Source organism: Notechis scutatus, chromosome 4, assembly GCF_049901735.1.
Source record: "Notechis scutatus isolate UNSWTSFEM ecotype Mainland chromosome 4, rNotScu1.2, whole genome shotgun sequence".
Classification (NCBI taxonomy): domain Eukaryota; kingdom Metazoa; phylum Chordata; class Lepidosauria; order Squamata; family Elapidae; genus Notechis; species Notechis scutatus.
In genome coordinates, this window is record NC_142012.1 from 147,299,209 (window position 1) to 147,371,297 (window position 72,089).

At 39.6% G+C, this 72,089-nt stretch overlaps 2 protein-coding genes and 1 pseudogene across 12 annotated transcripts; all 3 read right to left on the reverse strand.

The window, feature by feature from the left end:
• Positions 1-670: 670 nt before the first annotated feature.
• Positions 671-27,193, reverse strand: NMD3 (NMD3 ribosome export adaptor). Of its 7 annotated transcripts, none has more exons than XM_087965267.1 (17): positions 27,098-27,193; positions 25,751-25,838; positions 24,624-24,758; positions 18,640-18,736; positions 18,197-18,277; positions 16,855-16,983; positions 16,362-16,452; positions 15,933-16,011; positions 15,473-15,569; positions 14,556-14,673; positions 13,638-13,783; positions 11,405-11,517; positions 10,360-10,432; positions 8,645-8,751; positions 7,352-7,422; positions 5,940-6,081; positions 671-1,194 (listed from the first exon to the last, which is right to left on the reverse strand). In XM_087965267.1, exons 2-16 carry the CDS (start codon positions 25,792-25,794, stop codon positions 5,948-5,950), a joined length of 1,515 nt encoding a protein of 504 aa, XP_087821393.1. In that variant the 5' UTR covers positions 25,795-25,838; positions 27,098-27,193; the 3' UTR covers positions 671-1,194; positions 5,940-5,947. The 7 variants fall into 7 exon arrangements, with proteins under 7 accessions (XP_087821393.1, XP_087821390.1, XP_087821394.1 ...); XM_087965264.1 differs by having other exon boundaries at positions 27,089-27,193; XM_087965268.1 differs by having other exon boundaries at positions 26,920-27,193.
• LOC148130959 (uncharacterized) lies at positions 22,160-23,433 on the reverse strand (annotated as a pseudogene).
• A 19,836-nt stretch (positions 27,194-47,029) lies between the features above and the next one.
• SPTSSB (serine palmitoyltransferase small subunit B) lies at positions 47,030-67,897 on the reverse strand. 5 transcript variants are annotated; one of them, XM_087965258.1, is made up of 3 exons: positions 67,734-67,897; positions 65,104-65,156; positions 47,030-48,766 (listed from the first exon to the last, which is right to left on the reverse strand). In XM_087965258.1, exon 3 carries the CDS (start codon positions 48,741-48,743, stop codon positions 48,501-48,503), a length of 243 nt encoding a protein of 80 aa, XP_087821384.1. In that variant the 5' UTR covers positions 48,744-48,766; positions 65,104-65,156; positions 67,734-67,897; the 3' UTR covers positions 47,030-48,500. The 5 variants fall into 5 exon arrangements, with proteins under 5 accessions (XP_087821384.1, XP_087821385.1, XP_087821387.1 ...); XM_087965259.1 differs by lacking the exons at positions 65,104-65,156; positions 67,734-67,897 and adding exons at positions 52,449-52,522; positions 62,897-63,582; XM_087965261.1 differs by lacking the exons at positions 65,104-65,156; positions 67,734-67,897 and adding an exon at positions 64,559-64,626.
• Between the last annotated feature and the right edge of the window lie 4,192 nt (positions 67,898-72,089).

Genomic DNA, 72,089 nt, shown 5'->3' on the forward strand with positions numbered 1-72,089 from the left:
GGGATTTCTGTGGCACCTCATAATACATTACTTTGAGGAGCTTTCAGAATGATGTTAAATAGGGAGCTGAATCCAGGAAGAATGGTAGTCAACTACTGAGAAAAGGAAGGAGTGGTGGATCTTCAGGTAGAGGTTGTCTTTCAGATTGTCTTTCCATAATCCCCTGGAAACAGTCTTGTGCAAGACTTGTCTTTTTAGGAATATCCCATCACTCAACATAAATTCCCTTTTCTCTCCAGCAAGCTTTAAAGAAATACGTCAATAAGAATCAAATGGAGGCAAAAGCAAACTATCCTTAAATTAAGCCAAGCCAATCACAAACTAACACTGTCTTCTATAGCTAATGCTTATTTTGCCTATATATTGATACCTCTAGAAATACACTGCCTAAATTTCCCAGCTTTGTGGCCAACATTGTGGAAGCTGCTATTCTAACATTTCTACAATGCTAAATTGGAGAAGGCTAACTGAGCCTTTGAAAAATATTGGATCCAAGCACTACTGAGGTGCTCATAAACTAGTAAATACACAGAATTGATAGTTATTACTGCTAAATGTATCTTCATATTACCTTGTGAATCTTATCTCAGGTGTAGCACTGGAAAAGGAAGATGCCTTATGCCCTTACTGATGTTTTTGTTGCCATCAGGAATAAGAAGATAGCAAGCAATATTCTGCTTTCCAACTAAACTTTATAACGAAGTTGAATGGTTTCCCAAGAGTTATGGATTACAGAAAGTACAGCCAATAAACATGAACACCTCATTCATAGGGTAAAACATACACAAGCAACTTATAACTGAAAGTCAGTTATGGTCAATGCAGGCTTCCTTCTCATCCTTTACCTTCTTCATAGACCATGCTGTCTTCCCAACTGTTTTGCTAATCCAAAAGGGAAATGGTATACAAGTAAAAGCGATGGCAATGAAATATACCTTCTCCAACAAAAAATGCTAAAAAATATTGTTGACACATGAAATTGCTATACAGTCAACATAGTTATGCTTCAGTGAATTTCCTTCAGCTAAATGTCAGAAGACATTTTTGTTGAATTGTGTTCTTTTATGAATTCAGTGGAAATGAATAATCCTGAAGAATCTTCTATGATTTCTTCTATTCACAATTTATACTATCTTCATTTTGTTGATTCTAATAGGACAACTTTCCAGAAGCAACGATTCATGGCAGCAGCAGCTATGAAGAGAATAAAGAATTATTTCTACTGGCTTTATTTTCAATACTTGATGGTTACCTGCGGCAATGACTTTGAACACTGGGAGCAAATAGTGATTCACATTGTTGCTACAACTACTTTTACCATGCTGGCATATACAGCTTATGTGTTCATTCCTATTCATCTGCACTTGGCATATCAGTTCTTTCTACAATTTTTAATCAAATAGCAAAGGAGGACACTGAACTATACCTATTTCAACCAAGTCTGGGTGGTTTTGTGTGTTTTTGCTTCTTCTGTGTAAATAGAAAGTTTAAAAATATTTAATATCTTTCCTAAATTATATCAACTGGTATCCTTAGATGTGTTAACTTGGGGGAGCTGCTGAAGATTTGATTAGTTTTCAAATCTATTTTACCACATTATTGTTTATTTTATTTTATTATCAGACAATAAAATGAAGTGAAACTAAAAGTGGGTAGATGCCGAGAGGGAAGAATGAGGGAAAGTATCAAATATGTATACCATCTGATAAACAAAAGTAATGGGAAAGTGAATTTCAGTCTGATATTAAAGATGCAATTTAAGACTTCTGAACTAAAACCTCAATCTGCTGTAAAATGTCTTAAGAGGAAGTTTTATCTAGCACTTTGTTTCACTGCTAATATTTAGAGATCTGTTGTTTCTGTCTTGGAAAAAAATTATCAGTTGGTGCGGATATTGTAACAGGAAAGCTATGTAACAATTCCGCAGATTAGAACTATGACTCAAGTGTAAAATGTCTGCCCTTAATTATGACACAGATATTATTTGATAATACAGTATAAAATGTATTTCATTGTCTGTCAAATGATTGGAATATGATCTATTGACGCTTCACCAAATGGCCTGATTTAAATATTAGAGATGTGCATGTGGTAAATTATTTTCTCATTTTAATACTGACTGGAACATATGCAATGTGATAAATTTCAAAAGACAATCATGAATGTAACTAAATGTAATAGGCTTTTCAATAGAGTTTAATTGAAGTGGATGGCAATGATCTTCATATGGGAGATAACCCTAAATCATGATTAGTGGTATCACTGTTAAACATCGTTGTCTCCTTAAGTTGACACCAACCATTCTAAATATTAGAATGTGCTGAACTTCCCTGCCTATGCTGAGAGAAGTACAGTCAACTGGCCGGTAGCAATAGCACTTAGACTTAGGCTTCACAGTGATTTTACACTCTCTCCAGGCGGTTTACAGACTCAGCATATTGCCCCCAACAATCTGGGTCCTTATTTTACCGACCTCGGAAGGATGGAAGGCTGAATCAACCTTGAGCGGGTGGGACTTGAACTGCTGGCAATCAGCAGTCAGCAGAAGTAGCCTGCATTACTGCACTCTATCCACTGTGCAACCACGGTTGTAGAAGGATGAGCTGAGTTTGGATTGGTGCTGTGCAGATCTCCTGCCCTGGGCTCCAGGCCATTCTTTGCTATAGCGTTGTGGTCATATGAAGTCACTGAACAATTTATGGAATGAAGGACATGAATGGTAAACAGGAGAATACTTCAATGGCTTTGCTACTTTACCATCTAGCCCACCAATCTGAAGGTTTATGGGACAGGGAGTTGAATAATCAAGCAGGAGACAATGAATTTTTATGCCAACTTTTTCTGTCAATTGAAAGATATGTAGTGGGGAAGTGCGCAGTGGGCAAAGCCCCTAGATTTCTCCATTGTTGCTCTAATTTACTGATGTTATTGTTGCCAGAGCTTTACTTCCATTTCCCATGGATTCAAAACCTGGGAAAATACTAGATAATATTTGAAGTTACTTAATCTTAAACCACACAGAAATATAATCATGTGCACTGTGAACCACACAGAACTGGTTTGGAATCAGGCGGTGCCTACTTGAATTAATTTTCAAACCTGAAAATGATTTGGTTTCTCATATTGCAGGATTAATGCTCTTCTACTATCATAATAATGGCATTAGAAGGGAAATGTAAATCTCATTAGTATTTAACCTTTATCAAGAGTTAAACACAGTAGTTAAGAGTACATACATGTTAGCACTTGAAAATTTATAGTTTACCAACATGCTTGGCTGGTAGCTACTACACTTAATTATCCTATGATCCTTGAGTGGTATGCAGCTAATACTACTTGTCCTCGGCAAGCACATAACAGCAGTTCCTAAGTGAATATATCTAAACATGTCAAGACTCTGAAATAAATATTGGAATTTCTGAAATCGTATCTACACATTATACATAATTAGAATGGAATATTTTAGGACTATACTGCTTCAATAAAAAGGAGGGAGGCTAAAAGTATTTGCATATTTATAATTATAATATCAGGAAAGTTTTAAAAAATATTGTGAAGAAGCACTGTGCTTTTGAAAAAAATAAATCAGGACATACCCTAACAGAGATATGCTTTTTTATCTTTGTATGTAGCTTGTCTAATGGTATTGCTCTGCAATAAATGATAATCCCTAAAAATAGGAAAAAAATTCTGCAACATCGGAAAAGTACGCATACACAGACTGATGCTAAATGAAAAGCTATCTCACTGCACTGTTAAGCCATTACTTTGAGTTTCTGTTAAATAACTAAGAATAGCAAACTAAATGGAAAAAATAGGAATATATACAGTATTTCTTTTCTTATACAACAAAAATCATAATATGAAGAACATTAAAAATACAACTTTTAATGTGTTTAAAATACAGTATTTAAAGAAAAAGAAAAATGTCAATTACTGTTATTAAAATGTATTACAATTATCATTCTAAAATGTGTCATGGATATCAGTGGGCAGCTTTTCAGTAGATGAATTTTCTGTATTTATGTGATTTGTATTTTTGTTTACCTGAGGGTTAACTTAGGGCAACACAAAATCAAAACAAATAAATCCCATTCTTTAGTCACTAGTCACCTTGCATATTTCACAATTTTTGTGGACTTTGTCTGTTCATTTCCAGACATAACAGAGCAAAATATTTAATTAACTGGCCTCCTATGAATGTTATGTGTTGCTGATATAACCATGAAATTATGAATCATATGTAGGCTATCATTGCATAATATTTAACTACAATTAAATGAGTCATGTCTCCTTGAATTACTGCAATTGTTATTGTTCATACAACGTAACTACAACACACACTAGCCAATCATTTTCATCAAGTGTTTGTGTAAATGTGACAGTTAATTCCCATTTAGCGAACACAATTGGGATTGGCAACTCCATTGGTAGATGTTGCAGTCACTAAATACAAAGTGTAATTTTGCCTTTCCTTTTTTCGCAAGGCAACAATGCATTCTCAGGAACATATAGCTGAGATTAATTATGTTTCAGTGCTAAGAATGTTTTCATGAATTACGGAGACTTCGATGAAAATAAAATGGAACTTGCAGCATTGATGCAGAACAAATATATACATCTGATTAAAAGTGTACAAAGTATGAGGTGAAGTTGAAACATAGTATCAACAATAAAAAGCTCAATCTTGAGATATTTTAATGAAGAAAGGTAGTTATTACTAAAACAGTGAAACAGCAGCATTTACAAATTAATTTTAAAAGTAAAAACTGTAATTTAAGGCTCCTTTGATGTAACATCTGCTGTACAAATAACATTTAAAGTAAAATATTATGGAGATTTAAACACTATACCTCCAAATATCATTATATGGATTGAGAAATGCATTTTTTACTACAAAAACCCTTTCAGCAATGATATCATTTCTATTTAATTACTCTGAAATGATGTATTATATACCAATCTTGTATGAAATTATTTTATGGTGTGTTGTCCTTATTTAGGAGAATTGTTCATTTTTAAAAACCATTGAAAATCTATTCGATACTGCCTCAACTCAAGGAAGAGTTCTTGAAATGTAAAAAAGAAGGCTTAAAAATAATGTCCTGTTGGAGAAGCTAAACAGTTTACGCCAACCTGACCATTCTCTAACTATCTGGATTTCTACTTCCATAATTCTGAAAGAACTGAAGGACACAAATATAGTTCTAAAGTAGCTGGTATTCTTAACTGTGGGGTTCATGCATCACACTATCACCCTAACCCTAATCTAACCATGGTTTATTCACATACTGTCCTAAACCATAAAATATAGTGTATAAATTTAAATATTTGGGGAATAAAGAGAAATGACATTTCATGGAGCATGATGTTGTCATTCAAATGTTATGGATTAGTTAAATTGTACTATAATTATAATCTACGTTTTGCATTGTCTGCATGATAATTTCATGACTCAAATTTCATTAAAACTTACTACAACATGTTGAACCAGATTTTTGGTTTACACTCTAAAGTTTACTCTTCTAAAGAACTTTACATTATTTTCAAATAATATGAATAATCTCAATTCAAATCTTCCTAATTTGAATTAATCAGACTTCCTACATTTGCCAATTGCAAGATATGTATTTAAAGGACCAGTTTATTTGAGGTTTGTTAACACTTGTCAACACAAACAGCCCAAAAGGCCTGAGAACAGATATTGAAATTATTGAAATAGTAGAAAATATACCAATTTGATATATAATTTTTTAAAAAACTTAAATCTATTGATTTTTCCTTTTGTATTAACCATTATAATTATACCTTTCAGAAGCATTTGTTTTTTAACCTCTTGCAAATCTTATCAATATTATTTATTTTTCATGTCAAGAATGCCTATAATAGATTTCTTAGGGACTATTTTTCAAGGAAGAACAAAATTCAATTAGCAAGACCTCCTAACTTATCCCATCAGCATATCGGCACCTCCTTCCCCTGTAGCATCTTCAGATATCTCAAGGTCTTCTAGCATTTCAGTGAGACTGATTTGGGGAATGCTATCATCATCTACGTCACTCTCCACTGGTATCACTGGATCTACAATATAAGAACATAGCATATAGTCTACAAAGAAATTATTACAGGATCAAACATCATGGCATGATATAGAAAAGGGGTGTCAAACTCAAGGCCCGCGGGCCGCATCTGGCCCAAGGGGTGCTTAGATCTGGCCCAAGGAGCTGACCTGGAAACAACGAAGGACCAGACCGCAGTGCTTCTGCCAGAGAAAATGGAGGTTGGGAGGACTGCGCACCGCCTGCCTGGGCTCCGTTTTTGGTCGCGACGGCCTCCTGCAGCCCTCTGCCAGTGAAAACGGAGCTTGTGGCCTGCCGTTGCAGCCAAAAATGGATCCTGGGTGGGTGGTGTGCACCTCCCCGGGCTCCATTTTAGCTGCTAGAGGGCTGCAGGAGGCCATTGTGGCCGAAAATAGAGCCCTGACAAGTGATGTTGAACTGGCCAAGTTCCCTAGCCATACACACACCCACACCTGGCCATGCTCCCCCCACAGCCCCGCAAGGTCAAATACAAACTGATGTGGCCCTCAATCTACAGTAATTGAGTTTTACACACCTGGTATAGAATGTTACAATCCTAAAAGGTTGGTAACTTGTGTATTTCTATAAGGTACATATAAAATAAAAAAATACTGCTATCTTTGCATTATTTATCATATAAATAACTGTTTAAGCTATGAAGAGAACAGACACTTATAAAATCAACTAAACAATGGTAAATACTCACAAAATCTTGCTGCCAAATTTATTATAAAACAAAGGATATAATCTTAGAAATGGATATGTGGGTAATGATGTGTGTTTATAATTTGCTCTCTGTGGTTGCCCATAGCTGGAGAAAACCATGAGCAACATACTCTTATTGATGTTATAATCCGTTGAGTTAATCCGAACATCTGGCAGAGACAAGTATTTGCAGGGTTTTTTGGCAATATTTTAAGAAGTGGTTTGCCAGTTCCTTCTTTCTAGCGCTAAGTGATATCCCAAAGTCACCCAGCTGACTTTCATGCCTAAGAGAGACTAGAACTCTCAGTATTCCAGCTTCTAATACAGTCTCTTTAACAACTATACCAAATTAATTCTCTTAATCTTCAGATACCAGTAGTTTCAAAAATGTTTGCAGATCTAATAAAGGTAGGTGAATCACTAATGATCAAACATGTCTTAGCAATAAAGCTAATTTAAGAAAAACATGATCCCTATTCCTCATGAACTGCAGGTTCTATAGATGCAATATTCCCTAATGTTGCAGTGTTCAAGAAGAATAAAATGATTTCAGGTGAGAAACTTACTTTTATAAATGTTGACATTTTTTCTAATTGTTTCATCTTCTTCTAGATCTTCTAGGAAGTCTTGGTATTGTCTGTAAAAATATCACATTGGAAATAAAGTCAATCTATTTTCCCCATCCAGAACATTCCAGATTACTTATATGCACATGCAAATAACACGGAAGAAAACCAAATATTTGATTCAAAGGCATGTCCTATAACTGTTACAAACATATCAAATTCCTTTTCCATATGAACCTCTTCTATATGATGTTCAGAGAAAAAGCAGTTTCAAAAATTGTACAGGAAAACCAAATACAATGTTGATGACCTTCAGTGTTTAACTTAGTTACATCCATCAACTCTTCAATTGGGTTTAGATACATGCTAGTTTACACTATACTAAGCCACAATTTGTTCCAACGATAATTGGTGAATTAGGAATGGGTACTTTGCAAAATGTACTGCTGCACATGAAGCTGCATCTCTGTGTGGATGTTCTGAAAGCTTTTCAGAGCTCTTTATGATTATAGGCATAGAAACATTTTCTTTCATGACACTAATCAAATAAACACAAGCAAAAAAACAGACAGCCAGATAAGCCCATAAAAACAGATGTACCAATCTTTCAAAGGATAGCGTTGCTTTAATATGTTCAGGAGTAATTTGTGTCAATGGTTTGCAAAGGCCTTTGCTTCTGCCAATGTGCTTTGCAGAGTGCTCTTTTCAAAAATTTTGCATAGCCTTACTGGCTAGATCAGGGCTGTCAAACTCGTGGCCTGCAGGTTGGATGCGTCACACGCTGGCCATGCCCAGTTTAGTGAAGGGGGGGAAATCACGATACATCATGTGATGAAACCCGTCGGCTAGATCAATTTATTTCTGAGTAAAAATAATTGAAATTGTATAACAAGCTAAGCCAAAACCAGGCAACCTAAGTTATGATTAGGCCAACATGCAAATTTAATCAAAATGGACATCAAGAGATAGTACAGAGGTGAATAAACTGTTTCCTTTGAGTTTTTGTTAAAATTTGCTGCTCTAACTTTAGTGAAAAAAACAGAGCACAATTTAAGATTCCTAGATTTTCCCATTTTATGTAATTGTAGTTCAAAAACATTAACTTCAAATTTATATTCTTTAAATTTTGTCAAGCTAATTGATAAAATATATGTCATGTAGATAGTTCTCTCATAGATCTTCTGCAAGCAACTTAAACTGGGAGTACAATTAGGCAGATTAAACTGGTAATCTAGATATCAGCTTAAAAGTGTAAGAACAAAGCATAAAAAATAGGTTAAAAGAATTAATAACCTTTCATCATCGGTATCCATGTTATCTCGGTCTCTTTGTAATTCTTTTAGTTTCCAATTTCTGTGACGTTGACGCTTGGTGCGATCATAACTTTTTTTAATCAAAACCTACAAATGGAGCAGGGAAAGAGCTAGATCAATATAGTCTACAGAAAAATATTGAGATCTGCTAGAAAGCAATGCTTCTATTAAATAGTACATTTGTTAATAATTTGACTAAAACTATTATTAGAACTGACATTTTGGTTTTTTACAGTGCAAAATGCAAAGCCAATGTTAGGAATAACCATAGTTACCTAACGTTGTTTGGGTAAATAATATATAAACCATGATAGCAAAGTTTAAATATGTTTTTCACTTTAAACTCTAAATGATATAATTTGGGTGCGGTTGAGAAACTGCCATAAGAGGGAGCTAGAGAACCTGGATTGCTACTGGATTGATGGTTGATTGTTCTGCGTGTTCCCTGTTGCTGACGTCGAAGGAGGAAAGAGTTTTGAATGCTGCATATCTAATCTACTGTGAGAAGATATTTACTGGACTGATTTATGGATTGACATTGTAAGTTAACTGATTTTTTTTTCGACACTGGATTTTTGCAATTGAACAATCTCCGGACTGAACTGACTGAACACTAGTGAATGATATTTGGACTGTTTGACCCTGCTAAACTCTTAATGGAATAAACTATTCAACTAAGACAGTGTATCCGTTTTTATTGAGTGTGTAAACTAAAAAACGCTTTCTCTCATATTCGCCTGAATGCCTGACTGCTGTGCACATTCTGCTAGGGTATATCCCTAACAGCCAACATACTGTTTATTGAAAGCATTTTTACCTTTCAGATAACAGCCCCCCCCCAAAAGCCAATATTTTGACCGTGGATGTGACAGGAAGTAGCAAGGTTGTTAAACCTATGTCTACAACAGTCTATTCCATACCCTTAATTTGATCCTGGAAAAAGGTAATGACTTAAAGTATAAACAAGGAGACAGAATGTGTTAAAAAGCATTTTAAAAATAAACTAGAAGTGGGAACTGAAAAGTTACCATTTGGAAACAACTACTCAAGATGTCTGAATCTAAGATTTTTAGGTCATGTGTAACTTTGGGCATTCATATGCTGTCTCTTACACAACAAATTTAAATTTAATTTTATTGTGATTTTTTCATAGAAACATGTAAAATTCACAGTCACTTGTGGGAGACAGAGTGATTATGTTTAAGATGTGCAGAAATAAAAATGGATATAGTGCTTGTTAGAGAACTGGGGCATAAAAGAAAAACAAATATAATTTTTATATCTTGCTAAGGTAAAATAACCTGAAACAAAATTAATTTCTTATGTGACCAATATATATATATATAGCAAATAAACACAAGTCAGAATTCTTGGTGTATATTAAGATGTATTATAAAATACATTTTAGAATTCCTAGCCTATATGGGATTCTGTGGACTGTAATCCAACAAAACATTTGGATGTTAATATGTTATTTATATTAGATATGTATTGTTTTTAAATTTAAGTCACCTAACAACAGTATTGTAAGATACATGGCTATATAAATAGAAGAAATCAATTAATTAAATAAGAAAGCAAAACAAAACTAAAATAAAACTGTCAAATTTGAGAATGGAAGCATGCCATAATATATGAATGTTTTCAATTTTAAGAAATGACTTGTTTAAAGAAAAAAATATATCAAAACCATACCACATCAGGGATACTATGGGGATTCATCTTATTTGCAAATTCATCATTCAGATTACAATTAACCAAATCAAAGCTAGAAAACAAAAATATGAAAAACATGTATTAATTATATATTATTCTATAAATCTTTAAAAAAAGTATTATTTCCAAAACATTACTATAGAGTAGAATGGAGAAAATTCACAACAGGATTATCATTGAATATTTTCATGAAAAATTCAAAATGTGTCATTATGCAAATAACCAGAATATTAACAAGAAGAGAGATTTGACAGGATCTGTATCTGTCAGTTTTCCAAAGCATATAAAAATACTGAATCCCAATGTGCTTTGATCCAAGAAATTTAGCAAGACTTTAGATTGTCAGCGATCCAGCAAACCTCCATTCCAATCAGTAACTCCGAGACAAGCATAATCTCAAAAGTTCCTTTATTAGAATAGTACCTGGCACATTTGTGGAATCTCAAAACTAAAAGTTTCCCGGACTTCCCACAATGTCCCAACTACAATCCATCCCCTTTTCTCCCATCTTCACATCACATGGACCAATCATGATCTGTCCCAGTGTAAGATCCTTTTTCTCTGCTGCGCCACACTTAATAACCTTGAACTAAGAAAAGAATTTTATTTTGTCTGCTGAGAACTACTCAAATGAAATCACCCGCTCCCACTTTCTTAGGCTATGTGGCAGCGTGGAATATGGCTTCCAAAGCTGACAGCTTTCTTTCTAGAAGCAAATGCAATTTTTAGTTGCAGGAATATCTAAAAAGGAGATACGTTTTAATGTAGATTGTGGACTTTGGAGTCCAAACATGGACTAGCATAAGGAATCTGGTTTAAAACAGCAAAGATAAAGCACTGTAGTATTTTCTATCTTTTAGCAATGAGCACTCAATTGGGTATGAAGGGAACAACTGACTGGAATCCTTCCATAATTTGGCCACCCAGTAATTTTGTTTTCAACTCTTCCCTCTCCCATTTAATTTTATCATGTGTATCAACCATAAAATTGTATGTGCAGAGAAAGAGGCAAAATATTACAAACCCCAATACAAGATCTCCAGGATTCAGAAGATGCCCCAAATGAGTACGACAGAAATACTGATGGTCTGTATTCAATTCTGATGTTTTCCGAACCCAGGCTTCCGCAAGGATATGCTTAGAAATGCCAAAATAAAAGGAGTACATACATGAAAAGTAGTTCATTAACTGAAACAAAACAATTACAAATTACTTTCTAGCCAAATGATACAATCTTTCTAAGCTACATTTAGTATTTTCACATGTGGATTTACAAGCAATACACATTTATTTATATTCACTACCCATTTAGCAATCGCTATTGTACACTACTGTACGCTGAGTGTACTTTCACATGTGGCTTTTCAAATAATATAACAAGGTCATTTTGTACAGTGAATTGTACATTAGGAATTCTAAATCACGGATCTCATTTAGCTGGTCACTGAACTTCAAACTAAAGTAATAAAATAATCATAATGCATATGTGATTAACTTGTACATCCCCAATAAAACCTTTCTTTAATACAGTTGTTAATAAGCCAAGCCTAGAAAACTGCATTGTGATTTTAACCCACAGGAAGCTAAGCCAAAACATTTCCCAGTGCTTCTTCACAATTTTTTTTAAACTTTCTGATATTATAATTATAAATATGCAAATACTTTTAGCCTCCCTCCTTTCTGTTGAAGCAGTATAGTCCTAAGATATTCCATTCTAATTATGTACAATGTGTAGATACGATTTCAGAAATTACAACATTTTCAGAGTCTTGACATGTTTAGATACACTTAGGTACTGCAGGCTTCTGCTGATCACCGTCTGCTTGCAGTTTGGCAATTCAGGTCTCACCAGTTCAAGGTTAACCCATCCTTCCGAGGTTCGGTAAAATGAGGACTCAGATTGTTTGGGGCAATATTCTGACTCTGTAAAACCGCTTATAGAGGGCTGTAAAGCACTGTGAAACAGTATATAAGTCTTAGCACTATTGCTATTACAGTGCAAAGCTAGCTCTACTGCTCCAGGAGTTAAGTAAAAAGGGGCATTGTCAGTGCATCTACTGAAGCTTTAGCGTTTTGTTTTGTTTTTGGACTTTGGCTTCCTGGGCATTTTGCTCTTTTTTTTAGTGGGTGGGACTGCTTTGTACTGTGGCTTACCCCTGGAGTTTCCTGGCTCTTTGGACCTTCCTGAAGGATAGCTGCTTTGCCCCTACTGTGGAGGTTTCCTACATTCAGCCCTTTATTGGAAGGGCATGCTTCATCTTCTTCCCCATACCTCTCAGGCAGTCCCTTGCTTGTTATTTGGGATTCTCTCCACTTAGTAACCCGTGAGATCATTTAATGACTATAAGGGGAATTGCCAGGATTGTAGCTGTTGTGTGAAGCACTCCTGTAGTGTATCACTTGATGACTGATGATCGTTCAACAATCAATTCTAGTTCTAATTGTGGTAATAATACAAGGAATATCTGTACTTTAATCCAGAAAGTTACTCTTCAGTGTAAACTTGCTTATGTTGAACAAGAACAATTAATAGTAATTTACAGCATATGTTTTTTTCTAAGATAAATTGTATCACATTTATTGTCATGATATAATTGAATATAGTGTTTTTATATATTTCCAAAGAAAGCAAAGAAAAATATTTTCATAAATTCAAATCATGGTACAAGTTGCTTTCCTATATAACAGTATTCTAATTACACCTCTAAATTATAAAATCCAAAGTTTTTCATAATTTCTATCATCTGAATAACTCATCTATTAAACTTAACAATCATATTCATGATTAATTGCAATGTACTTTTCATTTTGAAGGATTTATCCTAAGTATAGTATGACAAATTTTGGATCAAGCATTTAAAAAAGCAAAAAAAGTTACCAGGATAATCCTGAGCATAACTATGTGGTTGAAATTATGGCCTTCTTGATAGTGTTAGTCCAACTGCTGAATTTAAACCAAATTGAGTATACTACAGATTAATATTTAGTATTTCTTCGTTTGTTTTGTTTTTCTAGTTTTTAGTATTTTTACAATTAATGATAGCGGTTTTACTTAATTATTTTTAGCTTTGTTATATGCCAACCAAAGTCACTTTTGATGAGATAACCATTAATTATATAAAAATAAATATTTAAACCATTCAGAAGAAACAAGGACTTCATTGGAACTATCATACTTACATGCCAAGTGAAACAATGTTAATCAGGAATCAAGATTTGCTCAAGTTTCTAGCAGAGAACCAAACCAATAAGCTTACCTTGTTGGATTTCATGCCTGCGCCAGCCCCTTGCTTCTGTTCATAAATCTTACTGATATCCATTACAAGAAATTCTTCTAACTGCTTTGGATGAAACAAGCTATTAAAAGGATGGCGCCAATAAGTATTTCCATCTATTTCTGCAACTGAAAGAGCAAAAGAAGAAAATAGGACCAGAGCAGATATTTATGAATCAATTGTTGACATATCTGGATATAAATGCTGATATGGTGTTCTGGTTAGTAACTTGATGTTGGTGGAGTAGCTTGTGGGCTTTGAATGGGGAAATAGAATGGACAAGTCATGGAGGAATCAGAGTTAAGTATTTCTTCTAGTTAAGTTCTAATGTCTTGGAAATTCAAACAGCTAGCAACCTAGGATTCTAGCTGCTAAGGTTCATATTGTTCATACACAGCTTAGTTGTAGATGAGTAAGTGGATTTGCATGTAATACCAAAACATGACTGGATAAGTTCATTTCAAGATTTGCCTTTTGGGTTTTGGGTCCTTTAGTTGTTTGGATTTCAAGGGGAAAACTCTTGTGAAGAATCCGGAATGACACCATGGCTATGATCAGAAGCCCTGTTTTTAAAAAAGCTGTAAAGTGGTATTTAGATAGCAGGTTTTCATTTATTAAATTATTTTATTATCAATTTGCATTTTTAAACTTTTGAAAAATACATTTTCAAATGTTTATATTTTGCTTTTTAAAATTCATTTAGTGTCCTTGAACCCACAATCATGGAAACAATACACTCATGTCAAAGATACACGTATTTCCAACTGTATCTTCAAACCGTAAAATAGTTCAGTTTTTTTAAAAAGGCTTTAGGACTGTTTTTAAATTAAGATTGATGCTGAGTGCTTATTATTGGTATTATAAGATTACAGTTTATAGAGAAAATATCCACAAACTTACTTTGAAGAGTACTTGGATCAATGACGTGAATGGCACTGGTTACCCGGATACAGATGCAAATCTGGCTCATATTACCAAGGCTTTGAGCCAGTTTTGGTGACAAACACACAACATTGTCCTGTAAATGAAGAACAGAAACCAAAAATGGTGTTTATTTCAATTTTCTATCTTAAACTGTTTTAATAAAATATTACAGTCCTAAAGGCATCTGGAGATCAGAAAACTACACTGATATTTTTCTAGGTATTAAAGAATATGATAAGGTAACAAATTAATTAAAATCAGCTTATTAATGCTAAATGGAGATTTTAATAGTATTTTAATAGTATTAAAATAGATTTGTTTAGATTAGATTATTAATCACTGCCTGCTAAGTTTATCAAGTATTATATAAACATAGAAATAAAAAATATAGAATTTTAAAATTTTATGTAGTTGCTGCTACCGACTATATAGTTGGAAGAATATTCAATTGAATTCAACTGCACTTACTTATGAGATTTCATACAAAACACTGTACTAATATTGATGAAAGCCAGGAATGAAAAAAATTATCTGAAGTTGTCAGAACACAGGTCCCATCATCTGACTCCTAATTAATGTAGACTGACTGAAATTAAAAAGCAATCTAGGAAGAGCCACAGATTATCCATCTCTAACGAATGCAAATAATTTACTATTGCTTTTACAGGGACTCCTTATTCAAAGTCAATTCTTTTTCTCACATAGTGAATAGTATCCAATATATGCTGCCCAATGTTGCTTAAAGCCCCCCAAGGTCACTTGAGAGTGAATTAGGTGACATATAAACGTAATAAATACATGTGCAAGAATAAATACAACCTCTAAGAAACATCCCACTCCAAGCAAAAAGGGCACGAGCTTCTCAGTGCCTAATCCACAAAGACAGAAAATACCTTGCATACTGGAACAATCTCAACAGAGAAAGTGCTTTTGTAATTATATGTATTGCTGTGAATGTCATGAGAAATCAAACGCTGTGATGATTTAATTCTGAAATGAAAAAAAATGACAAACTCAAATCAGAGCATAGAAAGTCTTTTTAAAAAATCATCATAGTTTGCTAAACAAGTCATGGTGGCCTGGCTTATCGACAAAGCCTAGCCATAATGAGCAGAATCTCATAAGCATATAGCAAAAAATCGTATTTTGGATGATAGATAAATTAGATTTCACATTAAAAATCCCCCCTTCCCCACCCTGTAAAATAAGATAGCAAAGAAAGTCCATTTACAATTACAAGTCTAAATCTTGGCTTGAATCACTTCTAGTTCGTAAAAGTGAAAAAAAAATCAATGGGATTACAATGCCTTCAACAGTTATGTGCAGCAGACGATTTAAAGAACAAAGACTTACCTACAAGGTACAGTACACTGAAGGAAGTCCACCATTTTCTGAGCATGCTGTTTGGAAGCAAAATAGAAATCCAGACCATCTGTAGGTACATAAATGAAATTGAAATGAAGACTTATTTATAAGGAATATTATCTTTCTGGATTTTTGTGAAAGCCTAAAAGCTGTTTTGATATTTTCATAGACTAACATAAGTTGACTTCTTTATATAAACATGTTAAGAAAATTTCAGTTCGACCCTAAAAATATTTGGGCAGCAATATAAATTTATTTACTGAACAAATAATAATCCTCAACTGACTTTCCTGTGTGACCCAGTTTCTTAAAAAACAAGCCTCTTATTCTTGACTGCTAGTAACTTATGTATTGAGAATCCAATCACTCAAAGGCCCAAAGAGTTTTACATAAAAAATGTAAAAGCATATTACTTACCATGAATCTCTTTGATCCGAAGAGTGTTCTGGTGAAGCCTGTGCTTTAAAATTAATTGCTCCAAATAATAAAACGTCTTTTTATGTGGTGTCTATGAACAAAATAAAATTTATACATGGATAGTGTTTATATTCCTGTAAAGTGATTAAGGGTATTAAAAAAAGACTACGAGAGCTATCATTTCACTTGAAACCCAAAACTCAGTAGCCCATACAAATTACATTGGCAGGAATAAATATATAGCCCAGTTTTCTACAGAAACCTGGAATCGATTTATTTATTTATAGCACTCATATTCCACTATTTGGTTTGAAAGATTCCCAGAGTTGTTTACTGAGTAAAGGGTAAAAACAACAACCAAGCAAGAATATTTGTGTTTGAGTGTATATAGGTAAGAAAGAGCAATCACATTTCTACACATCAGATGAAATCCTAGCAGATGAACTATGCCTTCAGCATTCACTATTAATGATACATATGCACATATACATACCTTTTGCCTAACTTGAACCACTGCTTTCCAGAAATCCTTAGCTTCAACTCGATGGCAGTCTTCACACATTTGTGACTGAACAATATACTCTACTACAAAGACTTGCTGAAGAATTGCACCATTCATTACCTAGGTGAGAACCAATAAGATTTGCCACCTTGAGTCAACTGGCAATTAGGTGATTTTACAAACTTAGACAATAAAATACAGTAATGAAATATGTAGACTTTTAGAAAATAATAAATATATAAAGATGTACTTCTTTCTTATTATATCTACAAAATGATTTTAGGACAGATTTGGGATGATAATATGAACTGTTATAAAACAAACTAAGTAAATTATGATTATCTTGTAAAACATGAATGAATAAAAGTATAGTCAAATGATTGATTAATAATGATACTAAGGTATTTAATTTTTGATTGAAAATATGAGATTATATGCAATGTAATTGTAATTGAAGACTACGAAATGGAAGCACAAAACAATTTGTAAACCAACCGGCACACTGTATGTACATATATGGAAGATGGTTTGATGTTTTTATGTTTTGTTTGTTTATGTTTGTTTTTAAAAACCAATAAAAACTTTTAAAAAAAGAATTCCTTAATGTTTTATTGATCTGCATATACTCCAAATCTATTCATGCTTCTTGGGAAATGAGCAGTTTTGTAATTTATTTGTTTAGAATAATGTTTCTATACTGCCCAATTGCAAAACTAACTGCAACCTAAGTCCACCATCTACATAAAAAACTCATTGGAACAATCTGGCTTTCAGAAAAAAAAAAACACGGACAAGATGGACATTCATTCTACCTCCCAGTACAAAATATTTTTTCTACTAAAAATGACCCAGTTACTTTAAACTGATATGAAATGGGTATCCTGACAAGCCTCCTGAGAATCAATGCAGAGTTATGCTTAGGAGAGACAATCCTGCATATGCACACCAAGCCACGTATGACTTTAAACGTTAAAAACATATCTTGGAAGTTATCAGAATTCATTGCAGCAATTTCAACATACACATCACACAATTAAACTTACTCCCCCAAGCTGCAGCCAAGGTGCTGCATCCAGACCCAACGGTACTTCTGAGTTACGTTTTAAGACCAGACCCTTGGAGGCAGCTTTATAACAGTCCAACCACAAAGGTTATAGAATATACTGTACACTCCAAGACAATGCATTTAGTGCATGTACAGTAAATCGCTATTAGAAATGTAACAAGTCAGGAACAAGAACACCCTCAAATTTCCCTAGCTAGCATAACTTGGGTTTCTGATAAGGCATATTAATTCTGTCATTTTGCAAAAAAAAAAAAAATGTTTACTTACCTCTTTTTGTATAGTCAGCTTTACTTTAAGTCTTTTAGAGTGTGGTTCAGTCCATACAAATCCTGCATCAATCAACCGAACCTGATAGGAGGAAACAGCATGATTATCTATGAATACTCAAAAAGGCAAAACATAACAGAGACGGAAACATATTTACTCAACAGTTTCAGCTTTTAACTAATGTTACCATGTGTCAAAGTATATGTGGTTTCTGTACATTTAAAAATAAACTCAGTGTATGTTATATTAACTTTACTTAAATAATTTGTTTCAAGTGTGTTGGCACACAGCAACTAGGAATTCTAGATTTTGGAAATAGTGCAAAGTTGAAAAAAGACTGAGAGACATTTCTGGATACTGACACTTGAATTTTTAGTTCAAGAGTGATAGCAGTATCCAGTCTAAGTAAAATTCATACAAAAATAAACATATGTATGACTAACCTTATTAAGAGAAGCCTTAATTTTTTTAAGGCATAATGAAAGAAGTTCTCTTGATTCCAAAGCACACTGTAGCCAAGCTGCTGGTGGTTGAAGATATCTGAAATATAAAGAAAGAGAAAAAAAATTAACTGAACCATTTATTTTTAAGGCAACTGCCCTCCCTACCCCAGCAGTCAGTTTTGATAACATAATGCATAATATTTTTTATTAAACATAAAAATATGTTTTAGGGTCATGGACATCAGCAGCACATTAGTAAAGACTAATTTTATTAATTTCAATGAAAAAAAAACATAACTTACAGTACGATCTTAAAAAGTTCCACTGAATTCACAAAGTTTATTTTAGTTTTTAACTACATTATTTGAATCTAAATCCGACCAAGGATACAATCAACATGCTTTTCTATCAGCAATGTACTCCATTACATAAACCTTTGTATTTAAATTCAGAACTTAATTTACTCTGGATGAATATGGTGATAACGAGGGCAATGATTTTATTAATTTGATTTGTTTGCTGCTTATCTCGCTTTGAGATAACTCATCATTATACCATGTTTCTACTTAGCTTGAGGAAGCAAGGCAAAGCTAGGAAATTGAGAAGTGCAAATGTCAAAACACAAAAATTCCTGACATAAATTAAAGCTAGTTGTATAAAATACAGGGTGGTCCATTCCAGGGGTGTTTGTCCATTTCTCAAAATGTATCTTCTACAGCAGAAATAATTTGTGATGCTTTGAATGCAGTTTCTAATTAAATACCTATACTAACTAACAAATAGAAGCCTGGTGAAAGAGAGACATCTGTTGCCCTTTTAAAGACCAAAATGTGCCTAGTATAAGTACACATGGATTTGTAATTGATGTATGCATAAATATATCCTATGGTTTTAAAAAATAAAAATTGTGATTTGAATTCCAAAATATACAGATGGTCTTTTGCTTTGTAACCACCCTGTTTAATGACTGTTCAAGTTACAATGGTGCTGAAAAGTAACTTTACAATCGGACTTTGCACTTGTGATCATCATAGCATACCTGCGGTTATATGGTTGAAACAGGGTGCTTCATAACTGGTAGGAATTTATGACCAGTAGAGTATTGTCAAATCATAGGATTGCAATTTGCACACCTCAAGCTGGCTTCAAGCAAGCAAAATCAATGGAGGAGCCAGCAGTACAATTGCACGTTATGGTCATGTGACATCTTGCTTATGACCAGCTGTGATTCACTTAATGATGGAAATGAAGTTATAAGCCTGCTGCGATCAAGTCATGTTTTGCTTAGTGGTGGAATTACAGGTCTCAATTGTGGTTGTTCAGTGAAGACTACCTGTATTGTGTTACAGGAAACGGTGCCAGGTGTGTTATGATTCAGCAGAAGTGAAATCCAAAACACACTGGCTGTTTCAGGTGTTGGCCAAAACAAAATCTGTAAGAGTATTATTGGCAATGGACTTTCCTCTTCTGCATGCCTGATAAAATCAATCTGCTCTCCTATTTACTAGCCCATTTCTTTTTCCCCCCCCCCAGCGGCTGCCAAAGTTGGCTTCAAGCAAGGTTAGCATTCCAACCAGCCTATCTATCTATCTATCATCTATCTATCTATCTATCTATCTATCTATCTATCTATCTATCTATCTATCTATCTATCTATCTATCTATCTATCTAACATTGCCACCTATTCGCCCATGGCGACTCAAGGCGGCTTACACAATGTAAAACCATATTTAAAACAAAAAATAAAAATAAAAAACAACAAAAACTAACAAAAAGAATCAAATAAATTAATAAAGTACAATAGAACAAAATCTGGAAAAAAATAAAATAAAATAAAAAAATCCCCCCAATTCCCACCCTCCCATCCCGATGACAGCAGATCACACTAGCCATTTGATGGGCTTGATCCCACTCTGGGTTTTTCAGGCCCACTGGCAAAACCAGGTCTTCAGTGCCTTTCGAAAGAGTGCTAGATTGGGGGCCATTCTAATCTCTTGGGGAATGATATTCCAGAGAGAGGGAGCCACCACCAGGTGTATCTACCTCAGGGGTGGGACCCGCAACATTCCCTGCCTCCCCGCTCTAACGGGTTGGGTAGATGTGGCCGGTAAGAGACGTTCCCTCGATAACCCAGTCACAAACCATGAAGGGCTTTAAAGGTGACAACCAGCACCTTGAATTGCACTCGGAAGCAAAATGGCAACCAATGCAGTTCCTGCAAGAGAAGTGACACATGTGCATACTGAGGTCTGCACAAAATCATGTGGGCCGCTGCATTTTGCATCAACTGCAGCTTCTGGATGCTCTTCAAGGGCAGCCCCATGTAGAGCACGTTGCAATAATCAAGATGGGAAGTGACCAGGGCATGAGTGACTGTGAGTAGGGACCGTTGGTCCAGGAAAGGGTGAAACTGGTGCACAACCCGCAGTTGAGCAAAGGCCCTCCTGGCCATGACAGCCACCTGCTCTTTGAGCAGGAGTCAGGATTCCAGGAAAACCCCTAGATTACACACAGGGTCTGTTTGGGGTAGTGCCACCCCATTCTTCCTGAACCAACGAACCCTAGACCCAGAGCCACTCGGTCTTGCAAGGGTTTAGTTTCAACCCGTTGCTCCCCATCCAGCCCCTAACAGCCTCCAGGCACTGCGAGAGAGAGGACCCAGCAACACTTAACTCACCACGAGCCTAGACATACAGCTAAGTATCATCACCGTATTAGTGATACTGATGGATACTGATTAGTGGACTGATTAGTGATCAGTCCATGGTGACGGATGATCTCACCCAGCGGCTTCATATAAATGTTGAACGGGAGCGGAGAGAGTATCGAGCCCTGTGGAACCCCATAAAGCAGTGGGCGAGGGCTAGATCTCTCCCCTCCTATCAACACTTAGAGCAGCCGCAGAGGAAGTGAACCAAGATAGCACAAGGCCTCCCACTCTCATCCCCGAAGCCGCCCCAGGAGGATCCCATGGTCAATGGTATCAAAAGCCACCGAGAGGTCAAGTAGAGCAAGGATGGATGCACTATCCCCCTCCCCCTCCCACCAGAGATCATCCAAAAGTGCAACCAATGTCGTTTCTGTTCCAAATCCAGGCCTGAATCCTGGTAGGGGTCAAGATAATCTGTTTCATCCAAAAACCTCTGGAGCTGCTGCGCGAGCACCTTTTCAACAACCTTCCCCCAAAAGGGAAGATTGGAGACAGGTTGGAAATTATCCAACCAGGTGGAGTCCAGCAATGGCTTCTTAAAAAGAGGGTGGACCACAACCTCTTTAAAGTGCTGGGCACCATCCCCTCCTGTAGAGAAGCATTAATCACCACCAGAGTCCACCCGTCACCTCCTGGGAAGCTTTCACAAGCCAGGAGGGACATGGGTCTAAAACAAAGGTGCTTGTGCGCATACTTCCTAGGATCCTGTTCACTTCCTCAAGAGCAACAGGGTCAAACCATTCCCAGATAACAGGGAAAGAACCTGCCTCAGGAGCTTTCAGCTTCCAGACCAGTAACCATGCCGGCATCTAACTGGAAACAAAATTGAGAAAATCTGCAAATTGCTCAGTGCGCCCCTTCATGTAGACCTCAATCTCCCTCTTCCCTAGGAGGAGATGGCTCACCTTAAAGAGGGTCGCAGGGCGATTATCTGCAGACGCAATTAGTGTGGAAAAGTATTTACACTTCGCCGCACGAATCGCCACAAGTTGGCCTTAGTAGTAGCTCTTACCTGTGTTCGATCGAGTTCATCTCCTGTCTTCTGACAGCGACGCCCTAGACGTCTCATGTGTTTTATCCTCTCAGTTCCTCTGTATACCACGGGGCACAGAGAGGTCTACAGGTGAGAAGAAGTCGCAAGGGTGCAATCCTATCCAGAGCCTCAGTCACCTTTCCAAACAGTAACTAAGAGCTCAGCTGGACTGCATGATAGATCTGCAGTTATAACCCCCAGCTCCTTCTGGAACCCATCTGGGTTCATTAATCGACTGGGGCGGAACAATCTAATAGGTCCTCCTGTCTCCCTGTGTGTGTGTGTGTGTGTGTGTGTGTGTGTGTGTGTGCGTGCAGCTTTTGAGAGACTCATTGACAACAGACTGTGATCTGACCATGACAAGGGGACCAAGGACAGGTCTACCAATTCCAGGTCACATATACACTGCTCCAACAAGAACACCAAATCAGGAGTGTGACCACTATTACTAGTCAGGCTCTGGATAATCTGAGGCAGGCCCATAAAAATCATGGTTTCCATGAAATCTCAGGCTACCTCTGCTCCCACAGAAGGCAGGTTGAAATCCCTCAGAACTATAAGCCCGGGGAATTCTACCACCAGCCCTGTGGCGAGGTCCAGGAGCCCAGGTAGGGAAGCTGCCATGCAGCAGAGAGGCTGGTACAGTGGCAGCAATCCCACCTGATCCCTTGACCCCAATATAAGAAAAAGGGTCTCACATCCAGGCAATTGTTGAACAGTGCCTCTGGAGGCTACTAGAGATTCTCTGATAACAACAGGCACACCTCCTCCCTGGCCCTGAGGTCTAGACCGGTGCCATGCTTGATAACCCACTGGACACATTTCTACAAGGGGAACATCTCCCTCTAGGCCCAGCCAGGTCTCAGTTAGATCCAGATCAGCCTTCTCTTCGAGGATCAAATCGGCAATAAGGCTAGCCTTATTGCAGGCTGATCTCACATTTAAAAGCAGTAGTCTAAGACCAGAGCTACCACAGAACTGCTGATCAGGAAAATGAAGTGAGTACAGTGTGGCAGAACACGAGATCAGCACTAAACACTGAGCTCGCATTCCCCGTGCCTGCCCTCTCATCTCCCATATCCCCTGTAACCTGACACCACTGAAATAGGACTCCCTGCTCTGCCTTCCTTGAGAACCATTCCTTTCCCCATCCCCAACACTCTTCTTTAAAAAAAAGAAGGGGGAACCCCTACTCCCACTGATAGACTGTTGGGGGCAAGGTGAGCCTTACAGGCACTATAGCATTTGCTCTCAGTGCCCTCAAACTCACACCACCCCTTATTGCTGCAGAGGGGTCACATCCAGCCCCCCCCCTTATCTCCCAACACACTCAGAATACATCCACTCAATGCATAAACAGCACCCTGCCCAGTTGCTCTCACCCACCAAGCAGGGAGCCACTCCTCTCCCCCAGCTCTCACCTGGGGGAAAGGGACCAACATACTCTCATTCAACTTTTCCCCCAGCCCCAGGATCCCCCAAGCAATTCTCCCAGGCCCGACCACAGAACACCTACAAAACCGCAGAAGGAAGACTGCAAAAGGTAGCCAGAAAAAATAGCCAGAAAGGCCTGCTATGCTGCATTGGAAATCTCAACTTCTATTTGCTCCTTTTTCAATATTTCCAACATCTTCCTTTCTTAACAATCCCTTAGCAACACACACAATTGTTGCTATCCCTGGTTTTTTTCTATATCTGAATAAAAATTTCTGCCAGAATGAATTTTAGTCTCTTAATCCAATCAAATATGTTTTACCCTAATAAAGATAAACTAAAAAAAAATCTAAATTTTCAACTGGGACTCAGACCTCCTGAACCTAGCTGTTCCATGCATAGCAGTTTGTACACAATACAGCTTGTAACTTAACTGATTTATATAGCACCATCCTTATCAGAAATGTTTTAGAATTTGAGCTAACCATAAGAATTTCAATAAAAAATACTGCCATTTCATTTCTTGATATAAGATATTTAATAATTTGGTAATTCAGTAAATTTGAAATCTACATTTAATCAGAAGCAAAGGAAAATAAGCTATAATTATTTATTTGCACACAACATTAAACAGACCCTATGGTTTTCCAGATTTGTTACATATACTTGCTGGCAAGTGGAATTAAGTGGGAGTGCTTGAATAGCATATAATAGATTTACAATTCTAATTTAAATTATTTACAAAACTGGCCTATCATAACATCCAAACATAGCTGTTAATTTAAAAGCTAGAAAGTAGATGGTACCTTTCACACTGCTTGCAGAAATGAACAGTGACTTGCTTAGGAATCCCCTCAGTGATATCCACTTGAGTTCTTAAACAGTCTACACACATGTTGGCTGGGTTTGGTGGGATTGTAATGCCACACTGGCAACATAAACTACAACACATAAAATTATCATTAAAATAAAACACATCATTTCTAAATTAAATAAAAAATAAAAAATACATAACTTTGCTTTTTACGTAGTGCCAAGAGTGCTACACTACTATCAGTACTATGTAATTTTGATTCAGAGATTTAAATACCAGGATGGTTTGACTGAAGCCCCACATCAAATCATATTTCTGAATCAAGATAGAAAGTCCCAACTGAATCAGTGAATCAAATTTGAATCATAAGCAATCAGTACACTCTTATTGGAAAAAGCAATTTTATCATTTTGTTACGATTTTTAGTACAAATATAATACTGATGGAATACTGATGCATTTTACATTAATAGATCTGAGTAGGCATCATAAAAATCTATGTATAAATAATGCTATTCCAAGGATTGAATCTGTTGTAGTATAAATCTCATTTCCAGAATATTTTGTTCCACAAATGCTTATGCCACAGAATTAGTTTCTTTTGGTATTAATTTCCAAGTGGCTTATATTCAGGATCATTTGACAATATGATCCCAATTCAAGAAAGTAAGAGAAGATATTTAGCATGTAAAACCAAACCATTTATGCATATTTAATAGATGTCATGGGACTGTACCGTCCTCCCCAAATCAAAGAATAAAATTAAGGACTTCAAGTCAACATTGACACCTTGTTACTTTGTTGATATGTCCACATTCTTGGCACCAATATAGAGATAACTTGTCACTTAGTTTTTTCCTTCAATTTTCCAATCTAGGATTCTGTGATTGCCATTGTCTACTACTCAATACTATCCAGACATTGCACTGCTTAAAAATCATTATAACACCCTGATTTAATATTATCATATAAGCAAGTTTGTCACCTAACAATTTATGCATCAATATGCAATGGTAGTCTGATTATAGTGTTTTCAGATAGGCAATCCCCTGCATACATTTAATCCTAGGATTTCATATTTTCTGCAGGTTAGTTTGACTTTTAAAATCATGTTACTCACATGTTCCCCTGGTGAAGGGGAGTACACTCTTTCATATATTCCATTTCTTCTTCCACATGTGATTCTCAAAAGATACAAACACTGACCCCTATTGTAAGAAATTCAGACTTTGGTAAATGGAGAATGAAGGCTAAATCTGTTACATTCTAAAATTCTTAAGGTGGGAAGAAATTTCAACCAAGAGATGGAGATTCAGTAATTCCGTAAAATACCAAGTGTCAAAAGAAAAATGTAAAATCAATAATTACAGGGCTGGTTTTAGCCACACTATTATAAACTAAAGGACGGAACTGAATTATAGAATCAAACTACCACGATTCAGAAGCAGATATCGCTGCTGGGGAAGAGATGTTGGACACTAGTGTGCTTACAGAAATGCCCCATTTTTATTTTTGCTTTTTTAAAATGGCAACTTAGCATTCTGGTAAATCAGTATTTTTTGAAATTTTTCATACTCCACAACAGTCTTTATGTGAATAGCAGCATTTTTTTCAGAACCATAAATTTATCCATAAAATTTCAAATACGTATTCCATTGCAAAATATTAACAAGAAAGAAGCAATACAGATAGTCCTTGACTTACAACAGTTTAGTGACCATTCAAAATTACAACAGCACTGAAAAAAATGAGTTAAAGACTATTTTTCACACATGCAGCTGTTGCAGCTTCCCCACGGTCATGTGATCAAAATTCAAATTCAATGCTTGTTAACTGACTCATATTTAGAATGGTGTGGTGTCGTCCCTGGGTGATGTGATCCCCTTTTGCAACCTCCTGATAAGCAAAGTCAACCTAAGTGCCATTTTGGATTGTTATTCATTAGGGACTTTTCTTTGCTCTAGGCAGCCAAACAGTTCTTACCTATTTCTAGGCTCATTTCTCATATTTTGGGAAAAGAAAACAGATGAGAGGTTTGAATTTTTGAACTACTGTATAAAGCAGTGCTTCTCAACCTGGCCATTTTAAGACGGGCGGACTTCAACTCCCAGAAATCCTCAGCTAGCATGCTGCGCTGAGGAATTCTGGGAGTTGAAGTCCAGTATCTTAAATGGCCATGAGGGATATTGCTATAAGGCATAAAAATGATCCTCCCCTAGAGACAGTCTTGGTACACCCATCCTCCCTACGTCCTCCTGAGCACAATTCTGGGTTCAACTCCGACGCTACCTTGGGCTGGCGAAGGGAAGGGGTATCAGCCACCCCATCCACCCCCAGTCACACGTGGCAGGTGAACTGTCGCGGGGACGCCGGTCAGCGGCCAGTCAGGCACGACCCCCCTCTCCCAATCTCCCCTCCCTTCTCCAATCGCGCGTTCCCTCCCAACCTGCAAACTAACCGGTCGTACGCTTGCTTTCTCGATCTTAACTTACCCTTCTCTGACAAGCACCGCTTACGCCAGACCCTTCTACATAAACGAAGCAACTCTCGCGAGAACCTCTGTACTCCATTTCCCCCCCCCCAAAAAGGGAAATAGAAAGTTAGATGCTAGGAAAAAAATAATTACTTCCGGTTTTATGTTTTTTTTTTAACTTATATCCTTTCTAGGCAGGCAAAACTTTATCGTCCCGTACAGACCTTGTGGAATCTCCGTCGCTTTCATTGGAGAGCCGAAAGCGTCGGGTTTTGTGTGCGGGTTTTTTGTTTTTTGTTTAGATCACCTTTACCGAGTTTGAAAGGAAGGCTTGTGAAAACACAACGCACGGGCAAAACCGTTACATAAAAACCATGAAACGGTTTCTTCACACAGCTTTTCCTCTTGGTGTCAATCGACTTCGATTTTGAACAAGTAGCGTTTTACTAGATTAGAAGACAGCTCCCTTTCCAGCTCTGTTATTCTATTAACGTACTGTATTGCAATACAGTGCAATGTATTGTAACTGGTTCAACACAATTCACGTTAAATAGCAACAAATACAAAGTCTTACCTAATCAAAATAATTGCATTCAGCATAATATAATGACAACTGATTTGCCATGTTCTGAATCAGATTATGCTTAAACCACAACGCCCCCCCTTTTTTTACATCTTCCAGAATTATGAAGATAATTCTGATAGTTTATTCACATAAACTGTGATGTCAGTCCTATTAAGAAGGACGAACAGGAAAGAGAATGTTCTTAATATTCCATTGCTCAGTGATGGGACACTGATTTTATTTACAAGGTATTTTGTTCTGTTGCAGCAGATCCTGTTTCCAAATCAGGACACAAGACCACGAAGGGTAGGAGAATACAGATTTATTTGCGCAAAAGGTTCAGAGCATTACCGTGTTTCTCCAACAATACGGCCTCCACCAATAGGAAGACCCAGCATGTTTTCTAGGCATAAAATCAAATTAAGCCCCCCCCCCCAAATTTAGGCCTAGTTTAAAACATGCAAAATGGGGGGAAGGGTGGGGGGGACTTGCCGTTAGGAGCGCCCCGCGGGCAGCCTCGCCACCAGCCGCTCCTACCGGGTGATCATGGTGAAGCGCAGAGAGCTCCCTACTCCCACCAAACACCTTTGCTGCAGACCCAAGACCTTTGGCACCTGCCGCTGTTGCTTTCCCTTCTGCCCATTCCGCCGCCACGTTTGGAGCTGCCGCTTCCATGTTTGAAGCTGCCGCCGCCGTTTGGAGCTGCCGCCGCCGTTGGGAGCTGCAGCCACTGGAGCTGCCGCCGTTGGAGCTGCCATGCCGCCGTTTGGAGTGCCGTTGAGAGCTGCCGCTGCCGTTTGGAGCTGCTGCCACCGTTTGGAGTGCTGTTGAGTGGAGCACGCCGCTGTTTGGAGCTGCCACTGCCATTTGGAGTGCCGCCGCCACTCGTTGGAGCTGCCGCTTCAACACGTTGGAGCAGCTGCCGCTGTTTGGAGCACCACCGCCATTTGGGCGCCGCCGCACTCCAAACATGGTGGCAGCTCCAAACGGCGGCAGCAGCTCAACGGCAGCTCCAAATGTGGCGGTGGCACTCCAAATGGTGGCAGCTGCAATGGCACTCCAAACGGCGGTGGCAGCTCCAAACGGTGGCGGCAGCAATGGCACTCCAAAGGCGGCGGCAGCTCCAAACACGGAAGCGGCAGCTCCAAACGTGGCGGCGGAATGGGCAGAAGGGAAAGCAACAGCGGCAGGTACCAAAGGTCTTGGGTCTGCAGCAAAGGTATTTGGCGGGAGTAGGAAGCTCTCTGCGCTCTGCCATGATCACCCGTTAGGAGCGGCTGGTGGGTGCTGCTGGGCGCTCTAGATGAGGATGAAAGGGGGGAATTAAGTCTCCCCCGAAAAGATGGCCTAGCCGTTTTTCGGGCTCAAAAAAAAAAAGGCCCGGCCTTATTATGTGAGAAACACGGTAGCATGGCAAATTCTGAACCCCCGGCTCTTCCTGAGGTGTTACTTTTATACATCTCGCAGCCTCAGCCCAGCCCGGGGCGTTTCTCTTATCAAGCTATACCATATCATATGTACTATAGAAAGGAGAAGTGAATCTAATTAGTCATTTTACACAATTCAGTATATACGCACTTATCTTACACCCTCCGTTATTTTTCATACCCACCCTTGTTTACTGGAACATGTCTAGTTCTTTGGTTCAGTAATTTCGTGGTTTATACAATATTGTATTAAGCAACTTCCATAATATTTGCTAAGAAACGTCTGCTAATTATGAGAATACTTTTCTGGTAATTTTCCATTGTGCTTCAGTTCTGTTGAAAGGTGTCAAAATGCCTTTCTTTCGAGGATTCGATTTTCCCGCTGGGAGAGCTACAACTTCCCATATTCCCTGCCTGATGTGGGGATTACTTTGTTTTAGCCGGGCTACAGCTGTCAGTTTTCAGACAAAAAAGGTCTGGAAAGGACTCCGGTTTCCCTACACATGGAGTACAGGCCCCTTTCTTTTAGGGAAACTCAGCCGTCAGTTTTAAGACCCCCCCTAAAAAACGGGGATCTCGGAGGACCGTCTGCCCCCTAGCAGCTTCGGTATAGGCAGCCTACACTCAGCCGTCAGTTTTCAGATCTCCCTTAAAGGTGGGGATCTGGAAGGACCTTTTCTGCTTTTTTTAGACGAACTATTTCCAATTTTGTTTGCCAGCAGCCGGTACGGGCCCCTTCTAAATGCACAGGGCTTTGCTTGCGGGATGCACCGGGACTATTTTTCCTCTGCTTTTTATTTATTTCCTAACACCAGTTCCTTTTGCAGCCTGCTCGGTTTTTCTTACGTCCTTCAGAAGGACTCACACTCCGTGATCACCCCTTGCGTTCCCAAATCCAGCCAGTCACGGCTCGTGTTTGAGCTAGCAGCTGGCTGGGGTGTGGCTGGCAATCACGGAGGAGGTGAGGTCCCATTGTTTCCGCAGAGAAAACCCACAATCACACACCTGGTCCACTCACGCTTCCACTCCTCTCACTAGTAAGATTATAAATTTGAAGCGGTACTCACCTGCTTTCAAGCAGCTGTTGACCGGAAAAGCCCAAGGACTCCCTTTACTATCCTATACCTTCCGGGCTGGGTCCGTGGATGTTGTCCCTGGACAAAGAAGGTCCATGCTGGCTGGGTTTGGATCCGCGGGCCCGGTCCGGTGGCAGGGTTGGCTGGGAAATCTTCGTGGTCGCCAATTGTTGAAAGGTGTCAAAATGCCTTTCTTTCGAGGATTCGATTTTCCCGCTGGGAGAGCTCAAGGATACAGACAACTGCTTGAAAGCTGGATCTTTTTATTTTTCAGGAAGGCGGAGAACAGCAAGAAGTCTGCGTTCCTGGGCTAGCTAGCTTCTTATGGTAAGTCCCTGTTTTTTAATACCCTTTTCTCCCTTTGTAAGTTGATTTTGTGTGAGTGTTTGTATTTGTGCCTAATGTTTCAAATCCTGTTTGAGTTTGTCTTTATTTCCGCCGGAGGGCAAACTCTGCGGTGTGGCCAGATTGTATTATTGGTTTTCTGTAATCTTTTAGCTTTAAGATAGTTTTTCATATTTGTTCTGTGGCAATCTTCTGTCTGTCCTTTTGTAATTTATATTTTGTGTCTTTTGTCTGTTTGTTTTGCTTATTTGGTATGTCCTGTGTTTGTAAGGGTTTTCTAAATTATCTTTTGTTTCCTTTTCCTATTTGTCTAGTTTTCTTAATTACTTAGGCTTTTGTCTGTAGGGATTCTTTAATACTTTTTATTTGATTCCTTTTCCTATGTAAGTTTGTTTTCTGGCTGACCTGATGTTCCCCTTGGGCTTTTCCTGTTTTTTTGTGACACTGCTGCCTTCGTGAAATTCCCTTTCCACAGTTCCAAAGGTAAAAAGGAAGAAGAAAGGCTTTCAATATTGTTGGTTTAATATACCTGGAAAAGCAGTTTGTGTCTGAGCCAAAACAATGTCAGAAAAACTTAGAAGGGACAACTAGGAATATTTGTAGAAGTAACTAGCTGTGAGTATGTTTTAGAGATAAAAGCATCAAAATAAGTGTGGGGAGACTCAGGTTCAAGTCTGCCCTCTGTCAATCCCATTTCTTGTGTACATTTTCTTTGGAAAAATAAAAATAGGAACTGCTTTAAGAGGACTGTATGGATGGATAGCAAGTCCAGTGACAAATTGAAAAACCAAAATGAGATATACAAGAACCCAGAAGCAAATTAAGGATTAACAAGTATAGTTTAAACCTTATAGGAATAAAGTTAAAAGAGTAAATCTCAGAATGGGGTGAAGCTAGTGAGGAACATAAGGAGATTTTGAAGAGGGAGGGGACATGACCGTTTATTTTTAAATAAATTGCGAAGTTGTTTATCTGCTGCACAGGGAAAGTGAGGAAATATAATTGGAAATAAGGAGAAAACTGAATGGTTTGATACTTTTTTTGCATCTACCGTGTTTCTCATATAATAAGGCCGGGTCTTTTTTTTTTTTTTTGAGCCCCGAAAAAATGGCTAGGCCGTCTTTTCGGGGGTGACTTAATTTCCTCCCCCCCTTGCATCTTAGGGCGGGCGGGGACGGCTTGGATGTTGACCTCAGCGTTGGTGGGGCACTTTGTATCAGGGTCAACGCAGGCAGCACCATATCCGGGTGTGCAACAAAAGTACTTCCTAACAGCAAGCCCCCCCGCCATCCCCCCCCCCCATTTCGCATGTTTTAATATAGGCCTTAATTTGGGGGGAGGGGCTTAATTTCATTTCATGCCTATAAAACATGCTGGGACTTCCTATTGGGGGAGGCCGTATTGTTGGAGAAACAGGGTATCAACTCTCAGAAAAGGGAATGGGTTCTTTTGGATATATTGAGAAAAGTCCAAAACTTCATTCAATACTAATAAAGATACACTGAAACTCCATATCACTTTCTTTAATTGACTTGTATCCCAGGGCATTCAAATTAACACCTCAGTGTTGAAGGAGCTGACTGTCAAGCATGGGTCATGGTGATGCTGCAACTGAAAAAGCAGTTTTTACCTGTTGCATCCAGATAATGGGAAACAATTGTTCTACTGTACTTTTAGAGTAATGTATCCAGTTCTGGACACCAGATTTTAAAAGGAAAATGAATAAATTGTTGGAATAAATTTAAGGGCCCTGAATACCAGACCCAAAAAGGCACAGTTAAAAGGAGCTGGGCATGTTTAACTGGCAAATGAAAAGAGGAAATATGATAACGGCCCAGAAGTATGGGCCGTATGAAGAATCAGACATGTTTTCTGATGACTGAGGAACACGCAAGGGTTGAAATTAAAGATTCAGGATGAATATTAGGAAGAATCTTTTGACTTTAAAATCTATTAAGTGTATAAAATAATAGTTAAGACAATGGTGGATTCCTCCCTGGATACTTTTAAATATTTCTAAATGGCCATCTGTCATACATAGCTGCTTAGATGCTAATGAAGAATAGGATACAACCTAAAATATTTATGCCTTTACTATCCGTTCTCTTTTACCCTTATAACACTGTTTTAATGTTTTTGCAAATTTTTGTACATTTCAATGTACACTGCTCAAAAAAAATAAAGGGAACACTTAAACAACACAATGTAACTCCAAGTCAATCACACTTCTGTGAAATCAAACTGTCCACTTAGGTAGCAACACTGACTGACAATCAATTTCACATGCTGTTGTGCAAATGGAATAGACAACAGGTGGAAAGCATAGGCAGTTTAGCAAAACATCCCCAATAAAGGAGTGGTTCTGCAGGTGGTGACCACAGACCACTTCTCAGTCCCTATGCTTTCTGGCTGATGGTTTGGTCACTTTTGAATGCTGGCGGTGCTTTCACTCTAGTGGTAGCATGAGACGGAGTCTACAACCCACACAAGTGGCTCAGGTAGTGCAGCTCATCCAGGATGGCACATCAATGCGAGCTGTGGCAAGGTTTGCTGTGTCTGTCAGCGTAGTGTCCAGAGCATGGAGGCGCTACCAGGAGACAGGCCAGTACATCAGGAGACGTGGAGGAGGCCGTAGGAGGGCAACAACCCAGCATCAGGACTGCTACTCTGCCTTTGTGCAAGGAGGGACAGGAGGAGCACTGCCAGAGCCCTGCAAAATGACCTCCAGCGGGCCACAAATGTGCATGTGGGTACTCAAATGGTCAGAAACAGACACCATGAGGGTGGTATGAGGGTCCGACAGGTGGGGGTTGTGCTTACAGCCCAACACTGTGCAGGACGTTTGGCATTTGCCAGAGAACACCAAGATTGGCAAATTCGTCACTGGCGCCCTGTGCTCTTCACAGATGAAAGCAGGTTCACACTGAGCACATGTGACAGACGTGACAGGGTCTGGAGACGCCGTGGAGAATGTTCTGCTGCCTGCAACATCCTCCAGCATGACCAGTTTGGCAGTGGGTCGCTAATGGTGTGGGGTGGCATTTCTTTAGGGGGCCGCACAGCCCTCCATGTGCTCTCCAGAGGTAGCCTGACTGCCATTAGGTACCGAGATGAGATCCTCAGACCCCTTGTGAGACCATATGCTGGTGCAGTTGGCCCTGGGTTCCTCCTAATGCACGACAATGCTAGACCTCATGTGGCTGGAGTGTGTCAGCAGTTCCTGCAAGATGAAGGCATTGATGCTATGGACTGGCCCGCCTGTTCCCCAGACCTGGATCCAATTGAGCACATCGGGACATCATGTCTCGCTCCATCCACCAACGCCACGTTGCACCACAGACTGTCCAGGAGTTGGGGGATGCTTTAGTCCAGGTGTGGGAGGAGATCCCTCAGGAGACCATCCACCACCTCATCAGGAGCATGCCCAGGCATTGTAGGGAGGTCATACAGGCATGTGGAGGCCACACACACTACTGAGCCTCATTTTGACTTGTTTTAAGGACATTACATCAAAGTTGGATCAGCCTGTAGTGTTTTTTTCCACTTTAATTTTGAGTGTAACTCCAAATCCAGACCTCCATGGGTTGCTAAATTTGATTTCCATTGATAATTTTTGTGTGATTTTGTTGTCAGCACATTCAACTATGTAATGAACAAAGTATTTAATAAGAATATTTCATTCATTCAGATCTGGGATGTCTTATTTTTGTGTTCCCTTTATTTTTTTGAGCATTGTATTTTAATTCCTGTGCTGAGCAAAGGATTGAATTAAATGATTTATATTGTTCTATTTGATGTATTCTGATTTTTAGATGGCCAGAGCAAATTAAGTAATATAAATGATACCAGAAGGTGGCAGAAGAAGGTTGTTTGAACAGGTAAGCCCACAGTAATCCTTTAAACTGAAGAGAATATTTTTCTCAGGTAGCTATTACTGGTAGCAATGTGGGTTCTTTTTACTTATACATTGCAATGATTGCCAATCTTAATTGTATCTGCTCATTCCCATACATGCCATAAATGTCATTCATAACCATCTACAGAATCTTTTGAATAATGGTTCTAGCACAATACACAAATAATTTTGAATCTCAGGAAGGACACATATGGTCCGAATCAATTTCTCTTTTCTATTAGGAATCATCGAGGAATTTTAAAGGGTTCCTAAACTATGTTGAAAACATACTGTGGAGGAATGGTGATGTGTTATGGTGTGGCGATTTACATAATGCAGACTATTGTGAAGAAGGGTGATTTGGCTGACCTGGGACATTCTTTGTACTAGTCCTGGAGAAATAAAGATGCCATTTGGTTGATTTTAGTGTAGAGGGGAATTTCTATGTTTTGCTCGCTGTCTGCTGTATTTGTTGATGGAATTTATAAAACAAGAAACCATTACTGTATCCAGAAATCTCCATCTCAGACTGGGTATTTTCATAGAAAACCTGGTTGGTTTTTCACATTCAAGAATATCAGTAGGAAGTTGCAAGAACCAAGCTTGGATCTGATTTATCTTGGTGCTGATCGTTTAAAAATCGCTGTTATCATAGTACTTCTTTTTGCCTAAAACATTAATCAGTTGACTATGAAAACCTGACCAAGGTTGTTAGTAAAAATGTTTCAGAAGCAATTTGCTGGTGCCAGGTTTATTAGAAAAATATCATAAAAGACCAACAGAGTTGCTTTGATTAGTTTTACACAACATGCTTAAGTCATAACCTATAATTCAGAAAATGTAATAGTTGGTTCTGCATAATACCTAATGCACATGGCTTGTTAGCTTTCGATGCATTCTGCTTGCCCAACACCAGATCATGGACATTTCAAAGCCTTATCTTTAGATTTCTTGGACTACAATGAACCCTAGTGTTTTGTTAATTGTTCATTTTAGTTCTTATTTGAATCCATATAGAAGTAGGTAAGTCAATCATTCACTTTAGGATTGGCTGGCAGCTGTTTTGGTGGGATTAGGTAAACATTTAAACCAATATCTTGTAGATGTGATGACTTTGTGATTCTGGCATTATGTGGGTTGCAAATTGGGATATCATATCCATTTAAGGGTAAGAAACTGAACTAACAATAGGCCAAGCAATACCAAAAGCATTTAGATTTATATACTGCTTTGCAGTGCTTTACAACCCTCTCTAAGTGGTCTTTACAACCCTCTCTAAGAGTCAGCATACTGCCCCTAACAATCTGGGTCCTCATTTTACCGACTTTGGAAGGTTGGAAGGCTGATTCAAGCAAGGGAGAGAGACAGAAGGGCAGTATACAAAGAACCTTTTCTTCATCTATGTCTTGCCACTTTCCTAGTGGTCAAAGGGTGCAAAGAAATGATACAGTCTCTAACAAAGTCTCTGCATTCTTTAAAAAACTGAACAAGGAAGAGAAAAATGGAAGTAGGTAGAAAGATACACCTACTCTCGGAACTGTGCCCATTTTATAGTAAACACACTCCTAGGTTTGCCCATTTTATAGTAAACACATTTTTTCTCTTCCTTAAAAGATTAGATAAAAATAGATTAAAAGAAATGAAAGTTATGCTGTAACCATGCGGTAATATGATTATACTTATAACTGTTATAAAGAAAATCAGAAGCTTTTTCTTTATATTTTCTTTTTCTCTGCACCTTTGGCTTCCTTCCTTCCTTCCTTCCTTCCTTCCTTCCTTCCTTCCTTCCTTCCTTCCTTCCAAATATTATCCCAAAAATGCTTTTTCAAGAAGTGACTGGACTTTGTCTAAACAAAGAATATCTAGGTGCCTCTTGAAAAAAGCACCTTTGGGACAACCATGACATGGATGATTGAGAATCTCTGTACATGTTATTTTGTAATAAAATATGCGTATGTGTGTATACATATGTGTGAATTTACTTCAGATCATACAATGAAAAAAAAAAAAAACTGACACCAAAATGTTTAACTTTCATATCTCTTGCTGTTTCAGGTTGCTAGAAGGTAAGATAAAAATATTAACTTGAATCAAATAAAAATGCTCAACCTACAAGTATTAATATGCAAAGATACACATGTTGCTCGGTTCCCTCAAATGTTCACATCATTGTAATGCATCAACCTTGGATCACTTGGATCATGAATCAGCTGAAGGACGGCATACCTTCCAAAACTGGGTGTTGAAGCCAAGAACAAAGCCTGATGAAACAAGTGTGGTAGACTGTGTTTCTTACCCTGATATGGATCCCACTAATACATTATATGGCTGCTGTTTTGGACTAAAAGCAGCAGAAAAGTTTTACATACTAGCAAGGAGAAATGAAGTTACTGAGATGACATGTCCTGCTTTCTGAGCCTACTTGTTTTCCATTGACATTGGCTGTAGCTTTGGTTTTTTTCAGTCTTTTTTTCAGTAAGGCAACTGCCATAAAAAGCTTTTAAGGGAGGTGTAACGCTTTTGTGGCTTCCATACTGATTTGTCACATGAGAGATACATCCATTCACACACATACATCTACACTGTATATCACATATACATGCCTTCTTATCCTCTTTTCAGCAATCTTCAGGAAAAGAAGGAAGAACCCATGACATTCCCCTCCCGCTCCAATGGTCCCACTTTCAAATGACTGCTTTCCCTCTGTAGTGACCCAAAGGTGCTTTTTCAAGTGGTAACTGGACTTTCTGTTTTTTTCTTTGAAGATGCTCTGAGCTGAAGCAGCTTCTTGGATAAAAAGCGAAATGTCTTCAAAGAAAAAAAACCAGAAAGTCCAGTTGCCTCTTGAAAAAGCAACTTTGGAACAACTATGACCTAGATGACTGAGAATCTCCATAGCTACTGCATTGAGTGTCAATCTTGAGCAATGTTGACCAGAGCACGCTGAGAAGTCCTCTTCCTAGTGATACTAAATAGGTATGGTGGGATGGGATGAGAACTGAGGTCTTCCACTTCCAGCACACCTGGGTTTCTTGCTGAAGAGGACTACTGATGTTGAAAAAGTTTTCTTGACTTTTCACCATACCCTCTAGCAATCTTGTTCAAGACATTGGTTTCTTTGTGCCAGGCGATAAGTTATTCTTTGACACCTAGCTAGCTCATCTGACCACCTGGTCAACAAGAAAGTCAAGTTGGGTTCTCTGAGCTGCATTTTTGTATGTGTGACACTGAAGACTATGATTGACCACTGTTTTAAAAAGGATTGCTCATTTGTGACTCAATCCATCTACCCAGTGAGACGTCTAATTTACCCTTTTGTCTGCTTATTTCTGTTTCAATTCTTTCTACCCAGTTAGAGGGGTCTGCTGATGGTCTGCTGATGTTCTTCTCCTTATCTGGGAGCTTAGAAATTGGAGAGATAATTTCATCTTGTTTTTTCCCCCAGAGATTGGGACCAGAGGGGCAGCGGCATGGAAGAAAGAAAACTTCCAGTAAGTTCAGCCATCTGGAGGTTTGAATGGAGATTGTGTTTAGCAGGGACAACAACATGCTTTTTTTTTTTTTTGTGGGGTGGGGGAAGTCTGGCTACCATTTGAAATCTTTCACAATGTCATTTCCCACTAGAAACATTAATGTAGGGGAAGGAGGCTGATTGATATATACCAATTATAAACATTATGTAAGTGTCTCCAGCCCTTGCAGACATTCCAAAAGGCTGATCAGTAGGGATTGCACAGTTCTTTCTTCCAATTTAATAAAGGTAAATTCACCGGGACAACTCATATCATTTCCCATTCTCAGGCCTGATGCCTAATTGTGTCCATAACATTTGTTTCTCTAAAATCCTCTGAACCTGAAGGCTTTCCTTTGTTGTCCAAAGTTTCATTCAAAGATTCCAAGGAAGTAGATACTTTACTGAGCAGTCCAAGCGCTAATACTTGTGAACTGGACCACTGCCCTGTGTGGATAATTTGGAAAGTCAAGGTTAATTTGGAAAATCATTTGCTAAATGGCTGAGGAGTATTATCTATAACTGTGTGTGTGTGTGTGTGTGTGTGTGTGTGTGTGTAGGGAGGGGACATAGTGTCCCCTCCTTAAGAGGATTTTCTAGATCCAGCCATGTTCAACAACTGTCATGCAATATCCTACTTCCTGCTTTAGGAAAAACTGGCCATTTAGCTGTAGTGCCTAGAAGTATGGTGGCAGATTATCTGGATCCTTTTCACTTGTGGGCTTGGGATGGAACTACATTTGTCATAACAATGAATGAGCTAATGGGAGACCTGGATACAAGGATTGTGGCTCTCCTAGTCCTCTTCAATCTCTCAGTTATATTTGATACCATCAACTACAGTGATCTTATGGCATCAGGTAATGCCTTTTGTGATGAACACAGTTTATTAAATGGCTCATGTTTTGTGAGCTGCAATTCACTTCAATAGATCTTCAAAAAGTTTATGCCAAATAAATAAAAAATACTATCAGATTCCTCTTGATCTTTTGCTGCCACAGATACTTCTCCTACAGAATCTGTTCTGAACTAAGCAAGCTCGTTGGCTTGCAATTCTAATAGTTTTCTTTCCATGACAGGTTTGTAAACCTGCACTTCTGATTGGCCCGCTGATAGCGGATCGTGATTGGTCATTTTTGGCTGATCTGATTGGCTGACAGCGGGTCGCTGCTGATTGGACGCTCCCAGCACGGCAAACTCAAACCATTGGGTGTTGTGACAGCAGCCAGCTCTATAAAAGGAGCCGCTGCTGCCTAAGTCTTTTCGCTCTGTTCTGAAGTCACTAATAAAGAGTTGGAGTCACTATTTCAATGCCTCATCTCCGTTCTTGCACCCACGTTCCCAGACATAACACTGGCGACGAGGGTGGGATGCGGAGACGATAGAGCTGACTGATCACCGAACGCTAACAGAGCTGAGAGCGCACCAATAAGCGGCAGAACGACTAGCAGTGCTATACCACCCGCTCCATTTGATCCGGTTAACGAAGACTGGGACTCGTATATGGATAGGTTTCAGATGTTCCTGGAGACCAACAATCTAAAGGATGCTACGCCTGGCAAGAAACGAGCTGTATTCCTGACCCATTGCGGTCCCGCCGTTTTTAAAATGGCAAAGGCACTTGCAAAACCAGTGGAAGTCAAGACAATGGACTGGGACAACCTCGCCCCAATCTTCCGGGCCCATTATGCCCCAGCAGTGCCAACACTCATCAGGAGACACGAGTTTTACCAGAGGGACCAACAGGAAAGCGAAAGTGTTGGAGACTTCATCGCGGACCTCAGAAACCTGGGAGGACTCTGTGGCTTCGCAAATCTCGAAGAAGCCATGAGAGATCGAATTGTCCTGGGTCTAAAAGACCCCACGACCCAGAGCAAGATTATGACGAGGGGGACATCGGCCTCGCAGATGTCATCGCCGATGCTACTGCAGCAGAAGCAACCAGGAAGTCAGCAGCTCGAATGCGCCGAGCGAACGCACCGCACCGCCAACTCGCCAGTGACACTATGCCCCTTTCCGAGAGGCACACAACGACCACCCATCATGAAGACCTCGAATCCTCATCAGAAAGTGAGGAAGAGGAGGTCAACAGACTCAGGTCAGAATGCAATCAGCAAGACCAGCGGAATCATAAGCCCTCGTATCAATGTGCCGGATGTGGGGGAAATCACCCGTGATCAGACTGCAAATTCCTAGACGCCCTCTGCCGTTCCTGTGGAAAGAGAGGCCACATTGCAAAGGCCTGCAGAAGCAAGCGAGGGTCCAGCCCAACCCGAAGAGAAAATAATTTCCGGCAGACATCAGGCACCCCACCAGTGAATCGGGACCGCCCAAGCAACCCATGGCACCATTACTACAGAAACCGAACACCAGCCACTTCTACTAGACGAGAAGAGGCGCACCAAACCATCACCATCGGCCACGCTTCATCCCTTGATGCAAGGAAAATCCGAGTGAAGGTCACCATAGAGAATCGACCATGCATTATGGAAGTCGACTCCGGGTCGTCCCTATCAATGGTCTCCTGGAAAACCCTCAGACAGCTGATCCCTGACATCCATAGCCAGGACCTCAGCACTCAGAAAGTTATATTAAAAGACTACCAAGGAAACAGAATTCCAGTTGCTAGTTCCAGCCACGTCCAAGTTTCTTTCAAAGACCACACCGCAACCCTACCACTCACCGTCGTCGATAGAGATCGGCCCAGTTTGTTAGGCTTGCAGTGGTTCGCGCCGCTAGGAATTGAACTAGCTGGCATCAATCAGACCGAAAGCGATGACTGGGAAGCTGCCCTCGTCCAGAAATTCCAGGACGTTTTTACCGAGAAGCTAGGCAAGTACAAGGGGTCCCCCATATCGTTTAATCTCAGCCCCGATATTGTGCCCATTCGCCTTAAGCCTCGTCGAGTGCCCTTTGCACTTAAACCAAAGATTGATGAACAATTGGACAAATTAATAGCCCAGGGCGTGTTGGAACCGATTGACCACGCCCGATGGGAGACCCCAATTGTAACCCCCATAAAGCCTGACGGATCCTTGAGAATTTGTGGGGATTACAAGGCCACCCTAAATCACGCGCTTCAGCAGAGCACTTACCCCGTGCCTGTGGTCCAACACCTTCTTCACTCCCTTGGGGGCGGAAAAATATTCGCAAAATTGGACTTAGCCCAGGCGTACCAGCAGTTGCCCATAGATGCAGAGACTGCAGAAGCCCAAACTATAGTCACGCACAGAGGTGCATTCAAGTGTAATAGACTCCAATTCGGAGTGAGTGTAGCACCGGGCATCTTCCAAAGTCTGATGGAAAGATTGCTACAAGGCATAAAAGGGGTCGTACCATACTTCAATGATGTCTTAATAGCCGCCCCCACTAGAAGCCTACTAGAAAAACGACTACGATTGGTCCTCCAAAAATTCAAAGATGCTGGCCTGAAGGTCAAGAAGGACAAGTGTCAACTGTGTACTGAGAGGGTTGAATTCCTTGGGTACCTTCTTGACAAACAGGGAATTCACCCTACTGAAAAAAAATTGGCTGCAATAAAAAATGCCCCGAGACCTAAAAACAAAACAGATCTCCAAGCCTTCCTGGGACTCATCAACTTTTATAACATCTTTCTACCCCAGAAGGCGACTGTTGCTGAACCCCTGCATAGGCTCCTCGACAAGAAGGCTTCCTGGGTCTGGGGACATCGAGAAGAGCGAGCCTTTCAGCAAGTAAAAGACCTTTTAACATCAGATGCTGTATTGATACAATATAATGAGACTTTACCCTTAACTGTCACCTGTGACGCCTCACCGTTTGGAGTAGGAGCCATCCTGAGCCATGTCCTGCCAAACGGTACTGAGGCACCTATTGCATTTTTTTCAAGAACTTTATCTAAAACTGAGAGAAACTATAGCCAACTTGATAAAGAGGCTCTCGCTATTGTGTCTGCGATCAAATGATTCCATGAGTATGTATATGGAAGATCCTTTTCTATAATCACCGACCACAAACCATTACTTGGCATTTTGGCGGGAAATAAACCGACTCCCCACATCTTATCGCCAAGAATGACACGCTGGTCAGAGTTTCTAGCCGCATATGATTACCAACTGCTACACCAACCGGGAAAAGCCATTCCCCACGCAGACGCTTTGAGCCGCTCTCCATTACCAGAAGTCCTAGATGATCCAGCTCCAACCTTATCTACACTACAAATCGAGACACTTCCTTCACCACCGCTGACTGCACAAGACATCGCCTTGGAAACAAGGAAGGACCCTTGTTTGTCACGAGTCCTCAGCTGGGTGGAAAGAGGTTGGCCTGACAACCAACCCAACGACACCTTTAAGCCTTTCAAACACAGGCAGACAGAACTGTTCTCCCAAAAAGGATGTGTCCTATGGGGAGACAGAGTCATAATCCCAGAGAGACTACAACATAAGGTCCTAAAACTATTGCATGATGGACATCCGGGCATCGTGCGAATGAAGGCACTGGCACAGAGTTACGCTTGGTGGCCAGGTATAGATAAACAAATAGAAACCTGGGTGGCAACCTGCAACAAGTGCCAGGAAACTCGCTCCGCTCCACCAAAAGCACCACTGACAGAATGGGAAGCACCCCGGGGTCCCTGGCCACGTATCTGCATCGATTTTGCGGGACCCACCAAGGGGCATACATTTCTCATAACTGTGGATGCCTATTCTAACTGGCTTGAGGTCCACAAAATGAAGAGCACCAACACAGAGGCAGTCATTAAAAAGCTAAACAGACTATTTGCTACACACGGCTTGCCAGATGTCTTGGTCTCAGACAATGGCCCCCAATTCACTGCCTTGGCATTTGAACAGTACCTAGCAGACCGGGGGGATACGCCACGCTTTAACATTGCCGGCTCACCCTGCGGCCAACGGCAGGGCTGAACGAATGGTCCAATTCACAAAGAAAACCTTACACAAGATGGAGCAAGGGAACATCCACGACAAGGTGACCAGGATGCTTCTCCTCCAAACAGCACCACGAACAAAACCCCAGCCGAACTCTTTATGGGCAGGAAACTTCGATCACACCTTGACCGCCTACACCCTGCCTATACGCCGGAAAAGCCCCTGGTTCCAGCAGCAAGTATCGCACGTTCAAGGTAGGCGACCCAGTTTTTGCAAAAAACTTTTCCGGTGACCCATTGTGGGTCCCCGCTACCATAACTCAACTTACGGGGGCCCGTTCCTACCGTTTACAAACTGCTGATGGGAAACTGTGGAAGCGCCATATCGACCAACTACGCTCCAGACTGGCACCTACCCCGTCACAAGCCCTGAACTTCAAACCTGGGGGAGAGGAAATCGAGGGGCCGGAAAAGAACTAGTATCCGACCCAGTACTCGAAACCCAGCAATCAGCGCAACCAAACCTAGGATATTCACCTTCCGAAGATGAGCCGGGGCAGATGGTCGTCTCTCCACGAAGCAGCACTGCGGCGTCGGCAAACCCAGAGAATCCGGATGACAGCCTTGACGGGAGTAGAGATGACAACCCCTAGTCACCCAGTGGAGAAGCCAGATCCTCATTGCCACCGAGTTCAACGAACAGCCCACCGGAACCAGAGTCCGGGCAAAGACTGGTAGAGCAACGCAGATCAGGTAGACAGGTGAGACGACCTGCCTACCTGCGAGAATACATCACCCCACCCTTGAGATGGAACCTGGGGGGAGAGGTGTTCCGAACTAAGCAAGCTCGTTGGCTTGCAATTCTAATAGTTTTCTTTCCACGACAGGTTTGTAAACCTGCACTTCTGATTGGCCCGCTGATAGCGGATCGTGATAGGTTGTTTTTGGCTGATCTGATTGGCTGACAGCGGGTCGCCGCTGATTGGACGCTCCCAGCACGGCAAACTCAAACCATTGGGTGTTGTGACAGCAGCCAGCTCTATAAAAGGAGCCGCTGCTGCCCAAGTCTTTTCGCTCTGTTCTGAAGTCACTAATAAAGAGTTGGAGTCACTATTTCGATGCCTCGTCTCCGTTCTTGCGCCCACGTTCCCAGACATAACAGAATCCTTGGGGTCTTCCTTCAGAGGTTGGAAACTGAGAGCATTGTTTTGCAGTCCTGCTCCTTCCTGAATGGACAGTTCTAGTGGGTGGTAATGGGTGAAGAGGGATTTAACCATATTCATTAGCACAATGCAGGGTTCCATATAGTTCACTTTCTTTCTTGTTGTTTACCTGAACTTCCTGGAAAAGAACTTCCATTGGTTTGGAGTATTAATGATATCCAAATATATATCTGAATCCCAGGCACTTCCTTACACTCACACAATCTTACTCCAATTCATCAAAAATCTAAGTGAAGAAATTGGAGCCAAAAAGAGGTTGGCTGTTTCAGAAATACACCAGAAAGAACACATATGGAGTGAATTTTGAAGAAGTACCCTCAAGACACAGCTATATGGAATGCATCAGTAATTTGTTCAGCACAACTACTTTTTTTTTTACCAAAAAGATAATTCTCTCACCCCAAAAGAAAGAGAAAGTAAATAATTTTAAAAATCATAAAAATGTGAATCATGATTGGTTTGACATCTCTAATTAGGTTTGCCAACTGTAGCTAAAATCAGTCCTATACATTTCTTTCTTCTCTTTCCAATAAGTCTATATCTGTACACAAACACACACCCATGCATACATACATTGCCAGAAGCCATATTGCAAAAGAAGGGCTAGGGTGATAAAATATTTTATTCATAAAAGTTGCTTGTAAAATAAGATACCCATTTAAAAATATCTATCTACCTGTATCAACCGTTCTCTCTCATGTACACATAAACACACACACACACACATTCCTTTCTCCCCAGCAGAACCGGCATAAGAGAAAGAAACACCCCCACCCACCCTTCCAAGAGTGAGGCAAAGGTGACAATGTGACAGGGAAGGAAAGAGAAAACTGGGAAAAGAAACAGGTGTAGATAAAATGAGGGGGGAAACTGGAGAGCAAAACAAAAAAGAACTTATGTTTAAGTGTTACTAAATGATTAAATTTACCAGGCAAATGGCTCTACTCAAACAGCAATTTATCTTCAATGTATAGGTCAGCCACCAAGTTTTTCAGCAGGATATTTTCAGCCATATTCACTTTTTTTTCCATTCATGTGGTAGCACCTAGCTGACTTGGCCTGATCTCAAAGAAAGCTATCAATCAGAATAGAGCTGGAAGGGACCTTGGAGGTCTTCTAGTCCAGCCCCCTGCTCAAGCAGGAGACCCTATACCATTTCAGACAGGGGACAGTCCAATCTCTTCTTAAAAACCTCCAGTGATGAAACACCCACAACTTCTTAAGGCAAGCTGTTCCACTAGTTAACTGTTCTCACTGTTAGGAAATTTCTCCTTAATTCCAGGTTGCTTCCTTGTTTAATTTCCATCCATTTTTCTTGTCCTTTGGAAAATAAAATGGACACCCTCTTCTTTGTGTCAGCCTCTCAAATACTGGAATACTGCTATCATGTCCCCACTCGTCCTTCTTTTCTCTAGACCAGCCAAACCCAAATCCTGCAACTGTTCTTCATATGTTTTTGCCTTCAGGCCTTCAGTCCTCTTAGTTGCTCTTCTTTGCACTTTTGCAAAGTCTCAACATCTTTTCGGTAATGTGGTGACCAAAACTGGATGCAGTATTTCAGGTTTGGTCTTACTAAGGTTTTATAAATTGGTACTAATACATCACATGATTTTCATTCTATGTCTTTGTTTATATAACCAAGGACTGTATTAGTTTTTGGCTGCTGCTGCACACTGATGACTCATGTTTAAGTGATCATCCACTAGGACTCCAAGGTTCCTCCCACAGTTACTGTCTTTGAGCCAGATTTCGCCTAACCTGTAGTTGTACCTTTGGCTTTCCCTGCCCAGGTGTAAAACCTAAGTGGGATCAACTCGGTTATTTACTTAGGTTGGGAGATCCTTGAGAACTCTCAGGATCAGAAGTTGGATTGTGAAGTCAACATCTTTCCCAGGTAACTACAGTATTTGGGGAGGAGAAACCCTCATTTTCCTATCGTCTTTGGTCTTCATGCAATTTCCCCAGAATCTACAAAAATGAATCATCTGAGCTCTTGGCTTGATACGTTTTCATTTCAGGTGTCAGCCATGGAAGCCATAGTTGTATTAGCCATATTGTCAACTCATAAAACATTTCCTGACACATATATATTAGAAGCTTCAAGACTGCCACAGTTGGTGCCTGGGAATTTGGGAGGGGGAAATTCTTAGTGAGATTAGACTCAACATTTTTCTCAAAAGTCAAGGACATGTCATCCTGCACCTGAATGGGAGTGGGCAAGGGTTTGTCTTCAGATAAAATGATGTTTGATTGGGCCATGTGATGGACAGATGGGTTCAGGGGATGGGTCTTTGATTTTCACATGGGGAAGGGAAAACCCGGAAGTTTCAGATTTGGGTTTTTCCAGATGTCCCAACATGACTTCTTTAATAAATTCTTACTTGGATGGACTTTGTTTCTGAGTGCTGAATGAAAATGGGGAGTTTCTTTGGAACGCTGACATCAGGTTTGGTTCACAAGTAGGGATACACTTAACTTACAATTCAGGCGAAGACTGAAATATTCCATTTTAATTCCAGATCACACCAATATGGCCATCCTGGAAGTCATCTAGTGGTTGAACATGTGCAACTGATGTTCTTCTTCATTCCGAAGAACAGAATATTCTGCAATTATCCAGAATGTTGCCTCAAAACAATAACTTTTGCACATAACTATTTAAAAGGCAGTTTTCTTTCAAGAATAATTCCCAACATGACTAATAGAAGATCAATATTAAAAATAATTCCACATTACTGATGCAAAACAAGTAACTCTCTGTAAATGTATAACTAGACAATGTATTAAAATCCATAAAAAGTCATTCAGCCATTCTCAATGGTACAATAACAATCATGCAAATATCAAAACAGATTCTTATCTTTCAAAAATTAACTTCATGAAATCCCTGAAAACACTAATAAAATAAAAATACTAACAAAACCATGTATCCTCCCAGGAATATTACTGTGATCCTATCTGGGAGGTGCATGAAGAAAGCTCGACTGCAGATAACAATGCAATACACAAATACATTTAAAGATAATTTCAACTTTTATGGTTTTTGCATACACATTCAGATCTTTTCAGTCCAGTTTGCTGGGAGAATTACAGCACTTGCTTTTCAAAATTCACAAACTAATGCCATCGGCACAAGGGACAAATATTTCATTGTACGTAATTGTGCAGATATTGGATGCATTCAGCCACTTTTACCGCAAGCTTTGTGAGCTGCAACAATACACTGATAATGCAATCTTGCTCTTTGGCATTTATATTCCATCTATACAAAGTACAACGCTGGCATTTTTCAAGAAGAAAATGTAATCCCTTTGAATAAAGATGATTTTTCTGCTTTCTAAAAAGAAGCAGTACTGTAGTGCTGAATCTTCCACATACATGCTTTCGAGCCCTTCCAATTATTAGAGTACTACTTTTACACAAATTTGTGTGCACGTGCATTTCTCTCAGCTGAACATTAACAGAATAAAAAGCAATTCTCGGCTGGTATTAAGCAAAATTCCAGTTTGCAAAAACATCCAAATAAATATTAGGTGAAAGTCTAAGATTACTTCTTGCAGAAAGCCAAGGCATCTTAAAATGGAAAATATTACTATTTCAGGTATTATTCTTTTTCTTGTATCCTTATATTTTCTTGCCTCTGTAGAACTAAAAGAAAATTAAGATACTGGAATTCAATGTATTGCTAATATAACAATTGATGAGCCAGAAAAGCCATTATGAGAGAGACGGACACATTAATTTTTCGGCCCAGTGTCAAAACCAATTTTTTTGTGAGAATTGGCCAAAATGCATGCATCAAAAGACAATAGGAGAATATGCTTTACTGAAGAGAAAAGGTGTATCCAAATTTATCTGCAGCTTGTTATATGCTTTTTAAAAAATTACTTTTGTCCTTTAAATACAATGAGGCCATCTATAAAACTAAGTTCCCTGTTAAGTTACTACTTCAGATAAAAATTTGTTATGTTGACATAGGGAACATAGGGGAGGCAGGCACCATCATAAAATTAAACATTATTGAATCTTTTGAAAGCCTTAACGATCTTTCCTTTTATTTCATTGTATTAAAATGTTCGCAGCTGTGTGTCCTAATTAAAACATCAACAAAACCCAAATCGTCAGCTTACATAATGTGAACCCAGACAAATGAAAAGTAAAATGCAAGTCGATTGTTTCTTCCAATGGGGAGTGGTGTTCAAAGAACAAATGCTTGCGTTCAATTGCAAATCTGCCACGCATGAACTCAGTTCATGAAACTAATTCCAGAGGCTGACTCATGGTTGGACTGAAGTTGTGCAAGCATGCATTCCTGTGAGGACCAGCCTGATGGCATGGCTTTTTATTCAAGAGGAAGCGGTGATGGTGGAGAGAGAGATGTGCATTTGAATCAACAGGCTCACAATCACACCCAAAAGAAATCTAGGCAGAGCTGAGTATAATAGTGTGGAGGAAGAGCACTTCCAGAGAAGGCAAAGCCTTGAGTCAGTGTTGGAGGGTCAGTGTGTTCTCAGTTTGGTTTCCAAAGACTTGGGAGAAAAAATCAAAAGCCAAGCGGACATGGATGGGGATGAAAACGTAGGCAGTGTACACCACCATAGCAACAATAGTAATTATTATAGTATCAAACATAGATCGTTCCCAAGGCTCCAGGACGTAACTGCAGGTAACCAGGAGATACTGAAAATGCAGCCAGTAAATGTAATCCTTAATTTTCTTCAGATCCATTGTTGGCTCAAATGTCAGGAAACCTAAGAGAAAACAGACAATGTAGAGTTACAGTGAAAAAAGAAAAGTTATTATATGGTTATCAGTGTTTTTAAAAAAGAAATATCCTTCACCTGATGTATTGCTAACATATCAGAGCTGCCTTAAATGAACAAGTCCACCATAAGTACATCAAGCCAGGAAGTGGATAGAAATCTCTGTCTTGAATTCTCAACCATGTGGTACAGCTGCTCTTTTCGACTGTGGGAATGGCTGTGCCATAAAAGAGCAAGTCCTGGACCATCACTGATTTTTGAAACCCCTATAATCTTTTCCCTCCCACAATATTTGGTGAATGAATCACTGGAAGCATTCAGAGATACTGAGCCTGAGCCTCTCCTTCCCTCAGTGCTTGCAGGGTGCAAATTTCTGCTACAATTTAGGCCAGAGGAAACATCACTGATGTAAGGTGTAAAGAGTTGCTTCCCTTTAGGACAAGCCACTGCAGGAAACTATACAGAATAACAGAGTTGGAAGGGACCTTGGAGGTCTTCTAGTCTAAACCCCTTCTCAAGTAGGAAGCCCTATAATATTTCAGACAAATGGTTGTCTGTATTCTCTTCTTAAAAACCTCCAGTGCTGGAGCACACACAATTTCTGAAGGCAAGTCATTCCACTGATTAATTGTTCTAACTGTCAACTAATTTATCCTTAGATCCAGATTGGTTCTCTCCTTGATTAGTTTCCATCCATTGCTTCTTGACCTGCCTTCAGTTGCTTTGGGGAATAGGTTGATCCCTTTTCTTTGTGGCAGCTCCTTAGATCAGGGGTGTCAAACTCGCAGCCCATGGGCTAGATGCGTCACAAATGGGCCCTGCCCTTGCCTGGTTTAGTGAAGGGGAAAGAAGTCCCGATACATCACGTGATGCCGCCGTGACGCCTTTGACACTCTTGCCTTAGATATTTGAGCAATGCTATCATGTCACCCATAGTCTTTATTTTCATTAAACTAGACATAACCAACCTGCAACTGTTCTTCATATGTTTTAGCCTTCAGTCTACTGATCATCTTTGTTGCTGTTATCTGCACTCTTTCTAGAGTCTCAACATCATGGTGACCAAAACTGGATGCAGTATTCCAAATGTGGTCTTGCCAAGGCATTATAAAGTGGTACTAACATTTCACATGATCTTAATTCTATCCCTCTGTTAATACATTTCATTCAGTAGTCACTGAATGATACTGTTAATAGTGAACAGTATTCACTATTCCATTCAATATTCACTTTCATCTCAACTATTTCTGAATCAATCTTACTTCTATTATACACGTAAACTGGCAGGTTGGAAGAAAGAAGGCTGGGTTAGTTTTCCATGGGAATTCCATGGACCCAAATTAAATATGGGTTCCCAGTTTAGTATTTTTTACCAGAAGATGTGAATTATTTGACCTCTTGCATCAGACACATAACTGAATAATGGAGTCACTCTTCTATACAGTGGCACCGCCACAATGGAATATTGTTAGGTGCAAGGAACCATACAAGGAGCTGATCAGGGGAGTATGTTTATTGTTCCTTGATTGTAGACAAGAATCTTGCCAGACTAAAGTAATCACTATACAACTAGGATACTAGATAAGCAGATTTTAGGAGGATTTTCTTCAGCCTCTTCCTTCCCATCAGTGACTCAAGGCTAGCCAGCCTTTTCACTCATCCCCTGAACTGAGCTCCAGATTACCACAAATGCTGAAGATCCACCTGATATTTATGTTATGTATAATATTTGTTATCGAGCAAAAACACTTGTAGTTATTCAATTATTTTAAACTATTGCAAAACTGAAAGGGCATTACAATCTCCCACCCCGTTTCACTACCCCACTTCTAACATTCCTCAAAAATATTTTTCTTGGAGCAACACATAAGAGAAAACCTGAAAAACAGCTTCACCTTCTTCCATTAAGACTGGTTTTTCTAGCTAATCTGATACTTAGCACATCTAAGATTGGTTCAGTCTGTAGAGATAAAGTCAGAGGACTTATTCCCAATGAGAAAATAACTGTTACTTACATAAAAGCAATAGCTTAAATGTAGAAAACCTACTTTGTTTATAGATGTTCTCAATTTTAGTATCCCCAGCTATATCTTTGAAATATTCCTGCTAATCAGTTTGAACCAAACTGTTACATGGACCAACAATCTGGCTGTATTTATGCATTTTCTATTTATACTTTTTCAATATTAAGAGTATCCAAAGAGCAGACTGTTAAAGACTTTGTTAGAACTGAATAATCAATTAGGGTCCAAAATGAATGTCAAATTTAGATAACCTTTGGTAAAAATGTAGATGTAACTCAAAGAAATGATTCTTATACTCTGAAGCAGCATGTGTGTTTAAAATCCAAACCAAGATTAATTGTTTTTTATAGATCGAACATTGTAATAGTAAAGCTACCACCTAATTAACATTATCTTAAGCTGCTCCCTACGTACATTGTCTGGTTGTAATGTCAGTACAACCAGACAATGTACATAGACAGAATTATGTCCAACATAATTCTTTCTGAAATAGATATTATTGAATTTTTATACTGCAGACAGTTCTTTTTCCATACTGTGTGTTTACTTGCTTAATACTCTTCCAGTCAATATTCTGAGTGGTTCTTTTAGAATTATTCATTAATCCATTTGCAGAGCAAACAGTTGGATCACTCCAACTTACCTCAGATCTTGTTAGACGCAGCCTGGCAGGTCAGAGACCTTTGCTTTTATGTTTTTCCAGCTGCTTATTTCCATGCCTTCTATGTAACAAGTGGGTAAATCAATATTTCACAACCCCACTAATGCCTTGGAGCAAGTAGAAAAGCAGGTCCTGAACATTGCTACCCCAGAGGCCAAAATGGTTTAATTTACAACAATTTTGTATTGAGTGTTACTCATATGTAACAGAAAGCAGGCACCACGTTAGATGCATTTTCACATATTTAATGCCTGTCTGCCTGCATCCATCTATCCATAAATTTACCTGATATCCACTGATTGTACATTCTATCCCAATGACCTATAAATCAATAAAGTTCAATAAACAACTTCCATCCTAGTAGTTGATGAAAGCATTTTAAACTGAATGAAAGCACAGCAACCTTGAACAATGTATCATGATGAAAGTTTAAGTTAAAGAGACTTTTTTACAAGCTGAAGTTTGTTCAGTCTGTCCTTTGCAAAAGAATACACATGGTTATGCCTCTTTGTACACTGACTTTACTAGAAAAGATAGCCAGACAAAGAAATACAAATACAAACAATGTGCCTATACAATTCTTGTTTCACGGTTGCATTGTTTGGTAATGGAGCACTTGGTCAGTGTATGTTGTTTTTCAATATACTCATGTTTCTAATTTGCAGTTATTTTCTCTGCTGATAAGGATATATAGGAAAATGACTGCTGTTGTTTTCTTTTTCTCTTGTGAATTTTATTCCTTTGAAGATTAATTTTTTTTATTATGGTGAGGCAGTTGTCTATGGGTCTGTGTGGGAGTGCAATAGTTTGTTCCTTATCTTTCTACACCTGAAAGAAAATGAATCCTGCATTCAAATTTTATTTATTTATTTGTCAAACATGAACAAGGTAGCAGGTAAAGTATGAACATAAACATGAACAAAGGAAGTAAAGATAAATGGGGACAATAAGACAGGGAGAGAAGGCATGCTGCTTATACACGTACCCTTTATGGACTTCTTAGGAATGGGGTGAGGTCCATGGTAGACAATTTGAGGTTGAAGCTATGAGGGTTTGAGGCTGTAACAACAAAGTCAGATAGAGAACATTCCAGACATTGACCACTCTGTTGCTGAAGTCGTATTTTCTGCAATTGAGTTTGAAGCGGTTTACCTTGAGTTTGTATCGATTATTTGCCCGTGTATTATTGTGGTTGAAGCTGAAGAAGTCATTGATAGGTAAGACATTGTTGCAGACCATTTTGTGTACTATGCTTAGCTTGGACCACAGGCGGCATAGTTCCAGATTATCCAAGCCCAAAATTTCAAGCCTGGTGGCGTAAGGGATTCTATTGCGAGTAGCCGAGTGGAGTACTCTTCTCATGAAATACCTCTGAACCTGCTCAACTGTATTAATATCCAATATACAGTGATAATTCCAGGAGGGCGAGCTGTTTCATTGGTTTGGCAAAGGTTTTATATGCCCTAGTTAGCAATACAATGTTACTGCACAAGAAACTTTGCAGGATTAGATTAACAACTCTTAATGCCTTTTTGGCAATGCTGTTACAGTGAGCTCTGGGGCTTAGATCATTTGAGATGAATACTCCTAAAATCTTGACTGAGTGGGGTTGTCTACAAGATCGTTTCCGCCTACTTGTATTTGGTATTCTGATTTTTATTGCCAATGTGTAGGACAGAGTATCTATTCGTTGAGATTTGTAGTTGCCAGTTGCATGACCATTCTGACACATAGTCAAGGTCACTTTGTAGGGCAACAGCATTGTCAGTGGTGTTAAATAATTTTATGTCATAAGCAAAGAGGATGCAGCTGCTTTTAATATGACCACTAGGTCGTTGATGTAAAGCAGAAAGAATGTGGGTCCTAAAACGCTGCCTTGGGGGACACCACTATTAACTGGTGCCGGATTTGATACGGCCCTCCCTATTTTGACTATTTGTTGCTTGTTTGACAGGAATGCGGCTATCCACTTGTGCAGGGATCTGGAAATGCCATAAGAACTTAGTTTCAACAGTAGTTTGTCATGCACAACTGAATAAAAGGCTTTACAAAAGTCTATGTAAATTGTGTCTATTGCTTTACGCTGGTCAAGATTATGTTCAAATGTTTTTGCAGTGTAGGAGTTGCAGATTACAGGACAATTTTTTTTTTAAACCAAACTGCTTGTTAGAAAGCAGATTGTTTCTTTTTAAGTGGAGGGTGATGGGTTGATTTATAATTGATTCCATGACTTTACAGGTGATGCAACACAGTGAGATTGGTCTGTAATTTTCTACTAGACAAGGTCTCCCTTTATAAAGATAGGTATGATCGTGGCTAATGACCGTAAGTCAGGCAAGGAGCTGGTTCTAAAAGATACCTCATAGATTGTGCAGAGAGGTTCAGCTACGACAGTGGCAAGCTTTTTCAAGAAGTAGGCACATAATCCATCAGAGCCAATAGATAGAGATGGCTTTAGGTGAGTGCCGTTTCAACATTATCTACTATAAAATCAATATGTAGTGAATCGCTGGTACATTGGTATGGTACGACTAGGAAATGGGGGGCAGCAGCCATTGCTGTCAACAAAGACTGAACTGAAGAACATACTGAAGAGGTTGGTCGAAACAGCTTCATCATTACAATCTTCCTCACTTGGCCCTTTTAGGGGTGGGATAGTTTTTGAGTCTTTAAGTCTGATGTGTACAAAATTATAGAAGGCTCAGGTGGATTTCGAGTTTAACAGCTCTTCCTCCTGTTTGCAATAGTGATTGGTACATTCTGCCGTTATCTGGCTGCATAAGGCTTTGTAGCAGTTTTTAAAGTTGGCTACAAAGCCAGTTTTGTTTTCTCGCCAAAGAGATATCTCTATATCTATATATATCATGCTGAGATTACCAAAATTGGGATTCAAATTTCCATTGTAAGTAGTGATTGTAAGTTGAGTTGTGTGTTTGTTAAGAAAATCACATGGTCATTAAGCAAATCCAGCTTCCCCAAAGGATTCTTTTTGGAGGAAAACAGCAAAAAAAGAGAGATGGGCAGTTTAGAAATAAGAAATATCAATCCATCCATCCATCATAAAGATCACAAATCATCACCAGGTGACTGCAGAATGCTGCAATCAGTCATAAATTCAAGTCAGTTGCCAAGAGACCAAATTATAGCCACATGATCGCTGGGATGATGCAATGGTTGTAAGTGCGAATAACAGGTTGCAAGTCACTTTTAGCTAGATGATCATAACTTTGAACCACCTTTAAGTGAATGTCCATAGTTAAAGACAACTCGTGAAGGCAAAACAAATCCTTTGCCAGTTCCAGACAAACAATGCAATACAAACTGACTGCACATTGTTGTCACTGCATATGCCTTCAATTATTCAGTGTTTCCCCCTACATTCTGCTTCAGTGCTTTCTATTTTTGTTCTGTGTATGTGTTAGTTCTGTTCCTGTTACTTGTGGACACCACCTTAGATAAGGGTCAACTTGTTTGCTGGCATGGCATGTCTTTTATTATTGTTGTTTGATGAGGAATGGGCCTTTTCCGTATATAAGGACTGTCTACTTTTTGTTGACAGGGCTCACTATCCCTATTACCCCTTGGTGGTCACTCTTCAGTACATAACGGGAGCACACTGTTAGGCAGGTGCTTGCTTTTATTGGTGCTCATGTTTCCAAGCAAATACAACTCAGGTAAACAAAGTCACTAATCTAAAGGAGGATTAGAGAGAGGAAGTAAACATATGTTAGACTTTAACTAGAAATAATTAATTGTATGGATTACTGTGCTAAACAGTAATGAAAGTTAAGCAGTAACCAAAGTTAACCAGTGATGGAGGATAACTAAAAGTGTGTATAAATGCAAGACTAGACTCCAATAAAGATCATCATGATTCAGTTGTTCATGATCAAACAACTCGACTGCCTCCTCATTACAACAAGTGGCACCCAAACAGGGACCCTTTTACTTCGTCCGGCAAGGATTTGGTGTACCTTCAACCCTTTGTGGTTTCTTCAACCTTTTGGTTTCTGTAAGTATGGGGTCTTCGCTTTCTGAGAAACAAAGAAAGCATGTAGATGAATTAGGCTATTTGTTGAAGAAAAATAATATCGAGATACCACAGAGAAATCTCTTAAGGCTGGTCCAGGAGATTGCAGCTCAGTGCTTATGGTACCCAGAAAAGGGGTCTTTAAAATTAACTGATTGGGAACGTATAGGGAAAACATTGCATACTGAACCTCGAGCAAAAATAGAAGTTTTGCAGGTGTGGCATTTATGTAGGCATGCAATTGAAAAATTTGGTCACAATGAACTTTCTCTTTTAACACCTCCACCTTCACGTTATACTAATGCTGTCATTTGTCCCCCTTCTTCACCTGAATATATGTCTTCAATTCCCTCAGCTCCTGCAGATACAGGGCAAAAGCCTCCTGACTCTATTGTTCAGTCTTCTTTTCAGAAAATGGTAGAGACTTGTAAAAGGGATGCCTCTGTCTCAGGAACAGAACTTGCAGAATTACTGTTTGTTTGTCCAGTACAATATCGTCCTGGTCAGGGGCCACAGCTTGGACTGCAAGTAGCAGAATGGGAGGGTCTGCCTTATCAGATCTTAAGAGAGTTAAAAAAGGCAGTTACAGTCTATATCCCATAGTGGTAATTTTACAAGAGGACTTGTAGAAGGAATAAAAAATGGTTATACAATGATCCCTGAAGATTGGAAGCAAATATTTCGCATGATTTTAACATCCATGCAATATGTGGTTTGGGAGAGTGAATATATGAGACATGCTCAAGCTACTGCTTTAGGAGGGGGAGGAGCATATACAGTTGAGCAGCTATTTGGTTCTGGACCATTTGGTACAATTCCTACTCAAGTTGTTCTTCCTCCAGCTATGTTAACTATTGTTTCTGAATGTGCCTTTCATGCTTTTCTTAAGGTACCCAAGCTGGAGAACCTAGAGCAAATTTTTCAAACATTCGACAAAATGCCAATGAGCCTTATGCTGACTTTGTTGAGCGTCTGTCTAAAGCAATTAGACAGCAGTTTGATAATCAGGAAGCTGCTGGTGAACTTCTTCGCCAGTTAGCTATTGAAAATGCTAATGCAGATTGTAAAAGAGCTTTACAGCCATTAAAGGCTACTGCTCATTACACTCTGGCAAATATGCCGCGAGTCTGCCAGGATATTGGACCACAAACTTATAAAATGCATATGTTAGCAGCTGCTATTCAGAAAGGACAGCGACCAATTGGTAACTGTTTTAAGTGTAAGAAGCCTGACCACTTTCAGAAGGACTGTCGTTCTACACCTTCTATGCCTCAGAATCGTCCTTCTAAGAAGTGCCCTATTTGCAAAAAGGGATTTCATTGGGCCAATCAATGTCGGTTTCGGTCGGGAAACTTGCCAATGGGTGTGGCACCCACCCAGAATCCAAAGCGTGCCTTTCCCAATCACTCTGACTCCTCCAGCAGCCTCTCTCACTCCTCCCCCAGCCGGTAGCACTAAGATCAATTTAATCACTCAAGAGGAAATTGAGTTTAAATTTCCCATGGAAGTTAAAATAGTTCCATCTCAATTTAAAGGTCCTCTTCCTTCTGGATTAGTTGGCTTAATTTTGCCTCATTCTTCTGCACACAAAAAGGGCTGTTTTGTTGTGCCTGAGGCAATAGATTCAGATTACACTGGTATCCTCATGATTCAGATTTGGGTGAATCTTCCTCAAGTTCTTCCTTGTAATTCTTCTGTTGCTCAATTGCTTCTTCTTCCATATGAAAATCCATCTCCTGGTATAGGTAATCGTGGGGATGCAGGATTTGGATCAATTTCTTTATCTGTAGGCTTACTTCATCAGCTGAACTCCTCTCATCCTTTGTTAACACTCTTCCTTAATAAACAACCATTTCAAGGGTTATTGGATACTGGAGCCAATGTTACTGTCATCTCCTCTTTACAGTGGCCAGTACAGTGGCCAAAAACGACAGTTTCTTCATTGTGGGGAATAGGAGGTTCTACAGCTGCTTGGCAGAGTGTTCAATAAATTAATGTTACAACATCTGCTGGTAAGTCCTTTTTCTTACAACCATGCATTCTAGATATTCATACTAATATTTGGGGCCGTGATATCCTTTCTCTTCTTAATGCCCATTTGATTCTTGATGATGGCTCTTCCTTTTAAATGGCTCTGTTCTACGCCGGTTTGGGTGGAATCATGGCCATTATCAAGGGAAAAACTCGCTGCTTTACAACAATTGGTACAAGAACAATTGGCTGCTGGTCATATAGAACCTTCTACTACATCTTACAGGACAGGATCTCATTAGCATAGCTTTCACTCATACAAAAGTTGAACATGAGCATTTGGTGATGATTTCAGAATCATATCAGATAGCCTTTTCTCAATATGTGGGAAACTTGTTGTATTCTTTACCCAAGGATCCTAGAATAGTGGTTACTACTACTTTAAATCCGGCCTTTTCTTCCATTTTTGTGCGAAATCCTATTTCTAAAGCTCTTACAGTCTTTACTGATGGATTACCTACAAGGGGTGTGGTTGTCTGGCAGATTCAACAACAATGGTACTCTAAATTTACTGCCACACAGACTTCAGCTCAACGTGCTGAGATGGCTGCTGTCATTTTGGCTTTACGATTGTTCAATGACCAACCTATTACCCTGTTTCTCCAACAATACGGCCTCCCCCAATAGGAAGTCCCAGCATGATTTATAGGCATGAAATGAAATTAAGCCCCTCCCCCACAAATTAAGGCCTATATTAAACCATGCGAAATGGTGGGGAATGGTGGGGGGGGGGCTTGCCATTAGGAAGTACTTTTGTTGCACACCCGGATATGGTGCTGCCTGCGTTGACCCCGATACGAAGTGCCCCACCAACGCTGAGGTCAACATCGAAGCCGTCGCCACCTGCCTGCCCAAAGATGCAAAGGGGGGGGAATTAAGTCACCCCCGAAAAGACGGCCTAGCCATTTTTTCGGGGCTCAAAAGAAAATAAGACCCGGCCTTATTATATGAGAAACACGGTAACTTGATCGTTGATACTCAATATGTGTATTTAGCTATGCAATCTCTTCCCTTTTCTTATTGTGCTCTCTCTTTGGATAAGAATTTGTTATCCTTGTTTTTATCTTTAAAGAATAGTTTGGAAACTCGCTTGTATTCTTTGTATGTAGAACACATTCAAAGTCATACTCCCTTTACTAATGCTTTGACTGAAGGAAATCGGAAGGCAGATGAATCCTTAAGGGATGTTGCGTCTTTGTTTGCTGATCCTGTTGCCAGTCATTCTTATTTTCATCAAAATGCGAAATCGCTTGCAAAGCAATTTAAAATTTCATTATCTCAAGCCCGGGATATTGTCCGTGCTTGTCCAGCTTGTCAGCAACTGGCAGTTCCCTTTCCAGTGGGTGTCAACCCACGAGGAACCCAAGCTAATCAAATTTGGCAAATGGATGTAACTCAATTTTCAACCTTTAAGCCATACTGTTATCTTCATATGTCTATTGACACTCATTCACACTTCCTTTGGGTTACTGCTTCAAAACATGAACGTACTTCAGATGTTATTTCTCATTGCCTATCTTCTTTTGCTGTAATGGGTTGGCCTTCTCAGTTTAAAACTGACAATGGCCCCGCTTATATTAGTAAGGAATTTCAAACCTTTTGTCAGAAATGGAATATTACTTTAGTGCACGGAATTCCTTATAACTCTCAGGGTCAAGCTATAGTTGAGTAAGCTCATCGTACTTTTAAGGCATTGCTTCAGAAACAATTACAAACTGAGTCTGGCCCTTACCATCTGCAAAAGATTCAAAATCTCATTGCTGTAGCGTTATATACTTGGAACTATATAACCTTTTTAGATTCTCTTGCAGACTCACCTGTTAATTTGCATTTTTGAACTACTGAATCTTTAGCAAGGCCTTTGGTAAAGTATCGCCAAGCTCCAGATCCAACCTGGAAAGGCCCTACACCGCTGATCACCTGGGGTCATGGTTACGCCACCGTGGAAGATCCTTCTACTGGATAAGCAGTGTGGGTTCCAGCGCGCTGTGTTCGTCCATATCATGGCATGGCATCAGGGCCTTCACAACCCGATTCTGGATTTCAATCTTCATCTGAACATGGAAGTCCATCTTCCAAGGTCAACGCGCCTGCAACCCATCACTTGGGGCCAGGTTAAATCTACTACATATCAAGCTCAACAACTGCAACAGGCCTCATTACCTCAGACTCCTGAAAATCTTGTTGCTGCTGTTTTTGCTATTATTACTGCTAACTCTGTTACCATTTTACTTTGTATTTTCTTGTTTATGGTTAATGATGTTTCTGCTCAAAATTACACTTCTGTGGTTCATCTTACCCTAATTTGTGGGTTCGTCATGCCCAATACATGTTTATGACCCATGGCACAAATATTACTTTATACTATGAGCCCCCAATGGCATTTGGTCAAATTTCTTTTACCCCTAACTTGATCATGTCTTCTACATTTATTGTCTCACAACTACAATCTATTTTACACTCCTGGCTATTTTCTACACCCCCTATGCAATTGAATTCTGTCCGTTGGTGTTACTTGAAAGTTAGTCAATTTACAAGGGGTCTGTGTTTCTGTTGTCACGCTAAATACACTTGGCTTCATAATTGGTCTGATTATGATGCTGCTCAGCACATATTAAAAAACTAGGGAATTATAGTTATTGTTCTAACTACTATTGGTTGTCAGGTACCTTTAATTCTTCTTTGCATGGAATTAATATAGCTCCTGATATGTATCCTGACAATTTTCCTATTTTTAATGCCTCTGATCAATCTAATACAGGATCGATATGCGCTGGTTGGCAGCTTAAGGATCCTAATATGTGGTTCTTTTTTGATAAATATGCTACTAATGTTCATCCTCAGAATTATCAATGTGTAACTATAGGTTATTTTACTCTACCTGTTCAAATAGGTACGCTCCCATCAACTCAACAGTGGCGTTCCTCTCTGGGGCCTACATGTAATGATGAAGTCATTATTGACACACAATTGTCTTTTGGTTCTACATTTGGCCGTGCATTGGCAGGGGCCGTTACAGGAGTCCTTACTCTAGGCTCTTATCCTGGCACGTTAGTTGGATGCTGTGGATGTGCTGTACATTTTCATTCTTTGAATAAAACTATTGAGGATGAGCTTGCCAATTTACAATCATACATTCAAAATAATATCCATGCTCATTACTCACCTTTTGAGTGGCTAACCAATTGGCTCCCTGATTGGTCTTGGCTCAGACAGTTTTTCTTTTATGCTATAATTATTATTATTGTACTAATTGCAACCTGTTGTTTTATTCAATGTATTCCAAATTTACTTGCATTGTTTCGTCCTGCTTCCCCCTCTCTTAATCTTCTCCAATTGCGATACATTTATAAATCTTTGAATCCTCCATTTAAAATAAAAAACGAGGATATGTAATTGCAGGAATGTTCCAATCTCGGATGGCAAACCTCAGATAAAGAATGTTTCCAAGCAAATACAACTCAGGTAAACAAAGTCACTAATCTAAAGGAGGATTAGAGAGAGGAAGTAAACATATGTTAGACTTTAACTAGAAATAATTAATTGTATGGATTACTGTGCTAAACAGTAATGAAAGTTAAGCAGTAACCAAAGTTAACCAGTGATGGAGGATAACTAAAAATGTGTATAAATGCAAGACTAGATTCCAGTAAAGATCATCATGATTCAGTTGTTCATGATCAAACAACTCGACTGCCTCATCATTACAACAGTTGTGCTAGGATGGCTGTTCATGTTTCAAATTGCTCATGAAATAAACCTCTGAATCTTAAAAGTAAGAATTATTATTTGTGTTACTGTTTCTTTTCTGGCATTTTGCCATGACAGAAGTTATGATGGATAGCACTAGCACTTAGACTTATATACCGCTTCACAGTGCTTTACAGCCCTCTCTAAGCGGTTTACAGAGTCAGCATATTGCCTCCAACAATCTGCCTCCTCATTTTACCCACTTTGGAAGGATGGAAGGCTGAGTCAACCTTGAGCCTAGTTAGATTTGAACTGCCAAATTGCAGGCAACCAGCAGGCAGACGTAGCGTACTGCACTCTAACTACTGTGCCACCATGGCTTATGTATCATGGATACCCCAAAAACTATTACACAGTTTGGATGTCTATGCCCCACCCCAACTGTCATGTAACTGCATTTTGAGCATTGGCAACCAGTCCCCATTTAAGGTTGTTTGCAGCACCCCATGGTGACATGACCATGATTTACAATGTTTTTTTTCCTTCTGGAAATTAGCGTTTACTTCTGGTTTCCAGACAAAAACCACTCCACAGCAAACAATGATTTGCTTAATAACCATGGTGTTTACTTAATGACTGCTGCATTTGCTTTATGACTTGCTGCATCCCACTGTGTTTGCTTTGTGACTACTGCATTTGCTTAATGACTGTTGTAAAAATGTCATAAAATTGGGTCCAGTCACATGATGACCCACTTTATGACTGTCATAATTTATGACTGTAGCTTTGGGGCTCAATTATGGTCATAAGTCAAGGATTACCTGTACTTTTTTTTGTTTTCTTGCACATTTTCCATTGCTTTTTTTTTTCCTTCATATTTTCTTTTATTGTTGTTTCCTAAGCTTTCAATATTATTATTAAAAAAAACAAACCCAAAATTATTCAAATGAGAAAATTCTTGCATCGAACCCATTTTTCTTTATCTCTAAGTGTCTCCTTTTCTAATTTGGAGCCAAAAAGTACATGGCATAGGTCTGTTTTGAGAACTTTTTAGATGAACAAAAGAGCATTGAAGACAACTAAGCTGAAATTGCCTTCACCTTGTTTCTAAAAAGCCTCAATTTAGTCCTACAACTGGTAGAATAAATCACAAGTATAGATACCTACCTGAAAAAGTTTCTGTAGGAATATTGGATCCTGCCTCTGTAGAACTGACCTGCCTTCCAGGCTTTTTCTTGGCAGGATAAGTACCTCTACACTATTTTAATTAGAACTCTTTGGCTTCTAAGAATTAGAAATTACCAATTCCCTATTTCAAGCTACCTATCAGTCCTAAAAAGGTTACCCTATCAATGCCAACCAAATAGTCAGTAAGCAGCCAACAGATTTTTTGAGTTCCACAAGGCACTTTATCTGGCTGGATGCAAAAATGGAGGTTGGAAAGAGGAAAAGAAAAACAAAAGCTGGCTTATTATTACCAGGTAGAATTGGGCCTTCCTTTTAAAAAAATAAAGTCTACAAACGATTTGATGTGACTTGGAAGAATTTGTATTCTGTGAAATTGTGCAGGCAACTTTATGCCCAAGTATGCATCAGCAAGATTTAGGTACCAAGAGGCACCCAGAGGATCGGAGCCAAACATAAAAAATGTAAAAGAGGTCCTGCATAAAAGAGGCACTCACCTTAGTGTTTCCAAAGGGAAATAGATGATGCTGGAAACTCCTTTGCTAGCCGGGCTGACTACTAAGAGTTCAGCAGTTTGAGAACTTAGCACGGTTTCTCCACTCACCTATAGCTCCACCCTGCTGTAGTCAACTCCCTTTCTGTGGCCAGCCCAGTTCCAGAGATTTGGTCATTGATAGGGACAAAAAACCCCAAATGGCTCTGCTGCTTCCTTTTTACAGGACGGGATCAAGAGCAAATACAAGTCTGGCCACCACCTCCTGCTTTAGAATTCAAGCCTGCTGCACAGAAGCGCTGCTCAGGTGCGCTGCTGCTGCTTAAACCCAGCCCGGGAAGTGCCGCAGTGCCAAGGAATATTTTAAAGGAGGTGAACCGCAGGCAGCGGGGTGGCGGTGGGAAGGAGGATTATTTCTCCCCCTTTTCTATTTCGCGATTTCTTCCTTTTTCTCAGACCGTTAGGATATTTTAACGGAAATGGCTGTTCCATTTGGGAGGCTGAGGAAAAGATCTCCCCGCCGTCAGTCCGCCCTTAAACCTTCCAAACGATGTGGATAAACAGCTCTCCCGCCACCGTCTGAAAGTAGCTCACGCCTTTAAAGCCGGGCTCGACTTTAAGTTGCGGGGGAAAGAGATCCAAGGATGGAGGTCTCTTTCCCAAAATGGCTTTTATACGCGTCTCTGAGCTTGGCCGGCGTTTTGGTCGTCCCTGTTCTTTCTTAAGCCGAGCGAGGCGTATAAAGAGGAGAGCGCAGCGGCATCGTTCCGCAGGAACCTGCAGCTATGTTGTCATTCTTTGCCGGGCAGGCGAAGGAGAGAGAGAACAAAATAAAAGGAAAGGAAAAAAGAAGGCAAGAAACAAGCCACACTAGTCTGCAGCCTGAAGGAAGGAAGCTTTCTCCCTTCTCAGGAATCGCCGGGGAACCTGGTTAGCTTTCGATGCATTTTTTAATAAGAGAGAGAGAGAGAGAGACGGGGACGAAGGAAGGTTGGAAGCAAAGCCGAGACAACGCGCGCAGAAGTCGGATGGAGAAAACGCTGATACTGGGGAGGCGCTGCGTGCGGCAGAAGGGGCGGGAGAGCCAGCCTTTCCTTTCCCCGCCAAGGATGCCACTCGCGGCCTCAAATCGCTGACTTACCGCCCAGGTTTCCGCCCCGCGCGGACACACGAAATTTTCGCCCTCCCCCCCTCGGCCCCAGGGGACTCCCGTTCGCGCTTTTTGAAGGAACGAATGAATGGAATTAACTGGGAAACGTTGTAACGCGTGGACCGCCGCTTGGCTTCTCCCCTTCCCCCCGCCCCGAGTCAGATCCGCAGTGGGGGTGGACTTGAGCAAGTTGTGCAAGGAGACGAGGGCGAACTCTCGCCCAGCTCTTGAAAATAGATAGACAGACAGACAGATAAAAAAAATCCGCGAGGAATAAAAGAGCGTCAGTGGAAGTTTCCTCTTCGCGCCCAAAACTAATAATATACATCTTGAGGAAACTACGTGAGATTCGAGGAACCGCCGCGGGCGACTTGCAGGAGGGGACAAAGGTCAACCCGCGGTCGGGCTTCTCCTTGGGTGCAAAACACCGACACCTCTTATAAATATTTCCATTTCTCACTGTCCTGTCTGAGCTGAAGAAGCTTCTTGGAGGGGAAGCGAAACATCTTCAACTACCTTCTAAAAAAGCACCTTTGGGACAGACATCTCTTCTAAGAACTGTGGAAAGGGAACTTCACGTAGACAGTAGTGTCACTCAAACTGGAAAAGCCCAAGGGGAACATCAGGCCAGCCATAAAACAAACCTACATAGGAAAAGGAATCAAATAAAAGGTATTAAAGAATCCCTATAGACAAAAGCCTATGTAATTAAGAAACCTAGACAAATAAGAAAAGGAAACCCTTACAAACACAGGACATACCAAATAAGCAAAACAAATAGACAAAAGACACAAAAAAATATAAATTACAAAAGAGACAGACAGGAGATTGCCACAAAACAAATATGAAAAAAAAACATTATAAAGCTAAAAGAGATTAGGAAAAACCGATAATACAATCTAACCACCCCGCAGAGTTTGCCTTCCACACCCCGCGGAGTTTGCCTTCCGGCGGGAATAAAGACAAACTCAAACAGGATTTGAAACATTAAGGACAAATACAAACATTCACACAAAATCAACTCACAAAGGGAGAAAGGGGTATAAAAACCAGGGACTTACTATAAGAAACCAGCTAGTCCAGGAACGCAGACTTCTCGCTGTCCACCGCCTTCCTGAAAAATAAAAAGATCCAGCTTTCAGGCAGTTGTCCGTATCCTTGCGCCATAGCTGTCCCAGCGGGAAAATCGAATCCTCGGAGGAAAGGCATTTTGACACCTTTCTACAGAACAATTAAAAATGGCTTGGATCGTGGGTTGCTGGCCCATCGATGCTGTGTTGGAAATCTGGTTTCCTTTATTTACTGACTTACTTATCAAAGGTGTTGATGTTATAGGGCTTCTTCCTGGTTTTGAAGCAATTTACACTCACAATTATAAAAGCAGGTTGAAAGCAGGCTGGAACAAAATATTGCACCTCTTTATAAATTTGTTCTCTTCACTTAGACCCAGATTGAAATAGATGGTGAGTCTGTCCACTGTTCCCCAAGTTTTGACTCTTCCCACCTGAATTTTGTCTAGCCTGAGAAAATATAAACTGCTAGCTGTTTCATGGTCATTAAATGGTACATGAGTGAATTCAGCATTCCCAAGTTTAAAACAAACTTCCCTGCAATATATAAGTTTTAGCTGGCACACTTGCATTTGAACATTTAATTTGTATATTATATTTATATCCTACCTTTTGTCAAAGAGAGCAAAGACATCTTGAATCCATTTCCAAATCAATCCAACAACAATCCTGTCAAAAAGAGAATACAGCAGAACTTCTGGTCATGACCATAATTTGTTCCATAACTGGCAATTTCTTTCTCTTCTAATGTTTTGTCTTCAGGAATTTCTGGATCAGGGGTCATGTTTAATCACCACCCAAGTATGTGTTTGTGACCAGATTCAAAAATTTTGTGAATTTTTGGGTTGGAACCCGATTTGGTCATGGTCAGAAGCGTTTGTGACCAGAGGTTCTACTGTATTTGTATCTCATGGATGAAATGTTGTGTCCTTGGTACTCTCTGAGCTTGGTGGTTTTCTTGCAGACATTTCCTTACCAAACCAGGTAACATCAGCACTAGAAGGGAGTAGGATTTGCTCTTGTTTTTATATACTAGTGACTTGCCCTGTCAGTGCTAGTGGGAATGGTCTTGGTGGTTCCATGATTAGGCTGTTGTTTATTGCTAGGTTACTAATGTGGACAAACAAGGTAACAATAAACAACAATTTACTCAAGGAATCACCAAGAACATTACCACCAACACTAATGGGGCAAGCCAGTATATATAAAAATAAGAGCAAACCCCACATCCTTCTAGTACTGATGATGCTACCTCATTTGTTGATGACCCAAGCTCTGTAAAGGACCTTGGAATACTCACCTCTAATGATCTAAGTGCTAGAGCCCACTGCAACTACATAGCCAAAAAGGCATTAAGAGTTGTTAACCTAATCCTACGTAGCTTTTTCTCTGGTAATATCACACTACTAACCAGAGCATACAAAACATTTGCTAGACCAATACTCGAATACAGTTCATCAGTCTGGAACCCACATTACATATCTGATATTAGCACAATTGAGAAAGTCCAGAAATATTTTACAAGAAGAGTTCTCCACTCCTCTACTCGTTGTAGAATACCTTATGCCACCAGACTTGAAATTCTAGAACTAGAAAACCTTGAATTACGCCGTCTTCAGTCTGATTTAAGCATGGTATATAAAATCATACATTCCAATGTCCTACCTGTCAATGAATACTTCAGCTTCAACCATAACAACACAAGAGCACACAATAGATACAAACTCAAAGTTAACCGCACCAAACTTGATTGCAGGAAATACGACTTCAACAATAGAGTGGTCAATGTCTGGAATACTCTACCCGACTCTGTAGTTTCTTCCCCAAACCCCAAAAACTTTAACCTTAGACTGTCTACTATTGACCTCACCCCTTTCCTAAGAGGTCTTGTAGGGGGCGTGCATAAGCGCACCAATGTGCCTACCGTCCCTGTCCTATTGTTTCTCTTATTCTTCTTTTATTTTTCTTATATGTACCCATTTCATGTATTCACAACTATGTATACACTTATACTTATTATCTTGTAAACAATTGGCAAATCAAATAAATAAATAAATAAAATAAATAAATAAAATAAATAAATAAATTTGGTACTGAAATGTCTGCAAGAAAACTACAAGCTCAGAGAGCACCAAGGACCCCACAACAATCCTCTAAGGCAGTTTGGACTAAAAGAGTGTCACTGGCCCAAAGTCAGCCACTGAAGGAGCACTTGAGGCCAGAACTTCCTGATTCTACACCCAGCAGTATAACAACACACACTGGCTCTCTCTTAACTTCCATCCTTGCTGCATTTCAAACAACAGAAGAGGGAGGAAAGTCCTCAGTTTGCCGACATGTACTGATTGGAAGTGCAAGAGAAGTATTCCCAGGTCCCTATGGATAGCAGCCAATTTCCTTAATTTGTTTATATGCTTGCACTGGATCATTTAAGTACAATCTCCTTTTCTTCCTCCAAACCAACAAGTACAAACTAAACAAATAAATTTGAACCCACGTTCTGAAAAATAGATTTATCCAGCAAATTGCAGACTACTTATTAATTTCATGCTTATGTGCAAATTTAAGCAATAGATGTTTTGCTGTTTTAGAAGAGATACAAGACATCAGGTGATTTGTACCTGTATGGTCTGCTACTGCCCAGCTCCTTTATGGTAGATGGTACCAGGTCCAAGGCCCAGCTCTTTTTCTTTTGGTCCTTTTTCCTTAGTTCTTATTTGAATTGCATTACCTTTCAGAGAACTCTTCACTGCAATGTAGCAAATACTGTACTGTTGCACCTCTTGACAGGCTGCTGGTATTACAATTTTTTTTTGTCATAGGTTATTGTGAAATGTCATCCAATTGTGTAATACATCCAAAAGTCAATTGACAGAAATAGTACCTGTACAGTATTTCTATACTCCTAAAAAGGGGTTGAGTCTACTTCTCATCCAATCCTAGAACCACATGTACAGTTGCACTTATACACAGGTCTCCTAGCCTTTTCCTATCCGGCTACAATTCTTGAGAGATTCAAAATTTCAAGTCAGTAAGAAAGTCAGAATATAAACCTACACTCTCATCTCAATAAAACATAGGGCTGCTCTGTATGTTGAAATTTTAATAGGTCCTTACAAGTGGAAGATATGAATGCAATGCCTGGGGTTACTTGACCCTTTGATTTGAAGAAATGTGATACAAGGCTTCTCAGTGTTAGAATGAGTACTATTACAAAAGTAATAGTGCTAATATCCTTTTCTGATGACCATGAACTTTTTGGAAGAAGGTGACAATGCCTTGCTAGTGACTGTGTGGTCACATCAATGAAGTTTTCTGGGCAACAAACAGAGGTTATTTGTCTTTGCCTGTTTCCAAGAAGTATTTTTTCAGCTTCCCAGTCTAGTCCACAATTCAAGGATTTCTCGTTTATTTCCCTTATCAAGTATAATTATTGTGTCCAGAGAAGGTTGGCTAAATGTTGTCACTAATTATGGAAGAGCCTGAAAAAACTTTCAGGTTAGGCTAATGATAGGCTAATCATTGTGTTCAATTACAGTGGGAAAAATCATAGTTGTTTTTTTAATTCTACGGGATGAAACATAATACCCCAAATTTCACTCGCTTTCAGTAAGCAATTGAAGAACAGATGTTCAGATACAGATAATCAGAGTTGGAAAGGACCTTGTAGGTCATCTAGTCCAACCCCCCGCCCAAGCGGGAGAACCTACACCATTTCTGACAAATGGCAGTCCAATCTCTTCTTGAAAGTCTCAACTGATGGCGCTCCCACAACTTCCGAGGGCAAGCTTGATTGTTCTCACTGTCAGAAAGTTTCTCCTTGTTTCCAGGTTAAATCTCTCCTTGTTCAGTTTCCATCCATTATTCCTTGTCTGGCCTACAGGAGCTTTAGAAAATAGCTTGACCCCTTCCTCCCTGTGGCAGCCCCTCAAATATTGGAAGACTGCTATCATGTCTTCCCTGGTCCTTCTCTTTACTAGACTAGCCAAGCCCAGTTCCTGCAACTGTTCGTTGTATGTTTTAGCCTCCAATCTCCTAATTATCCTGGTTGCTCTTCTCTGTACTTTTTCTAGAGCCTCAACATCTTTTTTAGAATGTGGTGACCAAACTGGATGCAGTACTCTAGGTGTGGTCTTACTAAGGCTTTATAGAGTGGTATTAGTACTTCCCTTGATCTTGACTGTATCCCTCTGTTAATACAACTTAGGATTGCATTAGCTTTTTTGGTGGCGGCTGCACACTGCTGGCTCATATTTAGCTGGTTGTCCACTAACACTCCAAGATCCCTCTCACAGTTACTGCTATTGAGCCTGGTTTCACCCAGTCTATATGTGTACTTTTGGTTTTTCTTGCCTAAATGTAGGACTTTACTTTTCTCCATATTGAATTTCATTTTATTAGATATGGCCCAGTGTTCTAGTCTGTCAAGATCCATCTGGATCTTGAGCCTATCTTCTTGGATGTTAGCTATTCCTGCCAGCTTAGTATCATCTGCAAAATTGGTAAGTTCCCCTTCTATTCCCTCATCTAAGTCGTTAATGAAGATATTGAAGAGTACTGGGCCTAAGACGGAACCTTGTGGCACCCCACTGCTTACTTCCCTCCATGTAGACTTAGACCCATTAAGGACTACTCGTTGAATACAGTTTGCCAGCCAGTTGCGAATCCATCTAATGGTGGTGCTATCTAGGTTCAAACAAATAAATATGCTCCTGGAGAGAAAATAGGTATACATGCACATATATGCTAATTTATTAATTATATGCATATCTACATTTCCAAATTTGTTAATTCTTTCTTTGTAGAAAATAATTCTAGGATAAACATTCTTTTATTTCCTTCTTTTTATACGAAGCTGCTAATTTTAGTTTCCAAGAAATTATTTTAGAACCTATGAGAAATTAATCAGAAATTGGAATTTGTTATGCTTATTTGAAAATATATAAAATAGGTCAATAAAGAAAGCAATTATCTTTGCCTTTTGGTATATTTCCTAAATTCGATATTGCTTATTGTGCCCTATATAATTCTATATGCTTATTGTATCCTATGACTATTATTAAGTGATGTATCTTATGATTCTGACTCTTGACAAATGAATCTTTTCTTTTATGTACACTGAGAGCATATGCACCAAGACAAATTCCTTGGGTGTCCAATCACAATTAGCCAATAAAGAATTCTATTCTATTCTATTCTATTCTATTCTATTCTATTCTATTCTATTCTATTCTATTCTATTCTATTCTATTCTATTCTATTCTATATTCTTGTACAATACTCAGATGTAAGTACTATTAGTTATAGGATATATGAATAGATTATATTAGCCTGCCCTTGAATAAAAATCTACAAATGCAACACTGCAAAAACTCTGTCTTTTCCATCCAGTATGGCTCAATGGCAGGGGTAGGATTCTCCAGGTTTAACAACTGGTTTGGTGATCGTGTGCTTTGTGGGTGCCCGCGCCCGACACAGCTGAGAAGCGGCAATCTGCTGTGCTGCACTAATCAGCTGAGATGATATAGGTAGGTAAAGTGCAGGGCGGGGGCCACATGATAGTCGCAGTAAACTGGTTCGCTGCCAGCTGATTTTAGGAGCAAGGGTTCAGTCGAACTGATCCAAATTGGTAGAATCCCATCCCTGTTTGATGGTAATAATAACAAAATACGCATAGGAGGTGCTCCAGGCAAGCTACATTCTGGGAACAATAGAAAGGTTTCAAATACCTGTCTAAAGTTTTTTCATCACCTGCATCTTATTTTTATATTATTGGATCATAAAGCATTCCTTTCTCTCAATGGTTTTTTCTTTTGTCTGAAGTGACTATTTTAAATATATTTTACTGTATGTAGACAGAACAAAATAAAATTATGATTTTTTAAGTTACAGCTTTTTAGATATAGTTTAATATAGTTTAAGCTAGAAGTGCACAGAATGAGGCCAAGTGGAGATATGAATAAAAGAGTATTCTTTTGTTTTCATTTTGAGGGTCTTGAAAATGATTAAGAAGCAAAAATGATTTCAACATACAAATGGCAGCCCTCCATTATTATCTCATTATAATTGAGTCATGGACAAGGAAATAACTATAATAAATTCAGCACATGTCCCAAGTGGATTTCAACTTGGGAAAATGAATGAATGAATTCTTTATTGGCCAAGTGTGATTAGACACACAAGGAATTTGTCTTGGTGCATATGCTCTCAGTGTACACAAAAAGAAAAGATACGTTCAGGGGTGAGATTCTACCCATTCGTACCGGTTCTATACAACCGGTTGTTATGATTCTGTGCAGTTCAGAGAACCGGCAAATCGTGCCCTTGGCTGGCCCCACCCCTCTCTGCCCTCCCCTCCTCTCCCCTCCCGGTCAGTCCTTATTGCGCATGTGCAACATTGCACGCATGCTCAACATCACTGGCTGCGTTCTTCCCTGCCCAGTCACTCCTTAAAGTATTTCTTTCCCCCCTCCCGACGATCAGCTGTTCCTATGATCAGCTATGCCAGGATTCCCCTCGCTATCTTACTTCACCCCCGTGCTCCATTTTTTGCCTTCCAGGGCCCCAGGGAAGCTTCCTGGGAGCAAAAATGCTCCCCCAGAAGGCTTCCCTGAGGCCCAGAAGGCCCCAAAATGGAGTGTGGGGGGTGCTGTGCACCCCCTCCAGCGTCCATTTTTTTTCTTCCTGAGCCCCAGGGAAGCCTTCTGGGAGCAAAAGTGCCCCCCATGAGGCTTCCCTGAGGCCCAGAAGGCCCAAAAAATAGGGTGTGCTGCAAAAAAGCCATGCCCACCCAGTCACATGTCCATACCCCTAGTCATGCCCATAGAACCGGTTGTTAAAAAATTTGAATCCCATCCCTGGATACGTTCATCAAGAATCATAAGGTACAACACTTAATATAGTCATAGGGTACAAGTAGGCAATCACATCATCCTAAGAAACAGTCAATATAAACCATAAGGATACAAACAGAATGT

What these genes read in the sequence shown, in the direction of transcription:
- NMD3 (XM_087965267.1), bottom strand. Translation starts at nt 25,794, where the DNA reads ATGGAATATATGAAAGAGTGTACTCCCCTTCACCAGGGGAACAT. An exon ending in TCGGATCAAAGAGATTCATG is followed by an intron (nt 16,012 to 16,361) that starts GTAAGTAATATG and finishes ATGTACCTACAG; the next exon opens with ATGGTCTGGATTTCTATTTT. An exon ending in CCTGGAGATCTTGTATTGGG is followed by an intron (nt 10,433 to 11,404) that starts GTTTGTAATATT and finishes TTTGTTTTCTAG; the next exon opens with CTTTGATTTGGTTAATTGTA.
- SPTSSB (XM_087965258.1), bottom strand. Translation starts at nt 48,743, where the DNA reads ATGGATCTGAAGAAAATTAAGGATTACATTTACTGGCTGCATTTTCAG.